The sequence below is a fragment of the Rhinolophus hipposideros genome (genome assembly GCF_964194185.1).
Source record: "Rhinolophus hipposideros genome assembly, chromosome: 18".
NCBI classification, from domain to species: domain Eukaryota; kingdom Metazoa; phylum Chordata; class Mammalia; order Chiroptera; family Rhinolophidae; genus Rhinolophus; species Rhinolophus hipposideros.
Window position 1 is genome coordinate 31,996,956 of NC_138064.1, and position 72,089 is coordinate 32,069,044.

Sequence of the window (72,089 nt, forward strand, 5' to 3'; positions counted from 1 at the left end):
GCGGGAGGTTGATGACCCCTTTCCTGGAGCTGGCCACTCCTCAACCAGGATTGTTTACACTTGTTGACTGCTTATAATTTTTCATAATATATTAAGAGTAAAATTGTTGTAAGTGATAAAAGTAACATAACTATATTACAGCCAATTTAGGCATAAAATTATTCCTATCATTACTAGGTAATGCACCTACTCTTAGCACCTTATATGTATTTGAATATATTTCTGACAATGTATTTGTATATTATATTGTAAAGATTGTAACATTCCATCCTAAGCATTTTTCTTTTGTTTAATCATCCTCATAAATGTTATTGGGATATGAAAATGTATTTCACTATGTTTTTCTATTATTATGTGTTAGATATTCCATTATTTATTTCTCATTTGTATATTTATTGAGTACACCATCACTTATTCCCCATTGTTGTCCATCGGATATACCATTATTTGTTTAACTATTTACTTTTAGTCTCCCATTGATAATTAAGTGACTGTGGGCTTAGGAAATCTGCCGATTTGGATTCAGTTTGACAAATGTCATTGTTGTCATAATCTGGCATAGTGTTTGGCTCATAGTTGCTCCTCAGTAAGTATCGGTTTTCTTCCGTCTTATCTTTCTCCCTTCTTTATACTAAACTTATGGTTGTTTCTTGTACTATCAGCCTGAAGCCATAACATATGTCTAACCCAGAGATTTCTAACTGGTTATCAAGTAAGTTTGCCTGGGCTATTTCAATTACTAACTTGTGGGGAGTACTAGATCTCAGAGGTTTAGTTTTCTTTATATCGTTTGGTCAGGTATATTGATTCATTCTTGCCAGACACAGAAAATCAGAGCTACAAAGGATTGTGGAAATCACCTTAACCAGTGGTTTCCCAATTAGTGCACATCAGAATTTTATAAGGTACTTTGAGCATACTGGTTCCTTACTAAGTCTCAATTTGGTGGATATGGACTGAGAATCTGCCTTTTAACAAACAACCCAGTGTTTTGGTTCAGGTGGTGGAAGGACCGTAATTTGAAGTTACCATTTGGTTAACAGACCTTGCTAACTTTTTAGAGTCAATGCTAGATTTTCATCACGTTCAGTCTTTTGCTTTTAAAACTAATTGACTCTTGAGATGACTTATCACGGGAGGCAAATATTACAATTACAATTATGTTCTGCAACAGGAAATAAGCTCTAAACGAATCTTAACATTTTACTTGACACATTACTATGTTTAAGTGTATTAAAGATGTCATTGAAGGGTGCAGGGGAGGAAAATGAACTTGATTTGGCAGGTGGGTGTTCGTGGTACTATTATCCACAACTGTCTATGCTGATTGACAGCACACACATTACTTCTCAACAGGCATTGTACTCAGTTGCATCAGGTTTAAGTGTATGGCATTTTTACTGAATATTTGAAACAGTTTTAGTTAAGAGTATTAATTGTGCACAGACCAACTTTCAGCCACTGTTTCAAAGGGCTTAATGGGTAATAAACCATAAGGTTCTACGGCCCTATATTTAGAATAAACTTAGGTTAACAATGCCATGTTGCTCAGGTATTATGTATGTTGAATAGGGCACATGTTAACAGTTCAGAGAAAGAATCTACCCCATATTAAAAATGTACTCATAGAAACTGAAACTCAGAAAGATGAAGTGTTCAGGGTCAATGAGCCAAAAGGAGCAGAGCCAGAATAGGTGCTCAGCTCTCCTGTGTCCTTGTTCTCTGCTCTTTCTATTATACCAAACTGCCATTTTCGCATAGTTTCTATCTAATGTGAAACATTCAGTCTAATGGCTGGGAGAGGTGCCATCATCCATATTTATATTGCAAAGAGCATCGAAGCAAGGAATTTTACTCAATGTTTTCTTTTGGAAAACCAAACATGCTTTATTTCATTTTTTTCACAATTTATTTAAACATCTCACATATACAAAATAGGTACAATTTAATTTTCCTGCTTGTCCGAGAAACAAGGCTTCTTTGGAACCATGGGAGAGGATGAAAATGAGACTGGCAAGAAACAAGTGCTGAATTTAAAGAAGAGGACAATGTTGGGCAAATGAACCACACACTTTTATTCAGGGATACGATGTAAAATACTGATGCAAAATCAAATGGAAAAAAGAAAAAGCACAACACAGCTCAAGACAGAGAAGTATCTCTTCTCAAATTCTCCTAGCACCATCAACATTCTTCAAGTATCTGAAATACTATTATTTAGCACCTTTGTATTGTGAACAAAACACAACAAGTACCTCAGCTCATCTCCGTCTAGGTCAGCACCTAATGGTATGGATCACACTCACAGGAAAGTGTTTTGAGGTAGTTTGAACCTTTGGAAGTTTGGGTTTTAAACTTCCCTCTGTGGAAGATATTCAAAAGCCACAAGTGGTGCAAATGTTCATGGTTTTTATTTAATTTTTCAATTTTTATTTTGGTTTTCTTACAAAGGTTGACATTTTCCACAACAGGTGTAAGAGTGTTGAAAAAAACCTCCAAATCTTTTGGGGAAGGGGGTAAGGGAGAGGGAATTCATTAAATCGTATTGCACAATGCTCTGATCAATCCTTCTCCTCTTTTGCCCACAATTTAAGCAAGTAGATGTGCAGAAGAAATGGAAGGATTCAGCTTTTAGTTAAAAAAGAAGAAAAAGAAATGGCAAAGAGAGAAAGTTGTCTTTTGGATTTCCTTTCTTTTAATTTAGGTTGAGTTCATTTATTTGAAACAGACTGGGCCAATGTCCAAACTGAATTCTTGGTCAGCACCACCGATGTCCAAAAGCGCAATATCAAGGATAGGCAGTCGAGATGGCTTGTTTGTCTTGTATTCAATGATTGTCTTTCCCCATTCATTTGTCTTTCTCTGTTTAAAAAAGAGAGAAGGAGAAACATACATAAAGCAGACTATTTCTGAATCTAATATCATCTGAGCCTCAGACAGTATAAGAAACACTTTTGGGCTTCTGTCATTCTCAAGACATGGGTCCCAGATCCACAAGCTCATCTTTGAAACAACAGCCTCATTGGTCTCTTTAGCGGGAGAAGCTTCCTCCCTATCTAATTTTTTTTTTTTAAAAACATTTCAATACATATTCTAAGTGATTTATTTCTATGTCATCATTTGTAGGATGTATGTCGGGGGTGAGGAAAGGAGAATTGCGGCGTATGCAGTACTGCTATTAGTGCATTTTAATTTTTTTTCCATTTATAGCATATTGCAGAGAAAACATGAAGAAAAATAATCATATTGTACTAATAAGTACAATATTGTACTAATAAGTACAATAAAAAACACGTAACTATAAATTAGAGCTTGAGCCCTTTTAACCTCAAGAAATTTTAAGTTATGGGTATTTCAGAGAATTTAGGAAGGCAATATCTGATAAGAATACTCTGGATTTTCCATCTGAATTTAAATAAACACATTTATAAAAAAAGATTGAATAAGTTAGGTCTCTCATTTATCTGTTCATTTAATGCTCTAAACTAGGACTCCACCCCCACTCCCACCCCCAAACAAATGCTATTCCCATATTTCACTATTACTTACAGAGCAGCCATCTACAAGAACAGTGTACGTGAACCTGCTGTTGCCCTCGGCAACAAGTTCAACATCATTGGAGCCTTGCAGAATGACAGACTTTTTCAGGTTGCCAGTCTCCTCATCCATGTATGCAATGCTATTCTTGCAATGGTAGGTGATGTTTTGAGAGGCATGGTTGGCCAGCAGGCGCATGAAGGCAAGTTGGGTAGCCATTTCCTTGGTAGTTACTCCTTCAACATTATATTCAAACTACAGAGAATAGGATGGGAATTCCAGTTAAGTGGAGAAGGACTCAGATACTAAGAGTCAAATTAAAAAAAAAAAAGTCTGGTATAGGGAGAAATAATGGACTCATATCTGAACCTTAGGAAGAAGGTACTTTTGAAGGAAACAAAATTCACGAGTCTTTGAAGCATTAGTTACTTAGAAGGGAGAGAGGAATGACCAGGCTGAGGCAAGGTCATTTCAAAAAGGTACTTCTTTCAGATAAGCCTTTCTGTGTATGTTTCTTCTTTAGAATAAGAGAGCAAGGAGATGAGATCTGAACCTTTTTCTTTTTCAGTAATATCCATCAGTAGGCATTCAGTAAAGTTGGTGAAAAGATTTGACTGAAAATTCAGAACAGTTCATGATCTGAAAATACGTATGCATGAGTATGGGGCTATATGCTGGCTCATACTCCTTTACACTAAATGACACTAGTCAGTTTCTTCAGTGATTATTAGTTAAGTCAAATTTGCATTATAACTTTGAATTGTATCGCTATGTCCAATCAATCTATCTTTAATATGGACTCTAGGACAGAACTGGAACCCAAGAAAAGAGTAGGTTCTTTCCATAAGCCCATTTTGGTAAAGGATTAAAATACAGATAATGAGAAAAAAAAGCAAACAATCCTAAAAAATATTGTTTAGTAAGGCGGAGGAATGTTTGTAGGGATCCTCACCTGGGTACCACCGTTGATAGTTTCTCCTAACCAGATGTGCTTCTTGACCTTGGAACTTCTGTACCAGTTCTTGGCTGGAATGTGTTCAGGTTGAGCCTGGATACACGTTTCGCCAGTAGAGAAATCACAGTACACTTTGATGGCATCCATAGTACATCCTTGGTTGGGGTCAATCCAGTAGTAACCTTTTAAGAAAAGAAGACCCACATCATAAAATCTCTCATTGAGTGACGCATAGGTTCTAATAATTACTAGTCAAAGATTTTGATTCTCATAAGTAACATTTTGATTGTACGGTTATATTGTTTACCCCACATTTAACAGGAAGAGAGTAGCTATTTTCAAGATTAGACAGTTCCTTCTCTCCTCTGTGAAAAATCAAATCAGGATACATATTACCACGAAGAGGGAAAAATCATATATATATGAAGAGAAGCTTGAGAATTGGTAATGGCTGGGAGAACAAAGTGCTCCATTAATTATGATGTCACCTAATACAGTTTTTACGCAAATACCTTTCATTCTAAGTGTCAGTGGGAACTGATTTTGAGAAGCCCAACCTGTGAGACAGCTCAGTGTGACTTGGACCATCTTGACCTACCGCTGCTCCAGTCTCGGTGGCTGAGTCTCAAGTCACGGCAGGTACGAGCTGGGTTCTTCCTAGAGCCTTCGGGAGTCAGAAGGGTCTCAATTTGGTTGTTGAGAGATTTCAGAGTAGCGTCAACTTCATAATCCTTGGGTCTGAGCGAAGGCAGTGAGCGAGGCTGGTCAGCCCTGTAGAAGTCTCCGTCAAAACCAAAGTCATAACCACCACCACTTATGCCGGGCGGCCCAGGAGGCCCAGGGGGACCAGGGGGACCCTGCAAAGGGGAAAGCGAGAAAAAGGAGGCTTTGTATTGGGTTGCAGTGAGACACCTCAAGGACAGCAGGATTTCAGATGGGCATTATACAAAAGCATGTTCTAATAAGTACAAAAGAATCAAGTTCATGTAAATAAACAACTTGCTCCCAGGCATACATGCAGGGATGGGCTTAAATAGCTCGTGACGTACAGACCATTTTTACATATTTCAGAGAATATTTCAGAGAAATTTCAGGGACCACTTTAATGTGTTGATATAATACTCCTGATTTAGTCTGAAGAAAACATGCCTTAGGTGACTGATACCCTTTATTCTTTCCCCAAATAATACTTACAGCAGGACCTTGGCTACCCTGAGTGCCACGAATGCCAGCAGGTCCGACTGTACCAGGATGCCCAGTGCGACCATCTTTGCCAGCGGGGCCAGAAGGACCAGCAGGGCCCTAGGGAAGAAGGATACCAAGTCTGTGTGAGCCAGTGAAAACCTCCCAAGAGAGCAGAGGCCTGGGGCTCCCTGCCCGGCATTGGCTATATTTCAGAGCTAAATATCTCTTAGATTGACCTACCCTAGGACCAGCGGGACCCACAGAGCCAGGAGCACCTTGATCTCCATGATGACCCTTTAAAGAAAGGACAGGAAAAAAAAATCACATTTTCAGAACACGTGTTGATAAATAGATTTTTAAAAATTGAGTGGAAAACTTTAGTTTCAATGAACTCAGGATTGAGAAAATTGAAAATGTAAAATGGGGCTCTTTTCTCCCATTATGTCTATTATATTCAATTATTTTTTTTTTCCTACAAGCTATTTCAGCAGTGCACTATTAGTCATTCCTCTAATTATATTTATTTTAAGTGGGGTTGAAGGACATTGTTGCCAGGAGATTTTAATATATCTCCCTTAACCCTCACCTTTTCATGTTGGGATGAAATAGCATTATCTCCAAGAGATGGAATTAGCCAGAGAATGGGAAATGAATGTGATATAGGGCACTTTAGAACAATCACAGTGAAAATTTGAGGAAGATCATTTCAAGTTGAAGGCCTTTAAGATTTGCATATATGCTGTATGTCCTCATTTTACTTACAGCAAGACCAGGGAGACCTTGCAATCCATTGTGTCCCTTTAAGCCAGGAAGACCTCTGGGACCCTTATCACCAGGCTCTCCCTTATCACCTCGAATACCTTGTGGGCCCTGTAAGGAAAGAGGACAGATAGGATATTTACTTTTTTTTTTTTTAAATGACACTCACTTCTCAACAAATATTGTTTAATCTGTTGATAAATGTCATGAAGACATGTAAAGTTCTAAAGGCCATGGGGTGCTACTCCTCTCTCCTAATCTGCTTTAGTTGAGCCATATATAAAGTTGGCTAGATCTTCATGATTATTTAATACAAACAAGCAGAAGATATTTGAAATAGAAGAGATTTAAAAGCTATTCGTAGCAATTCTCAACATGGACTAAATTTTTTTTAAAAGATAAAATCTAATCTATATACTATTTATTTTCTTAACGGACCATCTGTATTGATCCCAAGTATTAATTTGTAAAGAAAGCTTCACCATGTACATACACTAGGACCTCGTAGACCAACGGGCCCGGTAGGACCAACAGAACCAGCAGGACCCTGTGAATTGAAAAAGAGAACCATTAGTCAAAACACAAAACAGTAAGTCTTCAGCCAAGCCCCCGATCTTCCTCCCCAGGCCCCCACAGTGACCAAGTGTGGGGCGGTCAGAAGTGAAGCGTGTGAGGATGACAGCATTAAGGGACTGGTATTTACAACTTACAGGTTCACCACGGTTTCCATGTTTGCCAGTGGGACCCACAGGGCCATGAGGACCAGGTGCACCCAAAGCGCCAGCGGGACCGGCATTGCCAGGGTAACCACGGTCTCCCTACCAGAGGCAAAATGAAACTTAGCATCAATCTGGCCTGCATTTTCATCACTTTTAAATTAGAGAAACATGAAGATGTACACCAACCTTGTGTCCAGGTTGACCATCGCGTCCTGGGGGACCATCGCTCCCAGGGTTGCCCTGTGAAGACATAATGCCAATAAAGGCAGTCGTGAGGGTCTGTAGCTCACTAGCCCGAGAACAGTTCAGCTGTTCTGCCTTCATCACTCCCAGTGCTCAATAGAGAAGCCCCTTTTAGACTGTTAAGAATAAGGACAAGAACTTACCAACCTTGATTTTTTTAGAGGTTTTTAATATTTTGGCCAACTTTGAAGTATGCTATTTAAAGACCTAATCCCCAGTCCAGTAATCTTTCATATTTTCACTACTATGAGTGGTCAGTATATGTAGACATTACGACAAATCAGACATCTTGTTTAGAAACTTGAAACAAGAGAAGCTTCGCTCAGGATATAAAGTTGCACACCATGAAACAGTGCTAGGCTTGACTTTACAAACCAAGTGCTAGACTCACATCACGACCGGCTTCTCCAGGAGCTCCGTTGACTCCAGGATTACCCACAGCACCAGGGGGGCCACGGGCCCCAGGTGGACCTGAAATGCCGAGAGGACCAGGTTCACCCTAAAAAAGCAGAGAAGACAAAACAACATTCCTCATTGAACTGAGTGCCAATCTCAGCCACCTAAAACATTCCTAGCCAGGAGATTACAGTGTGAAGAAAGAAGGTAAATTGAAAGTGACTAGGCCACAAAATGGTAAGAAGTGTCATTAGTGTCATTCTTGCCCTCCTCCTACAGACTTTTATGATGGTCAGTTTTATGTCGTTTTGAAATGTTGCTCTGTATGAGGCAAACCTAGTTTCATCTGATAGCCTGAATGAAATGAATTCATAAAATTGAGAGAATTTATGGAGATGAGATGGTTCCTAGTTGCTGTCACGTATAAGGTTTAATGGAATGATTTAGAACTTCCAGAGTTTCATTCTTCCTACAGGATAAATGGTGCCAGCATTTCATATTGCAGAGGAGTGAATGCAATTAGAGCTTATATCATTCTTAAGCATGTAAGAAGAACAAAAATCATTCTGCATAATGTGAAGCTGTGTCTTTATTGCGTGTGTCTAAGTAAGGTAGTATTAAAGCTTCTTAAATAAGTGACATGTGATCTGTATAAAGAAAATGCCATGAATAAAAAATCTTAAGTGGAGTTATTCAGTGATCAATCTGTCACATTTGAAGTGGCAGCTTTTAAAATCTTTTATTATGTTAATGAACATAAGAATGGTGTCAAACACTCACCACAGATCCGGAAACACCTGGTAGACCACGTTCACCTCTAGAGCCTGGCAGACCCAGAATACCAGGAGCACCAAGAAGACCCTGAGGACCTGGAGTGCCAGGAGGTCCCTGAGCAAGATGACAAATACTGAGTGTTACTGTTAAGACCATAAGTGATATCCTAGGTTGGCTTGAGGATTGTTAGAATGAGCTATCCTCAGTTTAGAGGATATTAGCAGGACACATCCTTGGATATCCTTTTCTCTGGTGATGACAGATGTATATTTCTCAACATATATATATATATATTTCTTTGTACCTGGTTCCTCCTTGAGACCAATGGAACAACATTAAAAAAAAATATGTGGTGGAGATTAATGAAGCCATCTGGGGTGATGGATTAGAGTTTCTATAGAATCTGTGCCAGGAAGAAAATTTTGACCTTGGCCTCCAATTGAACCAGGTCTAGTAAACGCACATTTCAGAGTAGCAATAATACTGGACAATGCACGTTTAAAGAATTGGTAGCTTACTGAGAGTGATTAATGTACAGTAGGATGACTACGGCAAAGGGATTCTATTAATCCCAGTACCAGTAAGGTGCCCTCAACAGCTTACAGAGCTGTTTTGATAAAAAGAGCGAGTTTCCTCATTTATTGTCACCCCCATCTAGTGCTTTCTGAGCATCAGCTGAAGCTGTTACACCTCAATATCTTTGGGATAGATTTCCTGGCTCAGTTGAGCTCTACTTGAAAACCAGCAATACTCATCAACACATATACACCATTTGAAGATTTGTTTAAGGGTTTTATTTTAATTCAACACAAAGTATTAAGAAAAAAGAGTTTGAGATTACTTACAGCAGTACCAGGCTCTCCGGAGGGACCCTTCTCACCGGTAAAACCAGGGGGGCCACCGGCACCTGTTTCTCCAGTTCGGCCAACTGGACCTTGGTCACCACGAGGCCCACGAACTCCTTCTTTACCAGCAGCACCAGTGGGACCAGGAGGGCCAGTGATACCCTGTGCACAAATGTACAAGGTCATTTACTTTCTGTTAATCATCACAGACCTGGAAGAGAGGAGCTGAGGTTCGAGATAGTAAGATGCAGAGTGAAGCCACAAAATGACATCCTGGCATTTGGGAGGAACTGTTTTGACTTTTTAATGTTCTTTCTTGTAGAAAGAAGCAACTCCATCTTCCTCAGGCCATAATAAAGTGACTGAGGCCGAAGCTCTGTCAAATGTCTGTGACGACAAGCAGTGGTGTGACACCGGTGACCTGGCATATTGGAACTATGTAGAGTGATAAGAGTTAGCTGTAAATGAATGGGGCTTTGGGTTTTGGAGGACTCCACTCATTTCTTTTTGAAGAAAGCCAGTACTGGCATTTTGTTCATAAATGAGGAATCGCATATGCTCTCAACTAGCTTTAATTAAATGCCTACAGGGAATGAAGATTTTTCTGTTATGAACCTGTAAGAGAATTCCAAGAAATCAACATCTTTGCTATTTTTCCCCCTGAAACCTTAACTGGAAGACTTAATCCTGGGTAATTAATTAAATTCTCTTGAGTCCTGACAGGAGAGTCTGAATCAGAATTAAATTAGAGGCCAAACCACCTTGAAATTCAGGAACAATTACACTTTAACAACGGAGGCAGAATGTTGGCCATAAAGGGTAATTAGATATAGAAATATCTGATATGTGACTAAAATTGTGCTTTTTTTAAAAACAAAAAAAAATTATTTTTAACAAAGAGACCATGCCCCAAAAAGGGGACTTCTGTTCACATGAATAAAATCCTCTTAAACTGATATTCTAAAATATAATTTGTGATTATTTTGCCTTAATGGTTCAGAAAAAAATGATTTCAGGTCAGGAAAGTAATAACTAAATATTGGTAGCATGTTTTCAAAGAGAGTTTCTTACTAGTTTCCTACCAAAAGCCAGGTCCTTCTGCTAGAGTGAATAAAGACATATTTTGAAGTGATTTACTTACACTGGGTCCAGGAGGACCAGTACGTCCAGCAGCACCAGGGAAACCAGTGACGCCCTAAGAACCAAGCACATTGAAATTCTATAATCAACACCAACTTTAGGGATTTGGGTAAAATGGAAATTTCTCTTCTGCCAAATCCTTGATACCAGGTGACCAGGGATAGACCAAGGAGTAGATAGTGGTCATCTCATGAAAGGTATTATTTAACCAGAACACCTAAGACCCTCCATCTCTACACATCTTCCTGCATGTCCTCAGGTACCACACCCATATTTTGCATTAAGGCTCTGATGGTTCTTTTTGAAATGTCAACATGTTACCTGAAGGGTGTACGAGCTAGAAGATAAGACACTATGCCATTATACATGGATGTGTATATATTAATAACTGTCTTAACCACCTGGCTGGGTGCTAAAGGAATGGACACTGAATAAGTAAATTTGTTTACAAAGGGAAGATACAACCAAAGACCAAGAGTATTAATTGCTGTCCAGTGAAAGAAGGAAGGAGTCAGTGGAGTTCATTCCTGGGGAGCTCTGGGTCTCTAGACTTGGTCAGGCAAAAGAAGGGGGCATGAACAAAAGAATACAGGGTGCCAAAGAAATACGCTACCCATTTCACAAAGTACCTGGGGTTAATTTTGGTTATTATCTCAAGTGAGGTGGTAGCAACATACACAGCACTGAGTTCCAGCTGGGAGTAAGTTAACATCCCATGAACCTGTCCTTAACTTCAATTTCAGAATTTCTCTGAATAGAGTTAATATGAATCTCAGTGTCTCCTTATTATAGGTCCAATTTTTTAAAAATTTCCAAACTTTCAAGTTGTCCGTAATAGATTTTGAAGAAAGAAAAGTTATCAGAGTCTGTTCTAATTACTCACAGGGGGACCACCGTCACCACGACTTCCGGCAGGACCAGGGGCACCATTTGGACCCTAAATGGAAACAAAAACAAAAAGATGGGGTCAAATCATAAGACAATTCTTACAAATTTATTCTTTTCTTCAAAGAGATCATTCCCATTTCTATCAGAAGCAAATCCAGAAATTAAAGATGATTAACTGTCATACAAAATAAATGTTCTTACTTCACTATTACCTCCCGATGGGGTTATCAAAGAAGTAAGATAATATATCTGAGACTTCTATAAATTGTAAAACAGCATGCAAATGTTAATTCTGACTTTTAAAATCATCTTCTATCTAGTATAGTCCCTGCTACGTGTAGTAGGCACTTGACTCATGTATGTGGAATTATAAGATTTCATGGGCAACTCTACAGGCTGTGATGACCACCAGTGAATTCAACTTACAGATGGGCCAGCAGGTCCAACGGCGCCTGTGGGACCAACAGGACCATTTTCACCCTTGGGGCCTTTGGTTCCTCTTTCTCCTTTAGCACCAGGTTGACCAGCAGCACCCTGTGGGAAAAGACCAGTTTTATAGTTCAAGTATTCCAAATCACTGTACTTGCCAACTTGGGATGTTTTCAGATTAACCTGCGAAATATGATACTCACAGCAGGCCCAGCAAATCCATTGGGGCCGGCGGGACCAACCTCACCACGTTCACCCTAGGTGGAAGGAGGGATTTAAAAATGTCTTAGCAATCGTAGATTCACCAATAAATTCACTTAAAGCCATTAGTGCCCAAAATGACCCAGGTTTCTACTTACAGGGCTACCACGAGGGCCAGCAGGACCAGAAGGACCAGAAGCACCAGCTTCACCCTATGATGGGACCAAAGATCAGCATGGTACTCACACAGATGCTCACAGAGGTGGAAGGGAGAGCGAACGGTGGTAATGAGTTGGGCCCTTGTCAGGGTTTGCAGGTGCATTGGAAGAGATAACCAGTGTGCACCTCACAGAGTACAGTGAAGTGGGTTCTGACTCTGCTTAATGTTGTATTCATTTTAGGGGTAGAAATGGTATTGGTCATACACTTGCGAAAACACTATAAATCAGTGCCCACAATACCAGGAGGACATTTTAATTTTTAGATGAACTCAGCCCTGATGTATTTGCTGCAATCTGTGCAATACAATAAATAAGGTCTATTTTAAGTGGACTGTTCGATGTGAAATGGGCGTACTATGTGTTTTATTGATTTTTTTTTGGTACAATTGAAGGCTTTGAGAAGGCTTTAGGATATTGTTAATGGGTAACAGAGAAAGACTTTGAAACAAATGATAGAGATTATAGATCACATAGCTGGCACATCTATGGGAAGGGAAAGAGAACTTTAAACACACTGTGTTTGTTTCCTGCTGCCCCATCTCAACAGACAGGCTTTCAAATAAGTGGGCTTTAAACCAAGCCATAACAATGAATCGCTAGGGATCTGTGGGGGAGGGTGAGGGCTAAGGCAGGCAGGAAATTTTAGATACAGCTATTGGCTCAGAGAGTTTCAGCTCAGTGAAAATGCATGCTTACCCGGTCACCAGCGGCTCCAGAAGGACCAGGGGCACCCATGGCACCAGGAGGACCCTGGTACCAAAAAGGAAACAAGTCTTACTAATGACACTCCCATACTATCAAAAAGGACCCTTGCTATTCCCCCTTGCTGTGCTTCTACAGTGACTGAAACTTTCACTGCGCCCTCTGGGTAGACAACCAGAAAGCCTCTGACGCATTTCAGTTTTAATTATCGAGACTATTAGAAGCCACTCTCAGGAGGAGAGTACCCCAGTGATAAAGGTTATGGAAATGTGTACGTCAAAAGCAGGTTAGGAATTGGGGAGAGGTAAATGCTCTGCTCTTGTGAAATTCCCTGAAGAGCAGCAAATGAGTAGCCTTGTTTGGAACAGTTCGGACTGTGATTCAGAGACAGGACTATTAGGATGTGCCCCAGCGAGTTATTAGCTCTGAGGGAGAGGTGAAAAGAAAGAACCAGGCTTATGGTCTGTAGAGCCATGATGCCAGCATTCCAGGTAAGGCTATTATACCTTTATGGGATTATCTTTGGCATCTCCATGGCATTAACAGCTACTCTTTGGGGCTGCTCTTTGAGTGATACATTCTTAAGGCATATATCTGAATAAACAAGACCTTGTCAGAGGTTCTGGCTTCTTAACAATATAAGAGTTATTGTTTTCTTCTAAAGCCTTACAATAACTTCAACAATCCTTTAAAGTTCCATTAACTCGAGAGTTCTTAGCTTGTAGTTTATACTTGGTATGGTTAACACTAAGGAAAGTAGAAAATCCAGGCTAGATTTTCAATGGGTAAATCCTGTTGAAGTTTTCTTTTGGAACAGGTACAATGACATTATCGGACACCAATCCAGGCAGAAATGGAATACTCTCTTATTAAACGTGAATCCTTCTTTAGTCAATTCTATTTTGGAAAGCTTCTCAACTCAAAATGAGTGACATGTAAAAGAAAGAGAGCCTAAGTGCAAGCAAACTGACGCCATGTTACTCACCCGAGCACCATCTCTGCCTGTGGTACCCACTTCACCTCTGAGGCCAGTTTCACCCTGAAAACATAAAGCAGGAGCAACGTTTTGTTTTCTGACCAAATGTTTGAACCCAAATTAATCTGGAATATTTTTACAGAAGATGCTGCTATGCCTCAGCCATTTAAAATCTTTAGTCATGCCTCACTTCCCTACCATCCCATAGGATGCTGAATGAGGAAAAGAAAGAAAAAATAATCAAGGCCCTTCCCAGATTATTCTGGGAAATATTCTCTTTTAATTTCCATGACCCTCCTCAAGCATAATCTAGCAAGGTGCAAATTCACGGGGACGGAATGACAAGGCAACGTCACCGTGGGCTTCAGTGCCCAATCACTCTTACGGCAGAAGTAATGCAACAGCACGGTTGACAGCTGTTCAATATAGCTTCTTGCCATTAATTAGGGCAGGATGAGGCATTATTGTTAGTGGCATTAAAATGAGCCTCATGTATTACTCAACACACCATCTGTTGGCGTGAAATTCCATGGTAGCAAGGAACTTTGCCAGATTAGTGAGTTTAGAAATGTGTAGGTGCTAGGTGGCAGAGGGAAACATATAGAGAGAGTGTGGGGACAGAGTCCCAGAGAGGAGTTTCCAGGCTCTCGGCCTCACGAAAGGTGCTGGCTTGGTTATTAGATGGCCATCAGCTGTAATCAGATGGCCATCAGCTGTGACTGGTTGGCCATCAGCTGTGACTGGTTGGCCATCAGCTGTTCCCAGTTAGCCATTAGCCACTAATATAACTGCCGTGGCTGCGCTGGCAAGGGGGTTGGTTGGTTGGCAGAAAAACTGACAGTGGATTGTGGCTAGCAAGTGCAGCTAGCAAGTGCGGTTAGCAAGCAGATTGTGGATTGTGGATCGTGTTGCTCCTACTTCTTGTGTCTCGCCCAGCCGTCAGTGAGACGGGGGTGCAGGAAGACCCCTCGTTGGGGTACTGGCGGATGTTTACTTTTGTGTCTCGACCAGCCGCCAGCGAGACTATAGTGGTATGACTTTCCTATTTATGGCTCCCTTGGTCCTCCTTTTTGGCCTCACCATGTCCTGTGTTCTTGTGCGGGGAGTGGGACCAGAGTCCCACATGACAGATATCAAAACACCACTAGACCACCTGCCCAGAATTGTAAAAAATCGAGCAACCTTGTGCAGCAGCCTTCTCGTGAGAACTCATCAGCAGTATGTATTAAGATCCAGCACTGAAAGAGGGTACCTTTTCTCCCTTGCCTCCAGGCATGCCAGCAGCGCCCCTCTCTCCTGGAAGCCCACCAGAACCAGCTGCACCAGCAGTGCCGGGAGCACCAACAGTACCAGGTTCGCCCTTCAATCAAACACATGTGAAATCAATTATTTCAGTGGCACAAGAAGAAAATGAAAACTCAAACTCTTGAAGGATTCCAATTTAAACGCTTAATAGATAATGTTGTTGTCTACTTAGAGACATAAAGGAGGGCTTTTGAAAGAAGGTTGGCTATAACAGACAGACGCTGTTATAACGTGGTGACTTCAGAGAAGAGGATAGTGGGAGTGGGTGGCTGTGATGTTTCTGTAACCTGCTCCCAATCCTCTTAAGGAAGTCGGGCATGGAAAAGAATTGGATAGGACAATGGGAGGCAGAGTGGAAAATGCTAGCCCACAAACATTTTTCAAGGATATATCTCTTAGCCCAGACAGGGAAGATGGAAAGAGACCTCATCAATTGAGGAGATGTTTACATTTTAATCTCCTTAAGAGTGGGGACTATAGCCTCCATTTTTATATAAAGCTCTGCAATTCCACATACTCAAAATCTGTTGATTAGCTTCTGAGATGAAACTCTTTGAAAGTGCTACCTCACAGAACCATATTTCCTCTCTTATTTCCTCCTTTCTCCCTCTTACTTTCATTATATTTTTTCCTAATAGCCTTCTATATAACAAATAGCTTTTTGCATCTAATCTTTACATGTTTTTTTCTTTAAAGGTAAGAATCAGAAATAATATGAGTTGCCTTTTCTTTACTGTGGTTAAAGTAATTCCACATATTTTAAAATCTGAACCACAGATTCTATTTTGAAACAAATTTTCAGGTTTATGTTTTTGGGGTGAATGTACTGTCCAGTTAATTTTTATCATAAATTTTCTTATTAAAATTTAGACTACTTTTTGAAATTTTACTCTGAAGTAGAATGTTAAGAAGGTAAAAGTTTGTTCTCTAAAAATAGTGTCCAAATGTATATGACATTTCTAGATTAGAACAGAAGCGTAAACAGTGTTATGAGTAAAGAGTGAAAACCCCTACTAATTCATTTATGTGTCTAGAACACTGGGTTTTCCTTCTTTTGGGAAAATTCAGGTCCACTGGAATGAGTTTGTTATTTACTGACATGGAAATCATCACAGGACTAGAAATAAGTAAAAAAAAATCTGAAAAACTATTTACTATTTTAAAGGATCTACTTATTCTAGAGTATATTGGATCTACTTATTCTAGAGTATATTCTAGAGTATATAACATATAATTTTACCTTGTTTCCATCAGGCCCTGGGGGTCCAGAAGGTCCTCGGCTTCCAATAGGGCCAGAAGGACCTACAGCACCACTTTCACCTGGGGGACCACGCTCCCCCTGTAAAAAAGGGATTAGAATAAGTATTGTACTGTTAATCATTTTCAAAGATACTGTTTTACACATTAGAATTCACACTTGTTTAGCTTTTGAATCCTGGTTCTGCCATTTATTAGTAAATTATAATTATTGTTCCTTAATTTCTCTACTAGTAAAATGAAGGAATGGGATGAGATAATCTTTAAAGTCTCATTCACCTCTAATTTCCATGATATATGTGTTGCTCTTAGAGTATAATATTCAGTCTTTTGAATTTGCTTTGTTTGTTTGTTTGCTTGCTGTGTGTGTGTGTGTGTGTGTGTGTGTGTGTGTGTGTGTTAGATCCATTGGAAAAAAGAGATGCCAGTTATGCATAGTATTCAAAGGGAAACATTGTGCCATTTTAGGTGAATAGTAATGCCAGGTGTAGATAAAATTAAATATTATCGTATCCATGCTCCCTTTTGCCAGAAAGGGCATGTTCAATACTGATGCAACAGTTATAAAGAGGATAAATGTATATGTATATGTATGTGTATGTGTATTTATCTATCTACCTAAATATCTCCCAATTTGCATGTAAATATCATTGACTTAGCATTCTATGGTCCAGAATATTTAACACATAAGTCTACATTGCAACTGTTTCAAAGCCCCTTGTTATAACTTGATTCTGTGGTACTAAATTTGTTTGGACATCCCAGATATATGGTAACTAGCCACATAACAGGATACTTTAGGAGCAAACTAATCATTCTAGTTATTCTAATGACCATAGACAAACTAAATTTATTTATTTGTTTATTTTTTGTAAAAGTACACTCATGATTTCAGCTTTAGATTTTGAACATTAGCACACATTGCAAAAATTGACTTGAAATCTTAGTAAGATATTACTTTTCTTTTGCTCAAGTCAAGACACTGTCATAAATATATCATGCTTGTCTATATAAATCACTGAAAATAACACATATGTTAGTTCATTTATATTTCTTATAACCATGTGGTTGTTTAGTAAGAAATGTGAGCAATTCAATAAAAAAGTCTACCATCAAGTCAGAAATCAAATGCTCTCTACAGATAATGTTTGACTACAGAAGAGTGTCAGGAACTTGTTGCAAGGTCATCAGTAATTTTTAGGAGAAAACAGAGCTTGTTTTAAAAAACATCCAGAAGTTTATGGAAGTTAATTAAATAATACTTACTCTTGGACCAGCAGGACCAGGGAGACCAAATTCACCAGGGAGACCCTAGGCAAAACATGAGAATAAAAAAGACATGAAATTAATGTATGTTCTCTAAATCTACTTATGAATAAGATATTTAGAAAACTTTTGAAGCAGTGAAATAAAGTCAGATGGGTTCTGCCTACATGAGTGTGTATGTGTCAGTACATGGGCTATTAGGAACAAGAAAACTTTCAGTTGTGTATGGAAAGATACAAAAAGTGGGAATCCCATTCATCAAAGCTACATCTTTCCTAGAACCTGGTATCAGGAAATTTAAGTTTCCCATTATTTAGTTTATTGATTTATAAAAAAGTGACCATATAGACTATCTCCTTTGATAATATGATAAATAATGATGAATAATATCAGACATTGCCTATTTTTAGTCATATAACAGGCTGCTGTCTTAATAGAAATGGTCATATTATGCACATTATCTAGTTGTATACCCAAGTGTATCTCTTTTATTACTGACCAGCTGTCTCCTTAATGTGCACCACTGTTGACAGAGACGACCAGGCCATATAATGTAACTGAACTGAGAAACATTCATCACAATTACAGAGAAAATGACTCAGAACTCATGCCCTGATTGTGGATAGTGGTGCCATGTCTGAATGCCAAGAAAAACATTAAATGTGATTTGTAAGGGGCTAGTTTGATGGAAAATCAGTGCATTTACTTTTCACTAAGGGGAAGGACATAGTTTGTATTTACCAAGAGCAATACAAAAAATAAGGCTATTAAGTGGAATGTTTATTGATTTACTTTACTTCTGTAATGTGATGTTTTATTCAATCCTTAAAACAAAGTAATTTGAACAAAACTGAGTAACTTGGATCATTCTTTCCATCAGTACCAACATATGTGGAACACTATCATTAACATATGAAATATGAAGTTTCCTTTGTGAATATAATTGCACTGCAGTAGGGTATTAAACGAGGTAATGTCCCAAATGTAGGTGAATTTATAATAACTTGTTTTACTCACCCTTTCTCCTGGTTTGCCAAGTTCACCAGTTGTTCCTGAGGGGCCAGGTAGACCCTACATGAAAGAAATATCAATCTCAATCTTATGGCTATATTCAGGGGATTTGCTAATAATTGGGTTTTGGGGGGGACTATCTAATGTCAACATGATCACTAACTATTGTATGTTATTAAAGCAGTATACGAAAGTTGGCCTGAAAAAAATGAACCCTTCTTTGCTTCAGTTCTTAAATCATGTTCTGGGTGGTGGGCGAGAGCAGTATGGTGACTTCCAGCTGGGCAGTCTGACCAAAGACAGCATTCTGTAGGTTTTAGATGACTTACCTGGAAGCCGGGAGGACCAGCGGGACCCTGTTCACCTTTTCCACCTTGGACACCCTGAAAGTGATAGGAAAGACAGTGTAAATAAAGGAATTTAGTGACCATTACTGTCCAGTGACATAACTTTGGGGCTAGAAAAGGGAGATAGTCATTCTGGGAGACCAGATTCACTTTAGGGCAGAAAAGAACAAGAGTGGGAGAAATACTCACTTGTAATCCAGGAGGTCCCTGAGCACCATTGTTTCCATCAGGACCTGGAGCACCCTAAAATGTTTAGAAGAAAGGCTCAGAGTGACCCCTGGATCAGGTATTTTGAGATACCTCAAAGCCTCAGACTTTACTTCCTCAAAATAAAGCTTATCATTTTAGCATGAATTAAACTCATGGTGGGTCCCCTGCCAAGGCCCAAATACTGCCTACTAACTTTTGATATGGCTCAGAGAAAGTCCACAGGTGGAGAGCAATTTATGAAAGGCAGAGAATGAATTAAATAAAAACCAAATCCATAAATATTTATGACTTAATATATATCCTGTTTTTTTTTATAGCTCACTTCCTTACAAGTATGGTTAAGAAACAAAACAAAACATTTTGTAATGGTAAAAGAACCCTAGGGATGCCATCTTGGAAAGAAAGTGACAGAATGATATCAGGCGACTTCACAGGAAGTGCTTTCTAGGTGAATGCTACATGGATAGACCCACAGAGAAATTAACACTTACTCGAACACCAGCAAGACCAGCATGACCCTTCTCACCACTTTTGCCAGGCTCACCCTATAAAAAACATTAAATAAAATCCTTACACATTTAATGTCAAATTAACTGTGACCATATTGAAACATTAATTTCTTGCTTTTTTTTTTTTTTGATTCCTAGACCTTAAATTCTGTTATCTCAAGTACGATCCATCATTATGCAGCTCCACATACAACAAGGTACACCTGTGTCTGCAGAAGCATGACTCAGGAGATGGATTTTCAGAAGGTATACAGTGACACACTGGAGGTCAACTTTTAATGTGGTAAGTGGCTTGCAGTTTTCTGGTATTAAAAGTGACGCCTTTGAGTTAGAGTGAACTGAGGTAGGAGAGAAACACTAGAGTTTTGGTGAAATGTGGCAAAAAACTGCCAAGGGAGGGGAGGTAATGGTGATTCTCACAGTGGGGCCTTTGGGTCCAGGGAATCCGATGTTGCCAGGCTCTCCTCTTGCTCCAGCTGGGCCAATTGGTCCAGGCCTGCCGTCAATTCCAGGGAGACCCTGAAACCAGAGTTAACTTAAACTTTGCTCAGCATCAACAGGGTCTTACAACCTCAAGCTTGTGATGCTGTCACGAGATGAAATTATCATTTTCTGAATGAATAGAGCTTCCTGTATAAAGCATCAATAAATTATGAATTCATTTTCCCTTTCTAATTAGGATGTTGGTACACACACAGCCAAGTCAATTTCATATGTACACAATTCCCTCTTTTCTCTCTCTTTCTATATTCTTGTCACCCTCTTCAGTTTTCCCTGCAATGTTTTTCTTTCTCCTCCTCCCCTTTCAGTCCTGCGTTCTTTTGGACTCCATAATTACAATCTATTACTTTGCGTTCCCAGATGATGTATGTGGCTGATATTTATTTTCAATGTGTTCATGTATAAATAAGCCACAGAATAGACTTTATAAGGCTGTAATCAGTGTCCTTGAAAATATAATGGAAAATGAGCAATACTTACCACAGGACCTTCTTTACCAGCTGGGCCAACATTTCCAGGGGAACCAGGAAAACCCTAAAAGCAAATGAGTATGCTTCATATTGGCACTTTCATGCACATACTTGAGGATCTAATTAATTGAAATCTCACAAAAGCACTTTTCCCCCAGTTTCTGTTTGTTGCCTAGGGCAAATCATTAGGGGTATTAGCCACTAACTGGGAGGTATGAAAAGATCTGAAATATTTCTTTCGAGTTTTTGTGCCTTTTACTGAATTTTAGTACACCTGATCTATTTGCAGATATATCAAGAAACTGTTAAGCAACATACTATGTGGGCAAAATGTATCATGGCATTTACTCATAATAGAAAAACAAATACTTTTAGTAAGCAATTTTCATAGTGGATTTATTTATTGCTATATTTGGTGTCTTTATTACTTGTTTATGGTATAATTACCATTGATATTCATCCATAGAGATAATGGAGGCAAAAGAATTACTCTATTGCATGGATTAGAGTGCCTACGGATCTAAAGGTCATTTCTCCATAGCAAGTGTGATGCTGAATACATTATAGCACTTGGCGATTGCTGGAAAAATGATTCCACTTATGAATCTAATAAACTGATAATGTATAGTCCTAATACGTTCCACGAACACCTTATGTAAAACTCACAAATTGAGATAAAAGATTCATGCTGACAGGAGAACCAAATTAATTTGGATATGTTAAAACAAATCAATTCTTCCAAAAACTTTAAAACTATTGTATCAAGTAATAAATAGGAAATTTATAAACTAACCAAATGTGGAAAAATATTTCCTGGGCTTTGATGCAGTTAAATTAAACAGGCAACCATCAGCAAGTCGACTAACAAATTTACTTTTGGTGTTTTAAATTGTCATCTTCAAATATTAATCATCCCTTTAAAAAAGGAAACAGTTCCATGTGTGACTTGCTCAGAATTGATCTGAAACTTACGCGTGGTCCCATGAGGCCAGGCTCTCCAGGGCGGCCAGCGTCTCCATTGGGACCTCGGACACCAGCAGCACCGGTTGGACCACGACTGCCAGCAGGACCCTGTTGAAAAGAAGTGGGGAAGGAGGATGCAAAAGTGAATGACACAGCCACGACCAGAAGCATCAAGTTCTTTCCCAGGAAATGAGTAACAGACACCTTACCATGGCACCAGCTCTGCCGTCAGCTCCAGGAAGACCACGGGAACCAGGATTTCCCTGTAAGAAAGCACATGAAACAGAAGAGAATTGCAGAAAATCCCTGAATCACATAGGGAAGAGTTTATTGAAACATGGCATTCCGCAAGAAATCTTGATCCTCTTAAGGTGGGGATAGGAATACCAACCAAGCCAAAAAACTTCATCCAAACCCCAACGGAATGTGTGGAGGAGACATTCTGCCAAAGTAGGGCAATAGTGTTTCCAGACCAATTTTATAACATATCAAAATCACTAATTTAATAAAGCAGATGGAAAGCAGATGCTTCTTTTGTCTAGAAAATGCACTCAATAATTCTGACCAATTCCCAGAGAAGGGGTGTCATCCTCTGCCTCTGGTGTGTCTGGGTATCAAGAACACTTGGTACCTACTCTCAGCCCAGCAGGTCCTGGGGGTCCAGCAGGTCCAGATTCACCATTGGAGCCTCTCTTTCCTTCTTCACCACTGGGACCAGGAGGACCCTGGGCCCCAGCAGAGCCCTATTTAATGAAAAAACAAAAGAGGGGGGAACAGAAAAAATAATTTTTATGTCATATCCAGCTAGAGGAAAAGTAATAACTGTTTAAAAATGTGAAGGTATTATTTTTTAAATGAAAAAGTAATAACTTTATAAAATTGTGATTCTAGAACTACTTACAGGCTCACCCTTGTTACCACTCTCTCCTTTGGAACCAGCTGGACCAGGCTCACCCTAGGGTTGAATACAAAACAGTGGTCACGTGACAAATATTTGTCACAACTCTCTTGCAGACAAACATCTTGCAATGTTTATAGGTCAAGGTAAGGAAAAACTCAAGTTCTTGAAGAAATGTGCCTAGTTGATATTTAAAGAGCTTACCGGGGAATGGTCTTGACTGAAAGGACAAGAATGATCTTATAGAAATATGCCTCACTGACCTTTGGGTAATGTTTTTGGATAGCAGGAGTGTGTCTGTATGTGTGTGCGTGAGAGGAAGAGACGTGTACGTGCACTTATAGAAGAAATACAAACTAAACACTAAGGAAGGAAACAATAAGAATTAAAAAGTACAAGAGGAAGTCTAGACAGTGATGAAATAATAGATGATGAAAGTTGCAGCCATGACTACTTACAACAAGTCCTCTGGCACCACTAGCACCAACAGCACCAGCAGGGCCAGGAATACCACGGGGTCCAGGGAGGCCAGGAGCCCCAGCAACACCGGGCAGGCCCTGTGAAGGAAAATGCAGAGTGGTCGATCCTAAGGCCACTGACAGGAGAGGCAGCACTTATTCCTCCACCTTCTAACCCACAGCAGCATGTTAGCCATTCCCACCATATACTCACAGCAGCACCCTTAGCACCACTCAGGCCGTTGGCTCCAGGGTTACCCTACCAGGAAAAGGAAGGGAGAAAGATATCAGTTAATAGGAATATTTCTCTTCTTCCTTGACTTCATCATTATTCCTTTGGTTTTTTTGTTTTCTTCCACTCAGTAAGGTTAATGACAATGGCTACTTACAGGAGGTCCAACGGGGCCAGAAAGACCTGGAAGACCCACTTCACCACGGGCACCCGCGGGACCAGCAGGACCAGGGTTACCAACAGGTCCAATTTCACCCTAAAAGAGGAAATGACACCGGGGCGTTAACCAACATGTAAAGAAACAGCCCTTTTCCAGTTTTAGGACACCAATTTTATGAAATTTCTTCAGAACTGCAATCGTCTGGTACCACAGACCAGAAAATGGGTTCCTATTTTCGTGGCCTGGTTCTGCCATCTGGCTCCCAGTGCTACCTTCACCTACCTCTGTCTCCCTGTGGTAGAGACTTTGGTGCTCAGCTAGTCAGTCCCAACGAGTTTGGGAGTGCATCCCAGAAGAGCCCCATGGAATCAATTTCCATGCTGTCATCTACATCTATGCTTATAGTGCTTAAATGCAGAGAGATAATCGATTTCAAGCTGGGATAAGAAAACTGGTCATTCTATATCCACTCTGAAGGAGGGACTAGTTAAAGTACCTGTTCTATAATTATCTCTCCATCTGCAAACGCAGCTCCTATCTTTCTCATCACTATAAAAAGTTTATCAAGGTAATGACAGTGATCACCATATTTTTACCTTGGGGCCAGGGGCACCAGGGAAGCCTGGAGGACCAGCAGACCCGAGGGGACCCTGAAATCAAAGTAGAAGGTGGTAAGACATTTATTTCCTCCTAGTAAATTAACAACACAACAACAACAGAAGACTGGAATGGTTTGATCTTATTTAGTATTGGCAAAGAAAAAACTGACAGCTAGTCTGTTGTCAGTAGTCTTACCAAAGGGAAAACATTTAGAGTATCCAAGGTAGAGTAGATTTTACTTTATAAATCAATCAACACCCCAGGGATAGTACTTATAAATAGGACCTTCACCAGACCCCACAGAATATTTGCTAAGGTGTCTAAAACGGTGTTATTCCTAGATAGCTTCCATCCCATACTCTCAACTTTTTCCAAATTCTTCAGTGTCAAAACTTACAGCAGGACCCACAGGACCCACACTTCCATCACTTCCACGGGCACCCTATGAAGAAAATAAAGAGAAAAAGTCAAGTGGAAAGTTAAAAGGCAATTATCAGAAGATTTTTAAAGGAATGAAAATGAGCAAAAATGGAAGCACTCACAGCTGGGCCAGGGGCACCGACACGTCCTCGCTCTCCAGGAAGCCCACGGGCTCCCTAAAAGCAGAAATATTTTCAATGAAATCCTGAATGCTAATTTTGAAAAAGTCACAGGCATCATTTGCTTTGTTCAATTTCCAACATGCACAAGAATCCTCTACAAATAAATAGGTCTTGTTGTAATGCCAACTAAAAGATAATGGATTCCAATTAAGTATGCAGAAGGCTAGTAGAAAAACATCAAAGAATAGGATGCTGAGGGAAATAGTAATTAGCCAAAACATAAAAGAAGTTCCAGCTTGCGAAGAGTATACAGATTTAGATTGATAATAATCAGTACTTACTGTTTGACCTGGAGTTCCATTTTCACCAGCGGCACCAGGTTCACCCTACATGGAAAAGGATTGAGTTTTTGTTCATTGTACATTAATACATATATATCGATATGTGTATATATCGATTATGTTTTCTGATTGGGCAGTTTTTACCCTATTTTCCATTTGAACCATTCATATATTTTGTAACATTTCTTACACATATAGACTGTTTCTCAATTATGCCAAACACATACATTTTTTAAATTTCTAAAATATGGGTTTTCATTTGGATAATACCAAATATCACGGTACTAGGGAGATGTGGTTAATTGAGTGTTACCCCTTCCCCAATTTCACCTTAGATTTTGGATATCATTTAGGTTAGGCTTACAAATTAGGAAAGATATAAAAAGAGATGTCAGAAGATAAATTTGCTTTCAATATTACCATATTTACCCTCTTTAAAGTTATTTTGAACACTCAATATTTTTATTTGTGTAAAATATGCATGAAAATTTGAGCTTCATAATATTTTTAGAGCTGTCTTATTTATTTCCAATCTATATTCTTATCTTGAGTGGTGGTGATTGTGGTGGGATAATTTGATACAATGGTACGTATAAAAAGAACTTTCCTTGAAGATAATCTGATTTAGATATGGAATAAACAGGATTTAAGAGACCAGTTAAAGAACCTTTATTTCTGGGATCCTATGTGATATGTATCCTTTGGGGATAACCACTGGAGAGGGGTTAAGAATTCTAACCCATATGCTTCTAACTACCATATGTATGACTTTGGGCAAGTCACTCACTTCCTCTAAGCCCTGTTTTCCCTCATCTGCAAAATGAGGAAGTCTCCAAAGCTCCTTGCGAGCTTTAACGTTTTATGATGCTGTGATTAGTAGTCTGAGCTATTATATTAGGCTCTAGAGAGAATGAGTTTGACCTTATCCATTTGTGTGGCAGCTGGAAAGTTAGAACAGATTCTCTATATTCATGTTCATTTCTGGTCCCGCTAGTATTCGTTACTCATTAATTTGTAATTACGTTGGTATTCACTTTAATATCACATTATCTCCTTAATAGGAGAGAGAACATTTTACAGTTGAAGATGCTGTCAGAGAAGAGCCTAACCCAGAGATAACACACTTCTGAGACTTTAATTATCTAATTAAAATTTTTTTGAGTGTGCACAGATAAATCACAGGAAAGAGGTTGAAAAATGTATTGTGGCACAAATGTACCTATTTAATTAGTGCAAGGCAAAGGAGAATTTACAGTTTAAAATAGCATATACTGTTCTCATGTCTGAGTATATTTATTTACTTTTATTTTCGCTGCAGAGATCAACTGAAATTATAGGCAGAAAGGAAATGGAGGAAGAAACTATTGACATTTTTAAAAATCACAGTTGTGTAAAAGATATTAATTAAATGAATATTATCAACAATTGGCCTTTTGTCACAGAATCCCATACTCCCCACCACTGAAGGATTAATTAATATTTAATTAAAATAGAAGAAATAGAATATTGTTTAGAATATGAGTAGGTTTCAGTGAAAATATACTTTCGAGTGGTGATGGAGAAAGACAATCAATCGTTTTAAAAATGCTTCTGAATTAGTATTTACCTTTATACCTGGAGCACCAGGCTGTCCCTTCAATCCATCCAGACCATTATGTCCCTGAAAGGGAAATCCTCATTATTAAAATGTTATTCCATTATGGTGCTTGGTCAAATCAAACATCTGTCTTTGTAGTCACTATCTCCTAGGTGAATCCTGTGACCTCGTCAGCAAAATGCAATCCGCCAGCTCCAGCTCCCGGCCAACTCCCTCTGTTGCCCTAGGTGAACCTCCTTGCCCCGGAAAGAGAAGGACCTAGGACTACAGATTCTCTTCTGTCCTTTCCATCTTGAATAATTTTACGATCTTCAGATGGCTGTAAATACCACTTAAGCCATACCTATTGTACACAATTTCTCTATAGGGATCCCCGCTTCTTGGAAGCTATGAACAGACAGAAAACAAACGGCATGCCACTTTACTCTACTTTCCAGTGATCCTTACTCTTTAACTCTCTCTCCACTCTGGCAAACTCCAGGACTTTGGAAGGCAAATATACGTCACCCAGGAGTTTAAATATGGTTGAAGTTTTTCCTAAAAATCATCAACATTTTTTCTCACAGGGTAAAGAATATACTCACCCTAATGCCCTTGAAGCCAGGAAGTCCAGGAGTTCCAGGGAAACCACGAGCACCCTTAAAAAAGAAAACACAGAAGAAGACAAATAATGTTTTCTGTTCCAGATAAAAAGAAAATGATTTCTTCCCTCCAAAATATTTGTTCTTATCAAAGTTCAAGCTTGGAATCAAACACTAATATATTTTTAAGCACAGAGCTGTAAATTAACTTACTCTAATTTGAATAACTAATACAGTGGTATTTGTAGAAAATACCATTTTGTTGTTTATAGTATGCCTGCTGTCATTGATATTATATTATTTGCCTTAATAAAAACTGGATGCATTCTTAAGTAGGCCAGATGCCTTCAATAAATGTTATAAGTTTGCAGACATCTATATTGCCATTTAGATTGACTTTACTTTTAGCAACTATCTTATATGTGAGATGCTCTCTGATGCTAGTACTATATACTGTTTAAAAAGTCGTACCTGTGGTCCAACAACTCCTCTCTCACCAGGTCGTCCGGGTTTTCCAGGGTGACCCTAAAACACGAAAGCATCATAGGGTTAACCTTTTCTTGGTAAACTATCAGATGAAAATGTGGGTATGGTGGTTTTCACAATAGAGGAAAAAGCCACCTCATAAAAATGTGGATCCAAACATACATTTAATTCGCAATTATATTTCCTTAAATACAATCCAATTAGTATTTTATTAAAATAATATTTCCCATATGGAGACAGTTATGTCAGACATATTTGGCTCTTGGCAGAATACTTCATTTGAATCTAGAAAATCTCGTTGAGAGAGGAGTACTAAATGGCATATGGAAGTGCTGAAAAGTAAACACTTACATCCTCACCAGCCTTGCCAGGAGGGCCAGTTGGGCCACGAGCACCTGCAGGACCCTAAAAAAAATAGAAGACCCATCATTTTGTTACGACTGGATTAACAAATTTCTTGGAAAAATAAAATAAAAGTATCACAAAGGGGAAGAATTGACTCACAGTTTGACCAGGTTCTCCAGGCTCACCAGCAGGTCCTTGGAAACCTTGAGGGCCCTAAGAGAAACCAGTCTGTCATACTCCAAGCCTTTCTTTAATTGTCCATCTTTTTACAAAAGAGAGATTACAAACTTTTGATACTTACAGGAGCTCCAGCTGCACCAGGAGGGCCTCTGGGTCCCATCAAACCCTATAAACAGGACAGATATACTCAGCACGGCGAAGGTGTGATGGCCTGGGATAGGGTCAGAGAGAACTAGCTTCGTAGTACCATTGACAGACATTTTGTGATAGACAGATAAACAGAACTGTCTTGGTCTTATTTCATCGTTTTTGTCCTTCCCAAAGGAAGCTTTAAGGGACTCAGGTTTCCTCCACTAATTCTCTGCTTTTGCTTTTCCTTTCCTACTAACCCAAAGCAGCAGAACTCAATGAGAATTGGATGGGGTGGCCATAGGTTCCTTCAAGTTGTGCACAGGGGGCATTCTGAAGTTGTTCTAAAAAATCAGCCTTTGCAGAGTACAGAGTACACAGCTGCCTACTATGGAGCTGACGAAGTATTTCTATTTGGCTTCTCTTGATCATATGTCATCTCCTCATGTCATCCTTAGCCAAGAAATTGATATTTTTATTGCCACAAGGGGCATAAATTAAAAAGGATCAAAAATCCTTTTTAACGATTAGAGGGCGGTTTGTTATAACCTGACAACTACTTTAAGGATTGCTGGTGACTGATGCAAATGTCAAACGAAAGTAGATGTAATGAGGGGTAAAGGATAAATAAAATATTATTGAAACATCTCCCTGGAAGAGTCTATCGCATAATATTGTTACTGAAAATATGACCCAAATGACAGCCGATTGTTCTTCCCTTTGTGCTTCATTCTGTAGCACACAAGTAGAGTGAAACAAGCTAAATTTCGTTTAGCTTACAAGCTAATATTTAGTTTGCAAGCTAAATATACATTCTTGACTCCTTTTCAGTAATCCACGCCTGTGCAAGCTCTTCCGTAGGAGCCCATTCCTCTATTGCTGAAAATACTGTACAGACAAGTCTTGGATAATTTGCTCATGAGGGACTCTGCAGTCCATTGTCAACCATAGGGACTCTGCAGTCAAGTCTGCCCCACTGTATTAATGCCTAGAGTGAAATAATACAGATTTTATTAAAAAGTACATCATCTTAATTATAAGAATTATTTATTTGGTTTTGGGAAATGCGTCGACCTTAAAAGAAACTGTCACTTTGCAATCAAAATAATTTTTAAGGATACATTAATAAACAATTTTCTTTGACACCATGAATTTTTAATTATATTTATTCATTTTTTCCATGTATTTGCAACAATTTCATTTGCATAAAACGTAGTTTGTTTTGTGGAGGCTGTGAGACAATGATTACTCATTAATTCAGAGAAGAACCCTGTGGGGTTTTATAGTTATTGATTTTCTGACACGGAAAATTATTTTAATACTTTATTGCTGCCTATCGTTCTTATTTGTGAAATACACATCTGTTGATTACATGTGTCTGTGAATGTGTGTGGATGTGCAAGCTTAAATTATATTTTACTGATATTTAAAAGTAAAACACTTTGCTTTATGTCCCCCAGAGAGATGTTCCAAAGTCAGGGGAATCTGAAATCCATATTAATTTTCTGGGCTTATGTAGGCTTTTTAAATTAGTGCTTTATTTTTTCCCCCTTTAGCTTCTTCTTGAAATATAGGTACTGCTTTAAAACTGACTAATGTCCAGCATTAGCTGAAATGGCTAATTTCACATATCGAATATAAACAAAGCCAAAAGAAAATCTCTACTTCTTCATTTCATACATGAATATTTTAAATTACCAGGAAATTGGAAATCATCATTAAAGGCACATTACTTCTCAAGTGAGAGTTTCAATTTACAGAAAATATTATCTTGCCCTTATAGTGTATTAGCTTATTGTGGACCATTAGCTCCAACAAAACATCTTCTTTTGAAGATAGGGCACTGAACGCATTGTCCAAGTAAAATTTATTTTTTAAAGACCGTGTAAACTTTGGAAACAATTAATTAAAATCACCAGATTTTGTGTGTGTGTGTGTGTGTGTGTGTGTATTAAACTATAGTGTTTAATCAACTTAATGTTTTTACTTCCAGCATATTTCCCTCCATTTTATACATATTAGTATGTATTTTGCATGCTCATATCGTTTTTTTCATTAACATGTCTCACTAATGCTTGTTAAAAGGTTCACTTGTTGAAGATAGACCATCATCATCATAATCATATAGAAAACTTTTCTAAATTTTACTAAAATTATAGGATATATTGCTGAATATTTGTGCTGATTAATATAAGTGCTAAATTTTACTCATATTTTCTTCTATATTGATTTGTAATTAATAGACTGAAAAATGAATTTTTATCAAAATGGATACAAAGAAACATTTCCTACGTTGTTCACCCCTGAGGGAGGGTGAAACGCTGTCATATTCACTGCTATATCCCCAATGCATAATACAGTTTGGGGCCGATTGAAGGCACCTGATAAATATGTGTTGAATAAATTAATAATTTATTCAAGTGCTATATACATGCATGAGCCATGTCATCATCAAACATCAGACATCTTGTCTGGCTGTTGTTCTAGTTCTGTCATCAGCAACCTATACGGGCCTTAAACTCTAGCTATAAAATGAAAAGTCTGGACTAGAAATTGTCGATCTTTTCAACAAGTTTATAGAACTTAATAGTTCTCTATCTCTAAGGGTTTCTTAAAATTCTGAGCAATGTTAAAGGATGTAAAAAAAATTAAAGTGATCACTCTTTTGAATTAAATTGATTTACTTAAATTATGATTGCTATGTCCAGAGGTTATTTCTTGGATGTAAGTATCTGATCTATCCTAAGAAGGCATGTTCACAGAGAAAACTGAACCCCCTTTAAATAGATTTAGATTTTTATAGATTTGAATACAAAAAGAGTTGCTGCTTTAATCTGATCTAAGTATTAGGTGTTAACCTAGTTAGCTAAATAATGGCAATGTGAAATTTAACATAAAATAAATCCTCTATTCAGTAATTTTTTAGCTAAGATAAAGAGAGATACACATACCATTGGTCCAGGGCCAAGTCCAACTCCTTTTCCATCATACTGGGCAGCAAAGTTCTAGAAGGGTGGGGGGGCAGAAATATATATATATACATATATATATATATATAAAATTATATATATATATATAATTATAATTGCCAGCCATGTAGTTCATTTTCTCATGCTACTTGTTAAGATTTTTCTGTTGTTGTTTAAAAGGGAGCAATATTTTTGATACAATTATTAGTTTAGAATTCCACATTGAGCTAAATTCCTAAGTCCGGGAAATACAAGTGTAAAATTTACTCCATACCTAGTTTGACTTTGGGAGCTTCCCTACCTTATTTTTCAAACCCTTTCCTGCCCTGTTCACCCTCTCTCCACTCCCATCTCCTACCTCTGCACTGCGGAAGGGGAGTTTTCAAAAATGTTAGAAGTCACTGAGGGCCCCTGATAAACTGGGCAGAGGCCAAGAAAACGACTTTGCACTTCCTGTTGCCCCACTCCTCCAGAACTCCACAGAATGACTAAGAGATCTTTTACTTGCTAAAGTTTCAAAAATAGATATAAAGAGTTTTCAAGTTTAGAGGAAAATTAAATTAAAATGCCCTTTGGAAGATTAAATTTTAAAAAATAGTTCATAGTAATAACTTTCCTGTTAAAGGTATCTCTTATAGTGGTAGATCTGTTCAAGAAGGTGCTTTTGAAGGTACTCAATAGATAAGCAATCATAATAAGATCTTTGGGGGAGAAAGGTCTTATTTCACTGGCATACAGTTGAGTATTGGAATCAGGCTTCTGATTCATAGTGCTAACCAATTAAGCAAATATGTTTTCCTTCCTGCAGTGAGGCCATGTGGCACTCATACCGTTGTTAAATACCTAAAACTAAAAGAAGATATTAATGAAAAAAGAAATGTACTTTTCTCAAATTAGTTTCAAGCAAATTAAACCTAAAACTCTTTTGAATGTTGGTCCAGCAGACTTCAAACCAAGGAGAATAAAAAGAGTAGGATGTTTGTGAACTTACTTAAGATCCAGGATTTCAGTTATAATTCAATATAATCAAGCTCTTTAATAATGCAACACCTCTTATTTGTGCCCTACCAATAAAAGATACTAAGTACTCAAATTAAATGATGGTTCTGAGAGCTGCAGCTACCTTCAGTGAACACAAAAACCAGCCTGTAATTGATAAGAGCTCACAAAGAGAATGGGCAAAGCAGAATTCTGAATGAAGAAACCAAAGAAATGAAACAAAATCTACCAATATCCAAATAGCATCCCCTCCCTAAACTGCTAAAAATGAATTTCACAATGAGCCTTTTCCAATAGAAGTATGAGAGACCAAAGTTAGCTAAAAGTTAACAATACTTAAGACACCTTACCCCGCCAAGACCAGGGGGGCCAGGAGGACCAGGTGGACCAGGAGGACCTTGGGTACCATCATCACCATCTCTGCCTGGTGGGCCTGGTGGGCCCTGTTATGTAAAGAGTGAATTACATCAGCATTAGACCCCATAGGAACTTACACATGACAAAGGACCCCTAAGGACACATGTGGTCAAATCAGTTGTTCAGACCTTTCAAGGAGCAAGTGGTCTGGACATTCGATATGCCATATTTGTCCCTGCTTGAAATTCACTTGTGACTTGGGTTTATTTTAGAAGGAGGTTTAGTAACTGATATATGAAGAAGACACAAGACAGGGTAATTCCTCCAGGAAGAGAAACTACCTCAGCCGCTAAATATTGATTCATAATGAAGCTCCAGTATTCAAATGAAAGAAATCGTAGCTAAAATTTATGATTCCATAAACTTTATATGGTTAACAGTGCACAGTGATGTGCTATGTATATTGATTGACTGTTTCCGACTGATGAACTTACTGAATTGTTTTGGTTATGCTATGTGTGAATAGTAGATTAATTAATATGATAGCAGAGTAATTTTGTCACAGGGTAGAAAATCCTACCGATTTCCGACCATTAACACTATGTTGTTAATTATTTATGTTGTTAAAGTAACTTGCCGACATAATGCTACCTTTAATAGATTGTTTGAAATACATTTAAGTCTGTACTTCCAGATGAATACAAGAGATAGGTACTTGGTAAAAGTGTTATATAATGCAAAACCATATAGTTATACATGCCAAATAAGCATAGCAGGGAGATCTAAGAATACCATGAATAAAATGTATGCCTAATTTACATATTTATGAATTTAGACAGAAATATGTTGTTGACTGCTGTTTCACTATTACTACCAGGCTACTTAAGAGATCTTACTTGAAAAGCAAACAAAATGCCGTAATAAGAGAAAAACTACATAGTGGTAGTGAATACATTTTCACTCTGTATGTACTGGACAGGTCAACTAAAACCAAAAAAAAAAAATGGACCATGCAAAGAATATGGCTGTCTGTAATAGTTTTGCTTTCTTGAAGGTAATCTTGACCTGAAAAGAATATTGATTATATATAATAATGCTCATTCGTCTCTTCTGTAGGACATTATCTGCTTAAAAGATGGTGCAATTATCTGGCTACATAATATTCTTATAAATCGTCAGTCTCTGGTAGTTTCTAATATGTAGTTATTCAATTATGGGTCAAAACCCTTTAATAGTTCAAAAATTACACACCCTTTCTCCACGTGGTCCTCTGTCTCCAGCTGGGCCCTACAAGGAAGATACAAACAGCACAATTCTAAATGTCTAAGCAATTTCCAGTGAACAAGCAAAGCATTCTTGATAAAAATTAGTTGGCTAGACTGAGCTAATCACAATGCTATTAGATAACAGCTATAAAATGGCACAATACAATAGATAAAAGTGTGTTGTTTTTGTTATAATTAACGTAATTTTTAAAAAAAAACTGGGATATTGGAGGCTACAGTCTCCAGTTATTAGGCCAAAATATTATAACTACTGTTTTTAGAAAGATGATTTCTGTGGAAAGAGTTACCATTTTGTTACATCGTTAGCAGCATATTTATATAGTCAAAGCCCTTTAAAATAAACTTTCATCTACCTATAATTAACATAATAGTCATTATGTCTCAAGAATAAAGACAAGTCTTTTTTTCTTTAGTATGTAGATCACCAGTTTATAAAATATAAGTGTAATTGGAGATGATTCTGGAAGATATTAAAACTGTTATATTAAACATCAAAGCTATTTTATTTTTGGTTTAGCTAATGCATATTCAATAGCTAAATAAATATGGGCAAATCTTGACAAAGTATTTTCCTTCTATAGTCCACTATAAATTTAGTTAAATTATAAATTATTGCTGATAATTTCAGATATTATGGAGAAGTATTGGACTCTTACCTTTCTTGCAGTTGCCTAGAAAAGAAATGTAAAAGATTATTATGAGGAAAATTATATACATATATTTTAAAATGGTTCCCATTTCTGTGTAGTATACAATATACCTGTGGAGTATATATATTGAGCATTACTATTATCTTAATATTTCAAAGTATGACTTTAAATTTTACAAGTAAATTAAATAAAATATGTACAGAACGAAATATATACTTATCTGTAATCATGCCTCAAATTCAATTCATGAGCTAAGAATTTGTTCATTATACTCTTGCAAATGACTCCAAAGGAGTGACAAGTTTCTCTAGCTCTGTGAAGTCTTCTGCTTTGTAGTAGCAGCTGCTAAAATCCAAACTTCCCCTGGATTATTTACTCTCTATCTCTTCTTGGTCTTTTTATGAGAGTGGTCTTATTCAGTAGCCCCGCCCATTTTGGAAATTGGGGTGGGTACTTTCTAAGGCAACCAGAAAGGTTTGACTACCATAACTCTTGATAATTTTCTTGGGAATTCAGGTTGGTCAATACCAACGTAGCCTCCCCTTCTTTTCCCAAAGAAGACATTACTATGGCCAAGGCAATCAAAGTATTAAAAAAATATATTCTAAAAATAATTTTACTTACCTCTTGTAAAGCTGTAGAAGAAAGGGGAAAACAGGAAATAATTATTAGTATTATTTCATTGACGAATAGCAGTGAATACCAAATAAATATGTTAGTCTCTAAAATTAACTTGCCTAAGTAAAAGACCAATTGTGTTTTTTATTAGGAAAATTCTAATGACTTGGAAATTATGCAGGTCAAAAGTATGGCAGGGATCAGGGTGACTTGCATACAATATTAACGTGTAACTATATTTTGAATCGAATTGTTATTTACTATTTTATAAATTTGTGAAATATTAATGTGTCCAAAGGATATTTCTAATGCTCAGTAATTAAGCCGGTAGATTACTGAATGTGAGTAAGACCAGTAGATTGATGAGGAAATAATTTATGGTTTAGATAATTTTTGATACTTAAAAATCTAAGAAAAGGAAGAATTTAGGAAAATATGTTGCCGAAAGTATCCTTTTTTTTTAAAATAAAACATTAAAGTTACTTACCATGTTTCCCCGAAAATAAGACCAGGTCTCATATTAAGTTTTGCTCCAAAAGACGCATTAGGTCTTATGTTCAGGGGATGTCATCCTGGAAAAATCATGCTAGGGCTTAATTTCTGGTTAGGTCTTATTTTCGTGGAAACATGGTAGTACTTCACCGAGTTTGTACCTTTTCTTAATGTCCTGTTTCAAAAGATCTAATTGGCAATATGAAACTGGATTCATTCGGACATCTGAAATTTTGCTTTAAGTTAGTTCACTTAAGTTAGGTAAGGTCATTTTACAGATTACTTTTGTCCCTTAGAAGGAATTTCCCTGTATAAATAGAAAAACTGCGGATTCAAAATCTTGAAAAATAATGGGAAAAATACGCTAAAGTAATATTCCCTCTTTTGCCATGATTGCTGTAAGTCCTTAAGACTGAATTCCTCTCCTACCTATAAATTCCTCTCCTAACCTATAAAAATTATAGGTTAACGCAGGATATAAGTGTGGCCAACCTGGCAACAAGATGAATCACCCCTAAAAATTGCTTTAATTAAGTGGACAAGAAATATGTTATTTGGAGTGAGAACATCTGTTGCAATAGTCACAATTCAGGAGGGCGGACCACATCCAGCACTGACATTTAAGGGCAATTTATGAGAATTACTTTTAAATTAGGAAAATGATATGTTCACTTCATTGTGTCCATCCGCAGGAAGAATAATTATGCCTGCACTTGATTAACAGAAGTCCTTATGATTTTGGAAATTTGCCTTTTAATTACAGGCTGAGCCATTTTGAAGAACGTGTGTTTGGTAACTTTTATTTCAGACTGTGGTTGGCTGTTACTCAGAAGGTAAGTTGTCTTTTGTATCTTCAAACTTCCCTAGGTCTGTTCCCATCTTTTCTCTAGGAGCCAACTCTTTCCCCTCACCCTCAGAACTCACAAAAAAAAAGAACTTGGTGATGTGAATTTGTTCAATGCAATTACTCCTTAGTAACCACAGTGTGTACACTAAAAGTGGGTGAAGGGAGAAAACACACCAAAAATGCATCAGTAATAATGCAATGGTGGACGCCGTTGTACGTGGTAGAGCAAATGTTTTGGAGTGTTGGGCACAGTCAGAAACCCCTCAGACTCCATCAAGTCTGTATCTTGGGTAATTAGGAAGCCATTGTCAAGACATCAAAAATGGACTGATTTTCTTCATTCTATCTTGACATGAAAGTCTGGCCATAAAACCTACAGCTGGAACCTGGCCTTGGAGTCCATCTAATCTCTATCCTGCATTTTAGAAAAAGCTCAGTTTGACTTGCCCAAGGTCACATGGTAAATCAGTGGCCATATCATGGGAAAAACCTGGGTCTCTTGAGTCTCACATCAGTGTTGATATTTCCCAACTTGCTGTGTTCAAAATGTCTGGTTGTCATTGGAAACATGTCGACGAGGTAACTCTCAGGTGCAACAGAAGGCAGAGCAGATTTCAGTTACCATTTCCATGACTAATAACGAATTGAGAAGCTAATGAATGGAGAAGCTAATTTTACTTTTCTGAATGTATCCATTCCACGTAGCGTCCATTTCCCTTCCCAGAAACTGACTAGCTGTTGGGAATGGCTTTAGTCACAAATGCAGATCACCTCTCTGGAAACCTCTAGTCTTCCCTTAGCCTAAGGCCTGGTCCCCTGTGCTTTCACTGTCCTCCCTCCAGAGGGCGCCTGATAGTCATCGTCAAGTTCATCATCATCCCAATCATCATCAACATCATCATCATCATCCAGACAAGTCTCAAACACCCAGAAAAGCCGTTAGGGGGTGAGTTTTGTATTACTACATTAGAAGGCATTCTAAAGCAGAACTCAAGTTTTACAAGATGAGTATCGGCGCAGTTATGGGGCCTGTTAGGGAAGGCCCTGGCCTTCTTCCTCCATCACATCAGTTGTTAATTATCTCATCCTCAGGGAAAAACCTTTCTGTTCCCTTTGAACTTCACCATCCAGGGGATTCAGATGAAGTGAACAGTCTCACTCCGAGTTCAGAGAAAAGTCTTCTAACTTTTGGCGAGAGTCGGGCGTTTTATGGTTTCATTTCTAAGGTAAGTTACGTGTTTCTTATCCATGCCAGCATTTCTCCACATGCCAGAGAGCCTTCCCTCCAAGCTGTACCTCGAACTTCGTTTAGGTTTTTCCCTTTTCAGACCAGGGTGCCCACCCATCTAACCTCTCTCCCCCGCCTGCCCCAAACAAGCGGAAGGCACTTACATTGGCATGTTGCTAGGCACGAAGTTACTGCAAGCAGCAACAAAGTCCGCGTATCCACAAAGCTGAGCATGTCTACCATTTAGACATGCAGACTCCTTGTGTCGCAGAGCCCCTGGGTCACCGGCGGAGGTATCACCTGGCGGGCGCAGGCATGCAGTCGTGGGGAGTACCTCCAACTTAGCCGAAACCTCCTGCCGCCTTGGTGCTAAAATAATAAAGCCGAGATCTGCCCTATTTATACGGCCAAAGTTTCCCTGGCCCGAGGGTGCCTCCAAAAACGCTTCCACCAATGGGAAGTCTGGGGCTGGGGGCCCGGGCAGCCACAGCTGGGAGGAGACTGCGGGGGAGCAGAGGAGGGAGCGAAGGGGGGAGGAACGTGGCCAAGGGGCTGGCTTCTTAAATTGGTTCCATTCTTTTTGAGGACGTGGACACTTTTGAGGCTTTCAAGGGGAAACTCTGACTCGCTGTCTGCATACCTCCGCCCTCCCCCGTCCCTCCGCCCTCCCCTTCCCTTTCCGAGTTTGGAAACACTTTTGGACACGTCGGAGCGCTCTGTAGACACCGACGTGGGCAGAGTTTGCAGATCTGGGTACTGCGGGGCAGCTGGAGAGGGGACGGGCGCCGGGAGATCAAAGCAGGAGCTGTCCAGCCCGGCCTCACCTTGTGCCCCGCGGGCCGGCAGGGTGGAGGGGCCCGGCGGGCGAGGAGGGGGCAGGGGAGGCGGGAGCAGGGATCCGACTGCGTGGCGCAGCCGGAGGCCGCCCTCCCTCGCCCTCTTCAGTCCGCCCCCGCCCCCTTCAGCCCACCCTCCACCCTGCCTCTTTTCCCTGCTTTGGGGAGTGTGCGCCCACTCTTTCAGCAGTAACGCTCTCCTGGCTCCAGGAGAGGGTGAGACGGGGGTTGTGTCCGCGGAGGGTTACGTTGGAGTCGGAGGACGACTGCTGTTGGGGGTTCGGAGGGGAACGGGCTTAGGGCGGCGTGGCACCCATTACAGGGAGGATGCGCTTTGCGCACACTAGACCAGACCAAGCCATCGGGAAGACCTTTCACCTCCTCGCTTTCCTCTGCTGAGGCTGATTCTAAATCGAGGCGTTGGGGATTATCTAGCCCTGCGAAATGACTGCAACAGACAGACCTGGACATCTCCCTTACGCAGTCTCCTTGCTGAGGTTGCGGGGTAGGACCCGCACCTTCTCTTTCAGGTTTCCGGTCCCTCTCCTCGACCTCGCAGGCTCCTTGTCCGCATTTACTGGTTCCATCCTGAGCCTGGACTCTGATAACCCTCTAGTGACCATCCGCAACCCCTCTTGATCTCGCTGCCCATTCACTGACCCCACCCTTACAAGCAATCAGTGCCCAAGCACCTTCCTTTTGTCCCAGGTCCTTCCACAGCTTGGAGAAACCTCCTAGCCCATCTTCAGAAGCTTCTAATACGAGTTGGGGATATAGGCAGTCTTCTCTGGTAACATCCCCAGCAGCGCCCCCACCAACGTGGATGTTAAATCCCCAACACTCAATCTCCTTCTCTCCTTGCGGCTCCATCCCACTCTCTGCTTCCCACCAGGGAGAGGAGGAGCTGGGGCCTTGACCCTGAGACACTGGGGGTGGGAGGCCAGAGCTCCCAGGAATTGCAAAATACTGAGTGCAGTCAACTTCAGTGGATTGCCCTTTTCCCAGTCCTCTTGAGATGTCATTTCAGGCCCAGAGGAAAAGCTTTGGGTCTGGGGCGGCTTCTGCTTGCCCAGCATCCCTAATGAGGCTGCCATGGGTTACTCAGAGTGCCATCCTGTCCCAGAAGTCAACACAAAGGGGCATCTTTAGGTCAATTCTGTTTCCACCAAACAGAAATTCAATGGGCTATAGTTTCTTACTAATCTTTTTTCCTTTCTTCCCCCATCTCTCCCCTCCTTTCTTTTTTTCTTTTGGCTGTACTTTAAGGAAGAATTTCTACCTAACTCATCAGCAGCTGCTATAAACTGAAGAGATTGAATATTCTTAAACCGGTTGCTTCCTCTAACTTTAAAAACAAACAAACAAACAAAAAGTTTAATGGAAATAAAAGAGAACAACCCCAAACTATAATAAACTCTTATTTTATTCAAAGTAAGAGCACTGACTTGAGAGATAACTATGGAAGACTTTTTGAGATAACGTGCAGTAAAGGAATTTGAAAGGGGTTCTGATCAGTTCTAGGAAGGTGTTTACAAGGTGTTTATCAATCCAAAGTCAAATCTGATCATTTCAATTGTAAAACAGTTTTTGGAAGTGCAATTGTAATTTCCCTTTTAGCATAAAAAATTCTCAGCTAGTTTTTGAGAATTAGAAAAATATGAATTCAAGCACACATTTATAAACTTAAAGGAAAAAAACGTCTCTGCAGAGTAAACTGATCACTTGAAACGCATTCCTGGAAACTGATGCAAATACCAAATGCGGTGGGGCACCCTCCCTGCTGATGTGGCAGCGTTTGAAGCAGGCAGTCGTCCGTGGTTGGTGGGAGGCCCTGGATCTAGATGGAACAATGAAAATGGAGAAAACTGAAGGGGAATTCTTTTTAAAGTGGGAGACGGATTCCAGTTCCAGCAGTTTTTACATATTATTTGGATCCTCTCTTTCTCTTACTCCTCACTCAGTGGGGAACATAGTTAATTAAGTGTTTATGTTATAGGAAGATTTCTTTAATGATTACCTTTAGATCTGTTTAACATTTCGTGCCTCCAAACAGGGAGAGGCTTTTTTGTGTGAATGGAGTGGGGCTGGGGAAAGAGCTGACCCAAAGCCTAAACTGAGTGTCCTGGTGATGGCTGTGTGTGAGTGGAGGGGGAGCCTCTGTGCCTGGGAGCAGGGGTGGAGGGGAAGGTTGGAGACTGAGGAGGAGGAGCAAAGAGTAAGGGAGTAGAGGGGGTAGAGGCTGTGAGTGGTGGATGGAACACGGGAGGCAGAAATCAAAGACTTCTACATTTTGCCACTAGACAGTGAACACCTCGGTTTCTATTCCTAAATCACTGTCTGTTGCAAAAAAAGATGATCTCTTCATCTCCCTATGACCTACAGATGACAAACTAGGCCATACTTAAAAATATGGCAAGAGAATGGCTGGGAGCCTGACTGCTGACGGGATGCGAACCAGCCTGGAAAGGCCCTATTATGTTATACTTTTATTCCTTTCTTTGATCAAAATGAGCATCTGACCGACATCTCCTTTCAAACATTTAAGGATACTACACTATCTCATTCTAGTTCTAGCTCTAACTAAGCTGGTTGTCAAACAACTGCTAAGTAGGTATGAGCTGACAATTAAGGTGTTTGCTGAAAAGGTTTGAGGGCTGACCTCTCAGTGCGATATTACTTTGGAAAATGTAGATTCCTGCCCTACATCATGTCAATTAGGTTATTCACGTCTTTCTATTTAAAAGAGACCAGGGGCGACCACGTGGCTCAGTTGGTTAGAGTGCGAGCTCTGAACAGTAGGCTTGCCAGTTTGGTTCCTACATGGGCCAGTGAGCTGCGCCCTCCACAACTAGATTGAAGGACAACAACTTGGAGTTGATGGGCCCTGGAGAAACACACTGTTCCCCAATAGTCCAAAATAAAATAATAAAATAATAAAGTAAAATGGGTCCAGATGTATTCATCCAACTAATATTTAGCGTTATGCCAGGCACTGTACTAGTTAATGGGTATATAACTATGAAACGGAATGACATGGTCATTGCCTCAAGGAGCTTGTAGTCTGTTGGAGAATAGAGAATAATGTGATGGGGGTACAGGGAGCTTATGTGTTAATGGGAGGATTTAAGATGGACACCTCCTCTAGATTTAGGTGGGTGGAGTCAAGGAGGGTTTTCTAGAGGATGTAACAAGCTCAAGCCTTGAATGTGAATAGGATTTAGAAGAGATGGGGCACAGATCCAGGCACAGAGGCGTGAGAAGATTTGGCAGTTCTGAGGAATGCAAGTCTTTCAGCATGTAGGACTGTGGGGGGGGGGGTGTGTGTGTGAAAGGGGTGGGGGGAAATAGAGGAAGGAACTAGAGATGACATCAGTGGATTTAGTAGGGGCCAGATCAAACAACACTTTTTAAGCTGTATTCTGGTGCTTCTGTTTTCTTAACTATGTGCTATGGGGAGTGTTTGGATGATTTTAAACATAGAAATTATGCAACGACAGAGTGCTTTTAAAAAGACAACTGTGGCTAGGGAAAGGGATGAAGACTGCTCTGCTGCCCCTGCTGAGGAGGGGCGAAGTATGGACTGGCTCACCGCTAGTCGGTCAGAGGGCAGTCTGATGGCCCACGGTAGATGGGTAGGTCTTGTAAGTCCATACACGGCTCCATGTCGAGTACAATTTGTAATCTTACGGCTTCTAGGCGAGAAGCGATAAACCTACCGAGTAGGTTGAGGATGCAGGGCCCAAAGGAGAGTAGAAGGAGGAGTACTAGTAGAGGGGCCAAGAGGGGCCGTAGCCATTGTAGGAGCTGGGTTCTAAGGGATGCCCACCAGTCTGAGAGACCCAGATGGAAGTTATTAGTTCACTGGCAGTGTCCAAATGGGTAACTATGGACCTTGTATAATTTATGTAAAAACAACATTTTTTTGTTGTTTTAGGTCTAGGGCAGCGCAGATGAGGGTGACAATAAAAAAGAGGAAAAAGGCAAGTATTAGGAGAATGTAACCTCCCATTACTGTCCCTTTGGGGTGAAGGTCACCATCCGGGCATTTATCTGAATGGCGCAGGATTAATTTCAGATCTCTCTGGTGATGGCTGGAGTATTCAGGGCTCTGATAGTTAGGGTTATGTCATCAGAGGGGAGATTGAGATAGAAAAACCATAGGCAGTCAGGGACATGGCCACGGTGGAGGGAATTAAGGCGGAGACCATAACAAAGCCAAAGGAAATAACTTTAATAGCCAACAAAATAGATTCAGGCTGCAGAGCCCACCAAAACTATCAGTTCAGGTGTAGGGGGGAAGGGCCAATCAGCTTGCAGTTAACAATTTCAAACTACAGAGAATAGCCCCTTGTCAATCACAGGTGTCAATCAGGTAGTCCTCCACCTGGAGAGGAACATCCCATCCCAGATAAGGCCCCCAGGCTCCTGTGAGCCATGCCTTTTGGAGCCTTGCCTTTGCTCGGCCGGCTTCAAACTTTTTGGAGTGTAATTTTTCTACTAATGAACTGCTTTTTCATTACTTAAAAAAAAAAAAAGACAACTGTGGCTGCAGCGTTGAGAAACGATTAACAGGAGAACACATTGGAGACAGAAACCAGTTAGGAGGCTGCAGCAGTGTTTCTGAAGGGACATGATGGTGGCCTGAACTAAGGTAGTTTTGGTGGAGTTGTAGAGAAGTTGGGTTTTAGAAATATTTTGGAAGTAGAAGAAAAAGACTCTGGTGTTTGGTTGGGGGGAGTAAGGGAGAAGGAGGACTTGAGGAGCATCACCAGGTTTCTGGCCTTGGCCACTGGCTGCCTGGAGGTATCATCTATCTATTTGGGAAACATCTGAGGAGGAGAAGGCTTGGGGTGAGTAAGGGGAGGATAAAGAGGTCAGTCTGGGTATATTCAGTTTGGGGTGTTTGTGGACCACAGGTCTCACAGGGGATTAGATATTCAGGCCTAAAGTCCAAAATTTATGCTTGGCCTAGATTTATGGACAAGAGAGTGAGTCATTGGATTACCGATGTCATTCAAGTGGAGGAAATCGCCCAGGTTGTATGTATGTATGGAAACAGACATTAATAAAACCTAGAACAAAATCCTGAAAAGCTCCAGCATGTAAGCAATAGACGGAAGAAGAGGAAAATCCATAAAGGCGACTGAGAACGAACAGCCGTACGGGGTGGAAGAAAACCAGTGTCTCCATCACAGAAGGTAAGGGAACGGATTGTTTTGGGAGCAAAATAGAGTTTTGGGGGGTGCTGAAAAGTTTCAGATGATCAAGTTTACTTGACCTCTCAGAAACATAGGCTACAATTATTACATAAATTAGCAGCTTGGAAGTCATGGTGATCTTGGTAAAGGTGATTTCAAGGGAATAGAATCCAGCTGAGAGAACATGGAAGACTGAGGTAATTAAGACATCAGAGAAAACATGAGGCGATTTCATCATTACATACACATCAAAGAGTGCACTTATGAAAACCTGTGTGGTATAGCCTACTACTATAATTGTATGTGCTATACTTTTATACAACAACAAGCACAGTAGGTTTGTTTACACCAGCATCATCACAAACATGTGAGTAACGCATTGCATTACCACACTGCAACAGCTATGTCACTAGGTGATAGGAAGTGTTTAGCTCCATTATAATTTCTTTTTAAAATTAAATGTATTCAGGTAACATTGGTTAATAATATATAAATTTCAGGTGTGCAACATTATAATTCAATATCTGTATACCCTATTGCCTGCTTACCACCCCAAATCTAGTTTCCATTATAATCTTATGGGACGAACGTCGTACATTGGGTGAGTCGTGGACCAAAACATTGTATAACAGAAGTCAGGAGAGACCTGGGATATAGTTTAAGGGTGACATTAGGATTAACATGGAAGAAAATTACGCATGTTAGAAAGAGACCGTCAGAAGGAGACGTTCAATCTCACTCCATTTTAAAGACTTCCATTGAAACGTTCTTTTCCTTCTTGAGGTTTCCTACATTATACGCCCCTCTCCCCCATTTTCTTTTTAATATTAAAGGAAGGAGCACTTTTAACTTGGTAGTGAATGATCGATTTTTTTTTCTTCAGGAGTTCCTTTTAAACTGTGTAGACAGAGTCCATTTATCTCATAGTTTATGAATCCCAGTTTTATCTGGGATTAGTGACCCGTTTTGCAGGTTTAGCAATATGAAATAGACAACCACTGAGTATTCTTGTACTCGTACAGATTATATGAATATAGGGGTTTTGTGGTATCTTGTTATCGACTCTTCCATCGTCAATGCTCCATAATTCAGAGAGATGTATCAGGGCACACAAATTTCAGCTTTAAGTCAAGTCTACCTTTTTCTTTGAGAAGATGCAGATTACATTTATTCAGCTAGCTCCAAATCCGTCTTTAAATTGTAGAGCACTAGAATGCATTCCAAAAGTCCACTCTGGCTTATTAGAAGTTTGGTTGGCTTGGTTTCTAAGCTAATATTTTTCAGATCTTTTCAAGTGGTGGAAAGAAATAAGGAGATTTTTTCTTCAGTTAAAAAAAAGGTTCTGGGTGTTGTAATTGATTGATTCACCCATTAAGTTGAATCAAGATATATTCTCTTTGGTTCTTACATTACATATAGAAAAAGAATTTTAAGTACTTAATTAAATGATGTCATATTTAGAATTTATATAATTTGTATTTCATCTTTTAAAAATAACTAGCAAATTAAGTTAACGGTATTACTGATGAACTCTTTGGAATTTAAAATTTGACTTTGACCGCTGGAATTCTCTACTTGCATGAACAATCTTCCAGTTCGTTAATGTGACATCATAACTGCCTATTATATAGTGTGCTAAGTACTCTGCCAGGAATTTTACATAAATTATCTCAAACCTCCAACAATCATCTAAACTTTACTAGGATGCATTTTATTATTCCCAATTTTACAAGCAACAAAACAAAACAAACCAAAATAAAACAAAACTGAGGCTTAGAGAGATGAAGTGACTTGTCTATGGGTTCCCAGATCCTAGAATGGATCAGTGCCTCTGGTGTACATTTTCAAAATGTTTTGTATTTCTAATATCTAGTATGTATCACGATGATAATGGATTAATTAATTAAAGGAGTTAATTGTTCATTGACTGGCTACACTTGAATGTGAGGTCTTCAATAGCAGGGATGATGCCTATTTTATTCACACTCCCAACCCCAGATCTTAGCATCATGTCTGCTGAATAATAGATGCTCAATAAATATTTTTCCTCAATAAATGAAGACTGATTTGGCATGACATAACTGGAGAATATAGAACTTAAATGTAAATTCTGGTTACTTTTTTTCATTGATGGTTTAACCATTTAATCCACACATTTTAAAATTTCTTTTTATTGATAGGTAAGAGTGACAATCAACACACGAAATTTACTTGAATAGTCCATGAATGTATTTTAACCAACTCACCCAATATTAGCACCTAATTATTCCTTGATATCTTTTAATATTTTATTAAGTCTACTTATGAAGAGTGAAATGATTGAAGAATAGGAAAAAGCTAATTTTATTAATAATTATAAAGTCATGAAATTTCAGAGGTGGAGGACAATTTAGATATCATCCAAATCATAATCATATACATGTGTGGAATCAGGATTTGTTCTTCTTTCATATTTCTAATGTCTGGCAAATGTCAAGCACACAGCAGGTATTCAATAAGTTTTAGTTTCATGAATTAATACATTTTATAAATGAGAAAACATGCCCAGGAAGGTTATGTGATGAGCTAGCTTATGGTAGACCTGTAACCAGGGGATCTCCTGATTCCCAGTCTCTTGCTCTTTCCTCGAAATTAAAATAACAGCTAGCATTTGTCTAGAATATTTGGCAGTATTTAACCTTTACAGTAGTGTAGAGATTAGTTATTATGTTACAGAAAAGAAAATTGAGGCTCAAAAATATTCAAGGTTTTCTCCAGATCGGTGGTTCCCAAAGTGTGGTTCCCGGACCAGCAATATCAGCATCACCTTAGAACTTGCTAGAAATACAAATCACATGCCCGTCTCAGACCTACTAAATCAGAAACTCTGCAGGTGATTTAGCACAACCTGTGTTTTAACAGGCCTCCAGGTTTGAGGAATGAGACTGCTATGGTTAAATTTGAAATAAATCTGAATTTAACATCATGGAGAATAGACGTGAGCATAACAAGATTAAAAACTGGAAGAGCCCAGTTAAGAAAATATTAACTCCTTTTTTCTATTCTCCTTCACTCCAAAAAGCCCCCTTAACATCAATTTTTGCTCTCTCTCTAATATATCTGTTGACTTACTGCTTCTTTTCATTTTTCTCTATTATTTTATAAAATATTAAAAACAATTTTCAATTACAGTTGACATACAATATTATATTAGTTTCAGGTATACAATACATTGATTATACATTTCTGTAACTTACAAAGTGATCAGCCCCATCAGTCTAGTACCCATCTTTATTCTTTTCTTGATTCTCTTTGGTTCGTGGGGATGCGTAACTGAACATCCTGAAAGTCTATTAATTGTTTTTTATTTACAGTATTTGTAACATCAAAGGAAGATAATTTTAATTCCTCTTTGTTGATCCAAACCCTGTTTATGGTTATTTGGATAACGTAACATTTACAGTGGAAAAATGTTCCAAAGAATATACTAACATTTCAAGAAAGCTAAGTGTGATTGGCCTAATGGTTAGAACTTGTGCTAATGAAGTCTGGGTTGTAGCCTCAGTTCCTCTATGGCCAATTAACTTCTTCCTGTTACCATACGTTGGAATTTACCACTCTGTGGACCTGGGTACAATTCCTTAGATAATTAAACAGTTCAGGTGAGACAGGAAAGATTCATGGTTTACTGCGAATCCATTCATTACTCATTCTAGAAAATGCCCCCAAAGACCCAGATAGTGCTTGGAAACAGTTTATTTATATACTGAGATCTCAGACATGTGCTTCTATTCCCTGTAGTTCTCATGTCATGTTTTGGTACTTGAATAAAAATGGCACACCGGAGCCTTAAAAAAATGGACTTTCCTTCTGAAGCACCCAAGAGAGTATATGAGAGATAGAGAGTATGAGAGCAAGTAATAGATCTTCCTATTTCAGGAAGTGCAAGCTGCTGGACTAAACAATCAGAGAAGTCATTGTTTTTGCCTGGGAGTTCCTGCTGGGTTTTCTGACAGGGTCTTTATTTTACAACCTTGGCCTCTTAGGCACACCTGCAAACCCAGTCCTGTGCAGATGCTGGAAACAGGCTCTGTCCTTGTAGAGCAGCGGTGTCCAAACTGCGGCCCGTGGGCCAACTGCGGCCCGCAATCCATTGTTAATTGGCCTGCAGCAAATTCCAAAAATATATTTAGTTTACTTAAATAAACCAGGTAAGGCAATACGTACTTCACCTCGAGTGAGTGGCCCGGCTGTTTGTGTATTTTACCGCATATGGCCATTGGTAAAAAAACGTCGGAAAAAAGTTTGGACACCCCTGTGGTAGAGGATACAAGTAAGAAGCCCCAGCTGTAGCACTGTCTAACTGCCACTCATTGGATTTCACTCTCTAACACTGTTCTTTTGCCTGGGCTTCATATAACTGAAACTCAGTCCAAATTTTATGCCCATTCTTATAGCCTACCTTCTATCTTCTTGCACCTGAGTTCTTTCGAAAATGTGCCTGTTTCCTCTATAATTGGCTTTATTCACTTTATTTACTAATTTATTCAACAAATTTCCTACTGCCTATGTAAGATACGATGTTGGAAACAGAGCCTGAAACATGATCTTGACAACCTTCCCTTTCCTGCCCTTTCCTGACACCCTGGAGGCCAGAGTTCTGCCCCTAAACTCCAGCGCCATGTCTCTATATTCACGTTTGTCACTGTTGCAGACCTGCCTGGCTTCATCTGCCATAGTCCTTCCCCAGGGCTCTATATGCCAGCACCTGTTGCAACACCTGCATTCCTTCTTGCAGGAACCCACTGATGGCAGTTCTGTCTTGGCCCAGCACACACAGTAGTTCTCTCTGTGTTTTCCCTGCTTCTGACGTCCAGCTATTGCCTGCAGCTGAGTCCATTTCTACTGTGCCTGCTCCCAATCTCCACTTTTCTCTCAGAAACTCCATCTGAGAGAAGAGGATGGGTTTTGCCAGTTCCTCTAGCCACATCTTGTTTTGGTTTGTATGTTCAACAAAAAATAATGGTGTTCCCACTATGTGCCAGGTGCAAATGCAGGAATAAGCAGAGGGATAAGATATAGATTCCAAGCTCAGAAGACATCGCAAACACAGTAGATCCTCCCCAATTGTGAGGGTAAGAAGATATTTCAGTTTGAAGTACTTAAGATTTTGGGAGGTTGAAATAAGGTAATAGAGGGACTAAATGCAAACCCTTATAAATCTTTGTACATCTTTAAAGTGGAACCATCAAGACAGCATGCTAAATAAAGACAGCATCAGTGACATTTTTCACATCTTAAATGACTAATAATGGTTATGGTACAATTGCTTTCCATTTACCGTCTCTTGTTCAATTGAAATTTCTCAGAGTCTTTCTCCCCTGCCCTTTTAATGACATGCCCATAAATTTTCTTTGGTTTGCTGAAGGTAATGTACATATGAAAGGATTTCCCCCCCGTATCTGGTTCTCCATCCAAATGTGCAATGCCTTTCTGATTTCATGATTTGGAATTCTTGACTCTGGCATCCTCAGTCCCAGACCTAACTCCCAAAGCACATGCCATCAGTCCCCTCTTCCACAAATATCGCTTCCCTCCTTCCTGGAAGCTGTGAGAGTGCCATTTTAAGGTCCTGGTTTATGTCTCCTTAAATTCCCTTATTTCCTAAAGCCTCAAGGCAAAAAACCTCTGTTACAGCCATGCCATCTGCTTTACTTTTTTATTCACAACACCCAATTTCTACTTCTAATTATCCCCAACAGGAGTGACTCATAATTCTTATATACTGAAACTAAGATTCTTGTGGTTGGAAAAAAAGTGCACAAAACTAAATTTGCATATACTGGAATCCCTTGCTTACTAAAATTTAAAGTAGGGGCAATTCACTAATGGTGGCGGGGGGGGGGAGTTTATTTTACCTAACAGAAGAAAATAGCACATTAGCTCATTCAAACAAAGATATTTTGCATTTATTCATTGAACAATGTATTAACAAGGTCTAAGGGAGTCCATGAGGAGGATCAAATATCAAGAAATAGCTGATTCTCCCTAGGAAGGCTGAGTAGGGAAAAGGAACATTGAAATTGGATCCTGGAGAAATTCACCAGGTAGAAAGGAAAGGAAACTCTGTCTAGGGAGACGGTATAACATGTGAAGAGGCAGGTGACATGTATCATAATTTGTACTTAAAAATAATCAATGTTGTCACAATTTTCCTCTAGCATAGTGGTTCTAAATCCAGGGTGATTTTGCCTGCAGGAGACATTGGGCAATATCTGGAGACAGTTTTTACTGTCATGACTAGAGGGAGGAGTGTGCTACTGGGGTCCAGTGGATAGAGGTCAGAGGTGCTGCTAAATACCCTACATACACATGATAGATTCCACAACACATAATTACCCCCCTCAAATGTCAATATTGCCACTGCTCTGTAAGGAAAATCCCATGAGGGCTGGGACCTCGCCTATCTTTTTCACCCCTTTGTCAACCAGACCTAGCATGGTTGGAGAAGAGTTGGTATTCATGTAACATTTGTTGAGTAAATGGAGGAGTGAAAGAGAAGGGGAAATGTTTGAGGAGGGGAAATACAGCAGGTTCTTGAATAACATCTTTTCGTTCAATATCGTTTCATTACAACATTGATGAGAAAAAAGATCGATTCCCACCAGGGCCACTGTCTGTGTGGAGATGCACGTTTCTTCCCATGTCTGCATGGGTTTCTCTGGGGCCCCTGGTTTCCTCCCACATACCAGGGATGTGCATGTGAGGTTAACTGTCATGGCTATGCTGTCCCATTGTGAGTGAGTGTGGGTGTGGGTGGCCCTGCAATGGAAGAACGTCCTGTCTAGGGTGGGTTCCCACCTGGCTCCCTGAGCTGCTGGAACAGGCTCTGACCACCCATGAGCCTGAACTGGAATAAGTGGCTTGGAAAATATGTTCCTTGTTTTTATTCATCTTTCTTATACGTATAGCTTACATTTATTGCCGTGTTTAACATTAAGAGTGTTTTAGGTCTTTATTTAGAAGTTCGGTGATGTTTTTGTGACCAGAAATCTGCCTCAGGGACATAACTCTTGTTTATATCAATTAGTGTGAGGTAAAATTGGTTTTGTTGTACATCATTTCACTTAAAGTAGTAGCAGTTTCCAAGAATCTATCAACAACTCTAAGTGAGGACTTACTATACATATTCAGCATTAGAAGTTAGGGTATAATTAAAGAGCAGTGGGAAAATAAGGCTATTGATAAAATAAAGATAAATTATTAAGTGTTATCTTGTGCCATAGTAAGGAGTCTTCCTTTAATATATTGTCCATGGATAGAACCACTGGAGGATTTCAAGCAGGGGAATGATACCATCTGATTTATGTTTTAGTAGGATAACCAAGCAGCAGTGGAAATAGCCCGGAGACTGGTCAGTCACTTAGAAAGCATTATAACAGTGCAGGGATGGTGAGTGCCTAACCTAGGGCTAAAGCAGCAAATATACAAGAAGGCTGTTCTGAGAGATATTTGAGATTTAGAATTGATAAGACTTGGCAATCATTTAAATATGGAGAATGGAGAAGCTCTGCCTTGGGCTACGAAGTAGATGTTGGTATCATTATTTAGATGAAGAAGATAGGAAGAGAAGCAGGATGTGTGTGTGTGTGTGTGTGTGTGTACGTGCGCACGCTCATCTGTCTTTGTATATTTATTAACACATTAACTTATTATATTCAATAGACTTGATTAACAAATTACCGGTCACTGAGAATATCAAGATATATAATTCTAGTCCTTAAGAATAGCAGCACTATTCACAATATTCAAAAGGTGGAAACAATTCAAATGTCCATCAATAAGTGAATGGATAAACAAAATGCAGCACAGCCATACAATGGAATTTTATTCAGCCATAGAAAGAAATGAAGTACTGGTACATGCTTCAACATGGATGAATGTCAAAAGTATTTTGCTAAGTGAAGGAGCCAGACACAAGAGGTCATATAATGTATGATTCCATTTATTTGAAATATCCCAAATAGGTGAATCCACAGAGGCAAAAAAAATGTATATATATATATGTATATATATGTATGTGGTGGCCAAAGGGCTATGGGGAAAGGGCAATGGGGAATAACTATTTAATGGGTGTGGGGTCTTCTTTGATGATAATGAAAATATTCTGGAATTCCATATTAGTTATGGTTGCATAACAATGTGGATATACTAAATGCCACTGAATTTTACACTTTAAAATGGTTAAGTTTATATTATGCGAATTTCACCTCAACTTTTGTAAAGGAAGCTCACAGTCTTGGGAGAAAGAAAGACAACTAAAAAAATACAGCAAATCAATGTGAGCCATCTATAATTGTCTCAAATAATACAAAATGTTCTACAAGCTGAAGAAACTGTCCAGATAAAGACTCAGCAGCTATGAAAGCCCATGACAGGAGTGGGGAACAAGAAGGGACTTAAGAGACCATTTGCTCTATTTTTGCAGTCTTGATTGCCACACTTCATGTGAGGCATAATGGAGTCATTCCAGAGACACAAAGTGGTTCCATCAATGTCTTGTGACCAGTCAATGGCAAAGGTCTGAAATAGTACAGTGCACCGATTCTTGGTACTTTAATCTTTTCCTTCTATAGACTTCATCTCTAAAATGTTTGTAGAAAGTACAGTCAGAGGATGACAGTGATAATTTGAAGAATTACAAATAGAAAAATAATTGTTTCAGAAAGAATGGTGGAAATTCAAGGCACAACTTAAAAAATTGTATGGCCTTTAATGTTTTAGACAGATTTTCCCAAGACTATTAAGGAATGTCCACTACTTATGTAATTTTAAAAAATAAAGAATGGGCTAAAGTATGTACTATAGTGAACACTAAGGAATAGACAGAATGGTTTTACAATTAACTGAAAGTGTTTTCCTTATGTAAAAGATAAAATGACTATATTACACCCTTATTTTCTATACTTAAAAAAATAGAATATTGTTTCTTGTATGTTTATAACACTTTTCAAACATGGTAACAAACAATTGAAATCACTGAACAGTTAGGATAGCTATATCCCTTAATGTTAGAAGAAATATTACTTTAACTTACCTCCTTCTCAAGTGAATTATTTATTCAGCAAATGTGTATTGAATCCTAGGCGCTGAGGAGAGAAGAATGCTTAAGATGACAATTGGCTTCAAGTTGCTCATAATTTAGTGAGGATGTGTGAGAGAGAAACAAAACAATGTGATAGAGGTCTTTCTGTGGGAAAACAGAAAAGAGGTATTTAACATTGCCTGAGAAGATTAAGAGGTATCCTCAAGGAGAGATGATGAGTCTTGATGGGTAAGGATTTGTTAGGTTGGATCTGCAGGAAATACACAAGAATATGCAAAAGCATAGCAGTATAGTGGAATCAAGTCCTGAATCCATTTATTTAGTAAATATTTATTTTATGCCTGCTATGTCTCAGGCACAGTGACAGGCATTGATAATCTAGGATGAGGGGCTTCTTGCTATCTTGACAGGCATGAAACAAGTCTGCACCATAACGTGTGATAAGTCATCTGACAGGAAGTCTATGGGGTGCTATGGGAGTACATGGCAGGGACACTAGCCCTGGAACACAGGAAAGGACTCTAGGGAAATGACAAACTTAGAACTAGAGTGGTGTCCTGTTCAGCTTGGGCTGCCATAACAAAATACCATGGATTGTGTGGCTTAAACAATAGACATTTAATTTTCACAGTTCCGGAGCCTGAGAAGTTCAAGATCAAGGGGCCCACAGATTTGGTTCATGGTGAGAACCCTCTTTTTAGCTTGCAGAACTCTGCCTTCTTGCTGTGTCTTCACATGGAAGAGAGACAGAGAGACAGAGAGAGAGAGAGAGAGAGAGAGAGAGAGAGAGAGAGAGAGAGAGAGTTAGTTCTGGCCTCTCTTTGTCTTCATAAAAGGGCACTAATCCCTTTTTGGAGGCCTCACTCTCATGGCCTCATCTAAACCTAATCATCCCCCCAAAGTATTCCTCTGAAAAAGACCTTTTATCAGAGAAATAATTGAAAAGTTATCTCTTTCAACTAAAGAATCAACTAAAGGTTGACTCTTGTTCTATGTACTCAATATGAGACTTATACAGACAACTAATTCTGTATGTTTCTATCCAGATGTTTTGGATGTTTTGCGATTTTCTCAATTCAACACAATCATATCTAAGCTTTCCAGAATTCGTCCATGATGTCCAGAATCCTTATTATTTTTCCTGAGTCTCTTTGTGCAACAGTGTTCTCCTAGTTGCACACATCTAAAATCCCAGGATCATCTCAGATTCTTCCATAATCTCCATTCTCTAAATTCAGTCAGTCATAGAGTCCTATTTTTTTCCCTTTAAGATGCCACTTGTTTCAGTCCTTTTTATACCTATCCCTAATGTTCTAGTTGATAAAAAGAAAACAAAAACACTTATTAAGACCCTACTGTGTGTCAGGTAATCAGAGTTGCTCAGAGTGTAGTACCACTGGAGAGACAAATATGTAAACCAACAAATGCTATTTAATATAATGTGGAATCATTATAGAGTAAATGTATAGTGGAGGTCCCAATAAGCAAGCAATTCATTCAAACTGTGAAAACCAATAAAAGGTTACAAGAGAAGCAAAACCCCCGCTGAGTCTTAAAGATGAGTTGGCATGGCATGGTAGATAAGAAGAGAAAGACCTAGAGGTAGGGGGCACAGCAAGAACAAGAGTGTTGGAGCTTAGAAAAGGTGTGGCACGTTGAAGCCATCCTCTACAGTTAGTATAGCTAGAGTACAAATTACTGTTTCCCCGAAAATGAGACCAGGTCTTATATTAACTTTTGCTCCAAAAGATGCATTAGGGCTCATGTTCAGGGGATGTCATCCTGAAAAATCATGCTAGGGCTTATTTTCCGGTTAGGTCTTATTTTCAGGGAAACATGGTATGTAGTAGAAAGTGGCTGGAAGTAAGCAGAGAGAAGGCCCAAATCAATCATCTTAAATAAGGAATGCATCACACTATACCCAGGTTGCTGTCACAACTTCTAGCTCTTTTTGATGTCTTTAGTCTCTCCTTTATCTAACAGAAATTTATTTTATATGGTATTTAAAATGAGTCTTCAAAGTACTGTTCATTATAGGGCCAATTTAGCCATCACAACAAGCCTTTGAGGTGGTAGCAAGTTCAAGCTAATAACTTTCTCAATATCAACAAAGCCAAGTTTAGACCTTAGATCGCCTATGAACAAATTGCAAAAGCTTCCCATTAGTCTATGCATTTTGTGTATTTCTTCCAAACTATCTTTCATACACTGCTATGATTATCATTCTACTGCTCAAAAACTTTCTCTAGGTCCCTATTATTGTATATCAGCAAGAAGAGCCTGTCTACTTGACATTTTCAAGGCTCTCTGTAATTTGGAACCATCATACATATTTAATCTTATTTCTACGACTCAACAAAATTTGCCTTTGTGCTTTGGTTCTCTATTGCTGCCTAACAAACTACCAAAACTTAGTGGTTAAAACAACCAATTCTTGACTTACGGATCAGAAATTCAAGTAGGGCTTAACTGAGTGATTATTCTTTTCTCCTTTGTATTAAGTGAGGTCACTCAGGGTTCAGCTGGCAGCTGGTCTTATCCAACTGGTCCACGATGGCTTTGTTCATATATCTGTTGCCTTAACAGAGATGACAGAAAGGCTGAGCTCAGCTGGGGCCGTTGACAGAAATGCCTCCATGTGGCATCTCTAGCACAGCAGTGAATTTCTTATTTGGCTCCCACAGAGAGTGTTCTAAGAGACTAAAGGAGAGGCTGTAAGACTTCTGCTGTCTTAGCCATGGAAGTTATGCAGTGTCACTTTCACCACATTTTCTAATCACAAAGAGCCTCAGTGGCAGATTCAAGAGGACAGGATTACACAAGGGTACAATTACATAGAAGCATGGTTGATTAGGGAGTTACTTTTGGAGAGTAATAAACATACTTGGCTTTAGTCAAACAAATTCTTACTGTACATGCACATGCCATGCTTATTCCTGCATCTGGACTATTACACATGTTGATTTTCTCACCAGATTCCATTCTACGTCTCCCTTGGCTTACCTAAATCCTACCTGTCTTTCCAGGATTGTTCAAGTCTCATCTTGAGCATTTTGAATCTTTCTCTGAATATGCTTGTTCCCCCAAAATTATTCCCCGTATTTAACATACAATAGCATTTATAGTCTGGCAGTAGGACTAGAAAGGAGGAGACTGAGTGAGAGATATTTAGGTGGAAGGATGAACATTGAGCTACTGTTTACAGAATTACGAAACATCAGATGAACAGTGGGTTTGGGAGGAAAGATTAATTCCCATTTGGGCATGTTACTTTGGAGGTGTAGTGGAATTGCCCAATGGAGTCTTGCAAACAACAAAGGGAGAGGAATGGAGTTTGGGATAGAGTTCAGGATCAGAGAAAGAGATCTGGGAACCTCCTGATAAAGAGATGCCAATTGAAGCTGTGAGGTGGAATAAGCTTGCCAGAGGAGAATTTGTAGAGATGGAAAATGAAACAGCCAAGGGCACATTTGGGGTGGGGGGCAATTTTTGCAGCAGAAAGAATACGAAGAACCAGAGAAAGAGAAGAGAGAGAAAGAGAGAGAGAATGAGAGAGAGAGAGAGAGAGAGAGAGAGAGAGAGAGAGAGAGAGAGAGAGACAGAGACAGAGACAGAGACAGAGACAGAGAGAGCTGAGGAAGGGCAGAGCTCCTTAATCTAAAGAAGAAAGGGGCTCCAAGTCGGTAAAAGTGGTTAAGTATTAAGGCTGAAAATGTTTAAGAAGTGGAGGACTGAAGAAGACCATTGAGCTTCATGAGTCAGAGGTCACTGGCTACTGATCTCAGAATCATTAGGAAGAAAGCCACATTGTACATAGTGTGAGTGGGCGATGGATTAGGAAATAGGAGTATTGAGAGCAGACTGGTACTCTTTCAGGAAATTCAGCAAGAAAGGAAAAATAGGATATATCGGCAATAGAATTCCAAATAGAACTCTTAATAATGACTGTTCTCTGATAGTATCATTAGGTGGGAGTCATGTGTGCGTGTCTGGGGGTTTAGGAGGATCTACAATAGGTAGCCGTGTTTTCTAAGTCAAGCCCGGCTTTAAAAATTGCTGGAGTACTAATTAATTACACTTTCTCAGGCCCCAAACCAGACTTACTAAATGAGAATTTTTAGAGATGGGTCTCAGGCCTTTGTAGGTTAAAAAATGCTCATGGACACTGACTGAAGGGTTTTGGTATATGTAGGGACCTTGGGCTTCACAAAATAATTGATGTCTTCATGGGCATAGGACTAAAATGGAATTAAGTTCTTAAAATGGAAATTTGCAAAATGAAAACTACAGTAAGAATTCAAGATGTAGTGAAATAAATGGAAGACAAATATCTCTAATTGAAGACAAACATTTTGGTAGCTACAGAAGAAGTCATATTCTTTAGATTTTTTTTTTTCCTCAGCATGCAACGTGGACAATTTTAAGCAAGTCTATCATCAGAATGCCAAGCTATTTTCCTCTTGCTCTTTTTTTCCTTTTTCTTTTTTAAACTGAGCTGGATGGAGGAGGGTAAAAAGAATGTGGTTTGTGAGGCAAACGAAACCTCAGGAATTATTTCAAACCAAACACTCTTTCTAACTATTGGAAGTCTGGAAGTCTGGATATTGGGGGCAGGGGAGTGAGCAAAACTTTGGCCCTGGAACCATTTGTCATTTCCTGGGAGGTGCCCTGTACTTAACCCTTAAGGGAAGTACATATGAATTCACTTCTGAGATTTGACAAAGAGCAGCTTCAACCCTAGCCTTTTTCTTTATATGTTTCAAATTGATGTTTTCCTAACCTACACCTCAGTGGGAAAGAGTTGTTATGTTGTGTGCATGTTTTCAGTTTATCAAAACTGAGTGTCTGGCTTTTGTTTTTGCACTAGCATGCCAGGAAAGGGTTACAGAAGCCTGCCTCTTCTTGATGTATAACAGCTGGTAAGAAAGCACAGCCGCTCCTTCACATTCAGCTCTGAGTTGTACTAAGTAACTCAACGCCATCACCATCCCCCATTGCTTTTCCACTTATAGTAAAAGTCTTTGCAAAGTTAAAAGACTTTGCTAGTTGTAAGCAAAGGAAGCAGACTTGGTTCATTAGTTTGGGGAGGACTAAGGATGAGATTGTTGTCATTAAAAAGGAGGTTTTAAATGCAACAACTGGTATGCCATCGCCAAGATTCATGGTTAAGGTGGTGTTCCTGAAAGGAATAATTCAGAATAAGGAGCAGTCTTGGCTTTATTGAGAGCCTGACCTAGAATTGGAAGCTCTAGACCCAAATCACAATCAAGTCTGAAAGCTCGGCATCTTCAATTATGTGAACACTACTTGGCAGCTTTTTGCTGTATGCAACTTACAGTAGATAACTTCTATTGCCCCTCTAATCAGTGTCTTACAGAACTAAGCTTGCTCGCTACAAATAAACAGGGACACAAAGATGAAGTGTCCACAAAATGGCACACCCTTGGGTCAGCATAATAACCACTTAGGTTGTGGAGAAGTCCACATGATTCATGAGGTCCTTAACTAAACACATTAAGAAACTACATATTACATTTTCTCCGAGTCAGAATAAGTGCCTTAAATAGCAATCAGGAAGGAGAGGTCGAAATGTTGGTCTCAGAATGACCTCCCCCACCAGTGCGCACCCCCCCATCCGGGTCTCTCAGTCTCTGTTTCCCTGTTGCTCTCTCTCATGAAGATGAAGTGTCAGTGTGTAACCCTCCTCTTTTCAGTAAAATTAAGACCCCAAGGAAATAAAAGCAACTCAGTTTTCATTTAAATCCAAGGATAGACTGGGGAGACCCAATATATTTAGTTGCTCATGTTAAAGCCACAAAACTGATTTCAAAGAGGATTTAGGAAGTTGGGGGCAGGGAGAGAGAGCAAAAGTTGTACAAATGCATAACTTCTGCTACAGAAAGAGATGGCTGGTGTTTTGGATGGAGGCTGGGCGAATGCTCTCTGTCAGGGCGCCTCTTCTGAGCCACGCTGGCTTCTCTCTGGGAGGAATGGCTGTGGGGGTGCAGCTGGGCTGGGCTCCAGCTGGTCAGCTATGTGGCACTGCTGCTATTGTTGAACAAAATTCTTTCCTTATTACACATCTCTCTGCTCAGTTTAATAGAAAGTACAGTTCTTGGGATTTTCTCTTTGTGAACTATGAAGGAAACCAGGAAAAGGAAGCTTATTTGCTCCTCATTTGCTGAATCTGTAGCTGGAAGCCACTTTATATGAAATGAATCCTAAGAACACATATAAAAGAAAGAAAAATTTGATCAATCCTACGGGACGGCTCTTCAAGCAGAATCCATAGTTTGCCAATGGAGAAGTTTGTCAGGGCTGATTGGCTGTTTTTAATGGACTCTACTTTTGTGGTGATTTGCTTTAAATTGGTTGTGTGAATTTAATGATCAGTCTAATATTGGTCCTATCACATATGTTAAGGAAAACGTCTGGAGTCGGAACATTAATCTTTTTTGGCAAATTATTAAAATCTTGGCAGGAACAGAATGAGAAATGAGACAAGGGTAAGATCCTCTTTGAGACTCATTTCTTTTATCTGCAAATTGGGGGTAATGTTTTCTCAGCCTACACACATAGAATGATGAGCAGAACCATTGTTTGTGAATTCACCAATTGCTCTTGAAAATCAAATGAAAAAGCTTTGCAAATTATAGATCAGTGGTTCTCAACTGGGGTGGGAAAGTTGAAGGCATAGAAGTAGTAGTCACCTAGGTTTTTAACTTAAAGAAGACTGTAGCCAGGTTTGAGGATGCCATTTCATGATCGTTTCCCTCAGTTTTAGGTTCCAAGGCTTCTAATTCCTGGTTGATATGGCCCCAGATAAGATAGAATTTTGAATGCTCAATGGCCACTCTTGTGTATTTAACTGTTTGCATAATTCAGGCCAAAAGAAAATTAAAAGCAAAAATTAACCCTGTTTTTGCCAAACGCCACACTTAAAAAAAATATTAAAGTAGGATTGTGGTCCAAATTCTCTAGAGCACTCTGGCTGTGACAGTGTAGCACAGTGATTCCCAAAGTGTGGAACCCTAAGCCAGTGGAATCAGCATCACTTAGGAAACATGTTAGAAATTCTGGACGTCTTCCCCAGACCTACTGAAACAGATCAGAATCTCTTGGCGTGGGGCCTTCCAGGCGATGCTGGCACACACTCTACTTTGAGAACCACTGACCTAGTCTAATTCTGTTGAGTACTTCATCAGGTCGCCTGTTTGAGCAATTACAACGATGGTTTCTCAGCGTCTACTTGTCTCTCTCCTTCTAATCCCTTCACACTGTTACTAATGATCTTCCTAAAACACTGTTTTAATCATTTCATTCCTTCTCTCAAAGTGTCTCAGTGGATCCTGTTATCTATTACATATGTTTATACAGAAGCTAAAAGGGGTCCTCACTGTCAAATTCAACCAACAAGTTTTACGAAAGAGATTCCACTGGGGCAGAGCGGTAAGGTGGGGAAGACTTGGCAAATGAAGTGATAAATCTATGACATCAAATCAGCATATTTATATCTGGTTAAAATGTAGGCAGCTTTGAGGTGTGGGGCAGATGGGAGAGAGAGAAGCCACGAAAGGGAAATATGCAAACTGGGGTGTGTGTTTAGAGGGGGCAAGAAGTCTGGGATCCAAGCCCACTACTATTTTTTGTTATCCGAGATAGTCAGACCCCTCTTTTATTTTTTTGGAACTAGCTCATGGGGTGTATTAGTTTGCTAGGATTGCTGTAACAAAGTATCACAAACTGCGTGGCTTAAACAACAGAAATTGATTGTCTCACAAATCTGGAAGTTGGAAGTCTGAATTCAAGGTGTTGGCAAGACTGAGGGCTGTGAGAGAAGGGTCTGTTTCATGGTCTTTTTCCTTGGTTTGTAGATAACTATCTTCTCCCTGTGTCTTCACATCACCCTTCCTCAGTGCATATCTCTGTGTCCAAATTTCTCCTTTTTTTGTAAAAAGACACCAATCATATTGGATTAGAGCCCACCCTAACGACCTTATTTTAACTTGATTGCTTCTTTAAAAGCCCTGTCTTCAAATGAGGTCACATTCGGATGTCCTGGGGGTTAAGATTCAACATTTGAATTTGGGGGTTACTATCCTCTCCTTTGCCCTTGGATGGTTTAGTTCAATGACTCCAAAAGGAGTAAAATGAAGGAGAGTGGTGGACAGGTGCCATTCAGAACATTAAAAAAAAAAAAAAAAAAAAAAAAGCCTGTGGTGTTAGTTCTAACTCTAAAAATGAAGAATGCCAGCACTGGAGGTTCTTTTGAAAACTTCTGGTCTGGCCTCATCATTTTGACAAAAGAGCCCACTGTTGAAAAGAGCTTTGTCCATAGTCACAGACCAGATCAGGCTTCTGATTTCAACTCCTGTGCTTTGGAATATCCTGCATGCTTGAGAGGCGAGGTGACTGGAATGGCTCAAGGTCACAGCAGAGCTGGGACCACCAGATCAATTCTCCTTCCAGGACTCCAGGCTCTTTATGGCTATTGTGTCCTGCTGAGGGGGTCAAATATGCTTGTGAACTCTATACGCTATGTCACATGTATGTGCTTCATTTTCTCAAGTCATCCTTCCCTCTGAGACAACTGTGAGGGAAGGTTGTGAACTATTGGATGGTTGTGAACTATTGGAAGTTTTAGCTTCTTGGCATCAAAATATATTTCCCCCACATTTTTACTGCACAGTACTTGCTCAACTTCATAATATTTCCCTAAACGTGTTGTTTGTTAGAACTCTTGTAATAATGGCTCAAAGGAAAAAAAAAAAAAGACTGATGTGATAAGTGGTTTTTAGTCAAAAGTCATCCATTCCCTGCACATTTCTAGAGAAAAAGAAAACAGATTCAGACAGCTTTAAAAAAAAAAATCTTTTAAGATGCACAGATGCAGAAAAAAGTTTTGCCTTGAAAAAAAGTAGGAAAAACCTCATCAATTTAGATTTAATTGTGAGTTTGTGATTATATCAACACATGAAATAATATAAATAAGAACATAAGAGGAAAGATTAATTAAAGGAAAGTTTTTCCCAAGTTTACAAGAAGCAAGCAGGTAAAGAAATAATTTTCTCCTGTTAACCATTCGGTCCCTAGCATCTACTCTTTGCAAATAATACGTGCCCAATAAGTTTGTGTTGAAAGAATGAATAAATAAATGAATAAGATAGTATACTTACAGTATAAGCAGACATTGGCAATACTTGGGCTGGCGCCTGGATATGATAATCTAATTGCAAATCTCGCTTCGTTATTTATTAAATTTGAATCTCAACGAAGCAGTTCTCAGTCTAGTTTTAATTACCATAGATTCTTTAAAGCAATAAACCTGAATTTCATTAAAAGAATTATATTACTCAAACTTCATTAATTCATACTCCTCCTTTATTTAGTATGGCGTGGTGGAAGTCTAATTTCATTGAAATGACCCAGAGGGAAGTAAGCGATACGAAGTAGGAGACAAGAAAACTGATTAAAGAAAAACTCCAATGTTTACCAGAATCTCTGTCTTTCTTTATGAAAGTCAACCTCACCTGAGAGACAGAGAAGAAACAAAATATACTTTTAGAGAACACAGATACATAAGTGGTGCTGTCTTTGGGTGCCTGAGAAATTATTTGGAAGTATAGGAAATAATCACTGCTTTAAAGATAAGAATCATAATAAACGTCTCCTGTGATACAGCAAACACCATCACCTACACGGAAGAAGTGATATTTAAATCCAGCTGGTTATGCAAATCCTATCAAAATAGTACAATATATCTTACTCAATTTTACTTGACCCCGGAAGTGAAATAAACACCTAAAATGTTGGTGTCTTTTAAAATCTTATTTTAAATGTCAGTCTCTTTTATGTTTATGATCGCACTAAATGAGTATGGATAAGTCTCTGGGCATAATTTTACTACTTACTGGCAAACCTAAAGTTGACATTCTGAGGCAACTCCATTTAATGTTCTCAAACAGTTAACTAAGGTTGGCATTGGCTTTACCTAGTTGAAGCAGTCCTTTTCACTTCAGTTAAAAGCCAAAGCTAATTATAATCAAGAGAATGGAGGAGAGAGATGGAGAATGGTTTCCTTTGGCTTATCTTGTCTGTTTTAGTTAGGTCTGCACTCTGGATTTTCAGTAGCTAATCACTGTTTTACCTTATTCCTGGTACCAGGACTTATTTTCATGTTTATCAGTGTTTTATTTTTCTCTGACATGTTCAGCATGCTTTTGCTTTTATAGCAACTTGTTTGTCTTTCCCAAACCGTAAATGTACTCATACTGTCCTTGGGCCCATTCTCTCACATTAAGCAAATAAAACTACTATGCCTCAGTAGACCTTTATGTCCTTTATTAGTGATGACATTCGATTGGGCCTAATGGAAAACCACTATATAACAGATTTCATAAAGATGATAACCAGCAAGTTGTTGTTTATTTTTTAAAATTGCTGATTGTGATCAGAATATTGCATTTTGCTGCTGCAAAATATTATTAAGAGCTACTCTTTATTACTAATACTTTCCTTTTACCAGGTATTTACTAATGTATTTGCAGTTAATCTTTACAACAACCTAAAGATGTGGATTTTTTTGTTTTTATTTTTAAATCACGTAAATATAGATGAGAAAACCTAGGATTCACGTCACTCAGTCAATAAGTGGCAGAACTAGGATCAGAATGAACTCTGCCTGACTCTGAAGCCCATGGTCTTTCAAATGAAGAGCGCCTCTCAATAGGGTCTCTATCTAGTTCAGTAATCAAAATAAAGTTTCTTAGCATTTAGATCATTCTAAAATGCCTTTTAGAAATTTTATTTTCCAGAATATTGATAAAAGTCTCAATTCAATTGTGATTACCCATAAATTGAGTGAAGAATGGGGTCGAGGGGGGGAAGCAAAACAAAAATAGAGGCTTGGTAAATAGGGAAAATATCCCCTTCCACCATATGCCTTCGTGGCACTTATAAACTTGCAGTTCTTTCTAAGTGCTGGCCAGAAATGAATAGGGTAGTAGAAATGAAAGCAGAAACAGATGTGGGCAAGTCTAGGTGACCTGCCAAGTGAAAGATAATGTTCTATACAGATGCAGACACAAATACAGTGGAGAAAAATCTTAAAGACATAGTCATCGCCATTTACCAGGTACCAAACGATGAGAAAAATACATGTCTTCCAGGGGTGACCCCTTAAAACTGAGCTCTAAGGGCTGGCACAGAGAATTCTATTTCCATTCTAAATTGTCTTCAGCTTCCTTTGCTAAGGATTATGGGACCAACATTTTAACTGATTGCAAATGTTTCTGTGGTAAACTTTTCCATACAAGCCACCAACTGGATTCGGCAGAGCTTCTTCTTTTGCAGTAAAACGTGGAAAGCAGGAGTGGGTAACAACAAAATCATCCTGTTAGGAGATCATTGTAAAAAGTTGTCAATAAGTGTGTTTTCTGTGTTTGTTAAAGTGCAGGATGCTCAAAAGGAGCAGGTAAAATAAAGTCATAAAAAGGTACTTGGCCTCTAATTCCTTCTCAGCCAGACGACTTCCAGTGGTTTAGGAGTGCAACCCAGAAGACGTATGAGTGGTTTCCAGAAAAAACAGTGTAAATGGCCAAACCAAGCAATCTACTTAAAGTGGGCAAAGCAGAACTGGAGGCCATTATGAGTTTGAAGCAAGACACATTATTCTCTTTCCTTCTCTCACTGGTGAACGTTTAAGTGTTGAGTTTTAATAGGGAATCAAAACCTGAATAGATTGCTGGGGAAGAATTGAGCTCTTTACAGTTAATTAGTTCTGTCATCTGTTGTGTGTCTTCATTAAGAATTGAAATTCTTCAAAAGAAGCTTTCCCATCAGGGTTAAAAGACAGAAAAATCTATTATCACTATTCTGGATGTTCCTTCTTATATTTCCCAAGGGTCAAAAGTGTTCATTAAAACATATAGCCATTTTCAGATTGGACTTTCCTGAAAAAGACTTTATTATTTAAGGCATTGTTAGTGGAAAAACAGCAGGGTTTTCCTTTACAGAGTAAAACTGTAAACATAAGGGATGGTTAATTAGCACATTAACCTAAAATATTTATCTGCTTTTTTGGGGGGTTTGTTTTTGCTTTTACTTTTAATCAAAGGTGAAGACGGAAGTTATTCCTAAGAGAAATCGCTTTTCTTTGTTCTCCATATAATGTCAGAGGAGGTTACTCCTATATCTCAACCTCCAAGACTTCATGAGCACGCAGGCTATTTTTTTACCTTCTCATTAGGGAGGAAGCCACAATGGCTGCATGTGTTCTGAGTGGCATGGAGGGAGCGCTCCCATGTTAGAGTTTGTCACATTCTTCACAGGGCAGGGCAGAGATGGGCTCAGCTAAGTGGATTTGGTTTTGGTCCTCCCTGGATCCTGTCACTTAGTGTCTGTGGTATGTGGAATCCCTCTCTTATCTTGGGAATTCTCTCCAGAGGCCCAAGCCCTTCTAGAGGCCTCCCTCTGGCAAGACATTGTGAACTGTATCTCTTAAAGCTTTATAGAGGAGGTCTGGGGCTTATCCCAGAGCAATAAATCTCTCCATCTGTTTAGATAGCATCTAGGATGACCTCATTTGAGAATTAGAAGGAGACTTAGAGGGTTGAGGAGAGGGCATTTCCCCACTGCTTCTAAAAGGACACCAAGTGAAAGGGTACTGGGTAAATAGCATTTACTCACTCAGCTTTGTATTCAGTCCCTGCTGTGACTTGTATGTTCCTGTGAGAATCAGCCTCATAGGGATGGTTTCTCTGGGAATAATAAAGTTGGCAACACCAACCCGATGCACATTCCAGATCTAGGGTTTGCATCATTTATGTCTTCATGGCACATATTAGAAATCTATTGGGGGGTGGGGGACAGGAAACACACTTGAAAAGATGAAAAGGTGAATACCAATTTTTTTTTAAAGGCAAAGTTTTGAAAAACTGAAAAAAACTTACTGAAGTTACCAGCCTCTTCAACTAGTAACCCTTAGGCCCTTCACCTTCAGTCTCTATTTGAATCAAGTTTTTGAATGCTCTGACAATACTTTTATATTCATGCAGCAAGATCCTCGTATGTTCCAGTAAACGCTCAGTTTCCCTTTCATGCTAGATGGAGTTTCATATTTCATCTCGTACTCTCAGCAAGGTATACTCTGTTCTATATTATACTGCATGGTCAGGTCAGTCAGTATCCTATCTGATACCCATCACCATAAGGGTATATGTCCTCAGTCGCAGCAAAAATACATTTTACTTATCAAGTCAAAACTGTACACTGATGAAGGCTTTATAGTACACCAGTATGCTATAACTAGTTGAGATCCTGTTCTCCAAAATCCCTTCCTTTCTGGCCCTCTCTGGCCTCAGCTTGAAGGAATATGTCTAGAGCCGGCATTTGAGTAGTAAAAGCCTGTGCATTTTTCTTAGTTGATTCTTGCAAAGAACTGTAAAGGGTTTGAGATTTTACCCTGCTTGCAAGCTAACAAGTAAGGTGGCCACAGTTTCATGGGTACTGGTAGAAGACACAAGACTCCTGGTTAGGAGACAAAGGACTGTTTCTTACTGTAACAGCAATGGTCAGAATTTACGCATTATCGTCATTGTAGTTATTATTATTATTATTATTATCATTATTATTATTATTTTGCCAGTTCCCTGAGTCCTACAGGATGATGCAAAATAAAAATGGTCAAATGACACTTGCATGTTGCATTACAAGAAAGGAGCCCAAATTTCAGGAACCCAAATATTTTACAGTGGTCAATAAGCATTCCTGTGTTTGCTCTTAGGGAGGCATTATCTTTATTTTACTGGATGATAAGCATGCAAGTTATCGCCCTTTGTTCCAGAGGAAGAAACTTCCTTTTTCTTCCAAGGCTGTTCGCTGTACAAACATCCCTTAAAATATAGTCCACAATAAAAGAGCAACCAGTGCTTCTCTTGCAAAATGGGTAGAAATGTGAGACTCACAGAGAATTGTCTCCCAACAATTTTGTACATATATGACAGAGCTGGTAATGCATTGTTTTTAGGGTAAAGAAGAGTTGAATTATTTCCAGCCAAGACTCTAATTCCATCCTAAACCATGATATCTTTCTGTAGTGTTATTATATTGATTTGGGAAATTAAAGAGAAAAGAAAGATAAGAAGAGTTTGTCTTGGGTGCTGAATGTACTCAATGACTCATAACTTGTCAGTTCTTAGCAAATGCTAAGTAGTAGAAGTAAATGATTCTCCACTAAATGGTGACCTTTCTTTTCAGGTTATTGCTTCTGAATTTATGTCTCAATAAACTACCACTGGGTAGTGTACTTGGGTGGCATTTTTCCAATGTTCAAACATTACCCAACCATTAAAATTTTTATACCATCCTCGCCCACAAACCAGATATTAACCTTATCACTATAGGTATAGTCTAACTTCAAAAATTGGTCCTGTATTTGTCACTGAAAAACATCCACTTATACACAGGAAAGCAATTATTGTTTTGTCAGTTCAGAAGTTTATAAAACAAATCTTTTAACTAATGAAAATTGATAATAATGAGTTCTAAGCTTCAGCAGACTAAAAGTACAAAGGATGGGAACTTTCCACAAACGGAACCATTAACAGGGGCTCATTTGTGGAGTGAAGAGTAGAGAATAATTAAAACAGTGTCTGATTCAAAGGTGGGGTACAGGTCAGTTTCCTCTCTAAAAGAAACAACATTTTCTCAGTGGGATCCTGGTCTGGTGAGCAATTAATTTTAAGTAATAGCTTTATATGTTCTTAGAAATGTAAATATCAATACAAGAATTATCTCCTCTCCTCTTTCATTATATTCTCTTCTGTCCAAGATGGATCCTATCACGGGGTTAGAATTCATACAGAGTTCTCTGTGCTAACCAAGAAAGAGCTGTCTGATGAATGCTCTAGGAGAGCATAGCTTCACAGATAAAAAAATGGTAGGGAAAAAATGACTGCATTGCATCAGACTCAGGTTATTTTTTCCCTGAGGAAAAGGACAGCTTCAGCCTTTTCTTTTGTGAGCTTTCAGCCTGCCGTTACTCTTCAGCGTCTCCACCATGAAGTAAATAATTTCCAGGTTGTTTTCGTTTTAGAAAACAGAAAACACCCTGCGAGGATTTAGAGAAAATGGCCACACTCCTCAGAGATACACAACCTCCTAAATCTTTGCTCTGTGGAATTCTCTGGGACACTGTGTCCTTGCAGGCCTAACAGGGGTAGACTTCCAGAGGTTTCTGTGGAACATATTCATGTTAGAAATTAAGCTCCATGCAAAATGCAGAGAAAGAAATGTCTGGGGCCTGCTGGGATAGAAACTTTCTTAAAAGACACCATTACCTTCTCTGTATATATTGCTGAAGTCCACAAGATATTTTTTTCTTTTAAAATTAGATTCCAGTTGGTTATGAAATTGTTTCTCCAAGGACCATCTTTTTCATATAAATTTCTGTCCAAAGAGTAAAATTTCTTTGGTTTGTAGAAAACTCTTTGGTTCAGTACATATACGACGTCTCTTTTCTGCTCATTGTTGTATATCTTTTGTATATTTTCTTCTACACCAATACATCTCCTTCTGTTGGTGGTAATTCTGTGTTTCCCCGAAAATAAGACCTAACCGGACCATCAGCACTAATGAGTCTTTTGGAGCAAAAATTAATATAAGACCCAGTATTATTTTATATTATATTATATTATATTATACTATATTATATTATATTATATTATATTATATTATATTATATTATATTATATTATATTATATTATATTATATTATATTATATTATATTATATTATATTATTATACTATATTATATTACATAAGACCCCGTCTTATATTGCAGTAGACTGAGTCTTATATTAATTTTTGCTCCAAAAGACTCATTAGTGCTGATGGTCCGGTTAGGTCTTATTTTCGGGGAAACATGGTTATAGAGCCTTGCTGGTCAACAAGGGAGATTACAAAGTTGAATATTGTCTATGACGTCAGGAGTTTATAATCTACGACTGTGCTGCCCAATACAGTAGCCGTTAGCCACATATGGCTATTGAACACTTGAAGTGTGACTATTTAACACTGGAAGTGAGAAAAACTAAATTTTTGCTTTTGTTTGCTTTTAATTATTAACATTTAATATATTTCCATTTTTAAATCGATTACATGTTGAAATGATAAAAAAGAAACAGAAACAGAAGATTTATTTTACCTATTTACATGGACAGATTTATCAAATAAGAGCACAAGATGCCCAGTTAAATTTGAATTTCAGATAAACAAGGAATAATTTTTTAGTATTAAGCATATTCCTGGTTTTTTTTAAATCAGGCAAGTCTACCTGGTTTTTTTTTTTTTTTTACTATTTTTAGATATGAAAATTTAAAATAACATATGGCTCCCCTGATATTTATTTTTTAGATAGTGTTATTCTATAATAAACATTGTTAGTCATACTTCCCTAGAATACAAACTTCATGAAGGCAAGGACATTTTTTTGGCTATGTTTGCTAACATAAATGCAGTTGATTTTTCAAATCTAAGATTTATGAAATGATTTTTCATGGGAACCAAACTGATGGGTTTTAGAAGAGTTGTTTAAAGTTGGAGGACAAAATGTTCAGTTCCTGGGGTTCTTTCTGATGCCTGCATTCTCTTAATCCGTCATTTCTTTCCTTTCTATACTTCTCTCCTCAACCATGTCCATGAACTCTTCTTTCAGTAACACTATGACAAATACCACTAAACGCATTTACCCTTGGCTTTTCATTGCAGCTATTAGTCATGAAGTCAATCCTAGATTATCCCAGAGATCTGCCCTTCCTGGGCATCTAACAGCCCATCCTGGCTGGAGAAGGTCGCATAGCAGGGCTCATTGGATCTGTTATAAATGTATAATCTACAACTGCAAATGGGCCTTTTAACTTGCTGCATATTTTTTGTCCATTCCCACCACCATTTTCTTAAATGACTTTCAAACTCTGTTCTCTATAATCCTCCAACTTCTCTATCCTTTCCACCGCTCTCAGAAAAGGATATTTTCACAGAGAAAATGAATACTATTAGATAAGATTGTGATCTCTCAGCTTTCCATTTCCAAACTTACCTCTGCCTACATTTGTATCTAATCTATTCTCTCCTCCTGTTTAATGGAGCTGGTTGCATCTTCTCAAACCCAGTCTGCTCACTTGTCCTTTAGATCTGTACACTGTCTCCATCTGTCTCCCCACCCAGGCCCTGCCCCCACACCACTCTCTAGAGAGATTTGCCTATCATGGTCACTGAACTGTGATAGTTCTTGTTAAGCAACAATGGCCCTCAAGTCTCTAAATCCAATGGGCAGTTCTAGGCTGCTTCTTACTTGACCTCCCTGTAGTATTTGTCACCGTTGATCATTTCTTACTTCCCCTGACTGTCTAGATAGAATCTTTCCCTGCTTTCTGCCTGTCTTTGTGGCCTTAGCATTGCAGGCTCATCCTTCTCTGTCCAGACTTGAAATGTAAGAATCCTTCAATGCTTTAGGCCCTTCTCTCTTCTCACTTGATATTCTGTTCCAATGCCCTCTCACTCTGCCTCTGGCTTCTAGTACCACCTGTTTGTAGACGATTCACAATGTGCCACTGCAGCACGCTCCAGACCACATTTCCCTTTGATTCTCAAGATTAATGTTTAAAAAACACTTTGAGCTCAATATGTCAAAACTGAATTTATTATTCTCTCTCTCCCCAAACTTGGTTCTTTGCTGGCATTATCTGGTTCAATGACCCCTGCCCTCTTACCTCCACAAAGTTTAGACTTATACTGCTGTCTCATATCTCCCTCAGCCTCCTCTAATGTTTTCCCCAATAGATCTATTGACATTTAACTCCATCTTAGTGTCTGGTTTTTTGTTTTGTTTTGTTTTTGATTAACACACAAGGTAAACAGAAAGCTGCACTGGAAGACGAAGTAACAAACAATATAGCTAATACTGTACTAAATCTTATTGTGCTTAGTTCCTTTATTTTTCATAGGCAAGGATGGTGAAACTTAGAAATACTTATTTGAGATGGAATTGAATAAGACCTGTCATCTTCAAAGTCCATCAGTGTAACCTGTTTCACAGCTGATAAATGTATAGTTTCCTCAAAGGTAGACCGTGGTTCTATTCTGAATATGTTTTTAGACATTTTTAAAGGTTAATGTGAATTCTAACAATACATAACACACACAGAAGACTGCATAAATCATAAGAGACCTGCTCAATGAATTTTCGCAAAGTAAACACACCTATATAATGACCTCCCACAACAAAATACAGAACATGACCTGTACTGCAGAAGACGCATGGGCTTTCCTGCTAGTCATGAGCTCTTCTTCCTCTTCAAATGAAACCACAATCCTGACTTCTAACATCAAAGGCTAATTTTTAATTTACCATTATTAAAGAGCCCAAATCCATTGTTTTCGTAGATTCACAGTACTTCAAACAAGTACGTATAAAGTATCTACAGCAATTCACCATGAGAACCAAAAAAATCATCTTGTTCCCTATTTCAGTGTTAGAATCAAGATCCTTTCCCTATCCTGATCTGATAATATTTTGTAAAAAAGACATAACATCTTTGCCTGAAATTGGGCAGGTTTATTCTGCTATGTCACCTATTTAACACCCCTAAGATTCATCTTCCTCATCTTTAAAATGAGGATAATAATATTAAGTACTAAGATGACCATCGTCATGGAATAAATAAGTTAATGCATATAAAAGCTGTGTCACTGTGCCTAGAACACAGTATAACCTCAAGGAATGCTAGTTTTATGAAATTTATTGCTAGTAGTAATAATATACAAAAGTTCATACCCAAGTGTGCTAAATTAGTGACTTTCTATCCAACCTTGGGAAAATGCCTTAGTTTTTGAGTGAGTTTCTTCTCTTTTCTAAGGAGACAACAGGTAAAGAAACAATGAGTTGTTTTTGTAAGCACTCTACAGATGAGAAGATAAAGATGCCTTTTAAATATACAAATTATCTTTTTGTTTCAAAGCACAGCAGTGCAAAGGCAAGTCATTATCCTCTTGAGAGATGGTCTTTTTGAAAGAGTGAAAGTCATACTGACTTTTGAAATCCCTCAGGAATATTTGGATTACATTGTAGCATAGAAACTCTCTCCTCCACTGTAGGAAAACAATA

The 72,089-nt window shown here is 38.9% G+C and overlaps 1 protein-coding gene across 2 annotated transcripts; it reads right to left on the reverse strand.

Annotated features, from left to right (window-relative positions):
- Positions 1-1,854: 1,854 nt before the first annotated feature.
- COL1A2 (collagen type I alpha 2 chain) lies at positions 1,855-39,483 on the reverse strand. Of its 2 annotated transcripts, XM_081079546.1 has the most exons (52): positions 37,969-38,172; positions 35,244-35,254; positions 34,626-34,640; positions 33,935-33,970; positions 32,677-32,769; positions 31,310-31,363; positions 28,351-28,395; positions 28,209-28,262; positions 28,056-28,109; positions 27,690-27,743; positions 27,222-27,275; positions 26,647-26,700; positions 25,041-25,085; positions 24,700-24,753; positions 24,555-24,599; positions 24,154-24,207; positions 23,555-23,653; positions 23,380-23,424; positions 23,166-23,264; positions 22,711-22,764; positions 22,445-22,552; positions 22,019-22,072; positions 21,819-21,917; positions 20,857-20,910; positions 20,296-20,394; positions 19,858-19,911; positions 19,346-19,399; positions 19,139-19,192; positions 18,816-18,869; positions 17,799-17,843; positions 16,516-16,614; positions 15,223-15,330; positions 13,980-14,033; positions 12,989-13,042; positions 12,230-12,283; positions 12,074-12,127; positions 11,868-11,975; positions 11,437-11,490; positions 10,555-10,608; positions 9,414-9,575; positions 8,575-8,682; positions 7,790-7,897; positions 7,342-7,395; positions 7,147-7,254; positions 6,930-6,983; positions 6,440-6,547; positions 5,918-5,971; positions 5,687-5,794; positions 5,091-5,349; positions 4,490-4,674; positions 3,550-3,792; positions 1,855-2,862 (listed from the first exon to the last, which is right to left on the reverse strand). In XM_081079546.1, exons 1-52 carry the CDS (start codon positions 38,045-38,047, stop codon positions 2,716-2,718), a joined length of 4,110 nt encoding a protein of 1,369 aa, XP_080935672.1. In that variant the 5' UTR covers positions 38,048-38,172; the 3' UTR covers positions 1,855-2,715. The 2 variants fall into 2 exon arrangements, with proteins under 2 accessions (XP_080935672.1, XP_080935671.1); XM_081079545.1 differs by lacking the exon at positions 35,244-35,254 and having other exon boundaries at positions 37,965-39,483.
- Positions 39,484-72,089: the final 32,606 nt, after the last annotated feature.

Excerpts from the sequence above, each read along its gene's own strand:
- COL1A2 (XM_081079546.1), bottom strand. The coding sequence starts at position 38,047 with ATGGTAGACATGCTCAGCTTTGTGGATACGCGGACTTTGTTGCTGCTT. Across the intron at positions 19,400-19,857 it reads CTGGTCTTGCTGGTGTTCGA|GGTGCTCCAGGTCCTGATGG; the intron begins GTAAGTGTTAAT and ends TAAACATTTTAG. Across the intron at positions 18,870-19,138 it reads CTGGTCCTCCCGGCTTCCAG|GGTCTACCTGGCCCCTCAGG; the intron begins GTAAGTCATCTA and ends TCTTTCATGTAG.